We start from the raw sequence: 60260 nt of genomic DNA on the forward strand, positions 1-60260 counted from the left end.
TGACTTCAAACTCTATTACAGAGCTACAGTATTGAAAACAGCTTGGTATTGGCATAAAAAAACCAAGGCCAGTTGGACTGGGACTGATGGAGCATGTGATAAAACCGGACTCTCTGAATGTGGCTGATGGTGGAGGCTGACTGAGAAGCCAAGGACAATGGCACTGGGTTTTGATTCTACTGCATGGACGGGCTTTGTGGGAGCCTAGTCTGTTTGGATGCTCACCTTCCTGGACCTGGGGGGAGCAGGGAGGACCTTGGACTCCCATAGAGTAGGGAACCCTGACTGCTCTTTGGATTGGAAAGGGGAGGGGAAGTGGGGGGAGAGGAGGGAAGTGTAAGGAGGGGAGGTGGTGAAATTTTCAATAAAAAAAATACAAAAACAACCCCAAGTAAGTAGATCCGGGTAAATGTATACAATCATGGAATAATATATACAATCATGGAATAATGTAATATATTTCTGCTGCCACCAAGTTCCTCTGAGGGCCTTCTCAGTAAATTCTGTCCCTGAGTTTGAATTCTCATCACCAAGAAAGTATGGAATATATACATATTAGAGTATTACTCAGCAGTAAAAAACAAGGACTTCTTGAATTCTGCATACAAATGGATGGAAATAGAAAACACTATCCTGAGTGAGGTAAGCCAGACCCAAAAAGAGGAACATGAGATGTACTCACTCATATTTGGTTTCTAGCCATAAATAAAGGACATTGAGTCTATAATTCGCGATCCTAGAGAAGCTAAATAAGTAGGTGAATCCAAAGACAAATATATAGGCATCCTCCTGAATATTAACCTTCGTTAGGCAATGAAAGGAGACAGAGACAGAGATCCACATTGGAACACGGGACTGAAATCTCAAGGTCCAAATCAGGAGCAGAAGGAGAGAGAGCACGAGCAAGGAACTCAGGACCGTGAGGGGTGTACCCACACACGAAGACAATGGGGATGTTCTATCCGGAACCCACTAAGGCCACCTGGCCTGGGTCTGAAAAAGCATGGGATAAAACCGGACTTGCTGAACATAGTGGACAATTAGGAATACTGAGAACTCAAGAACAATGGCAATGGGTTTTTGATCCTACTGCACGTACTGGCTTTGGGGGAGCCTAGACAGTTTGGATGCTAACCTTACTAGACCTGGATGGAGGTGGGTGGTGGACTTCCCACAGGTCAGGGAACCCTGATTGCTCTTCGAGCTGATGAGGGAGGGGGACTTGATCGGGGGAGGGGAGGGAACTGGGAGGCGGTGGCGGGGAGGAGGCAGAAATCTTCAATAAATAAATAAATTAAAAATATAAAATATGAATTCTCATCACCAATAATTGCACCTGATTATTCATGGCCGCATGGAAATGGCATTCAAACAGTGCTCCTCCGTATCTGACCCATTTTGCATTTGTGCTATTTTCAAAATATCACTTTCAGAAAAGACTGGAATTTTGCTGGTCTTGAGCTGGGTGGTCTGGAAAGAACGGACTCCATTGATCCCAGGGCTGTGCCACTGAGCCCAGCAAGATTCATCCATTTTATTTTACAAGAACTTGAGCCCATTAACTGCAGCCCAGCATGGAAGTCCTAGGAGACTGTGGAGACAAGGACACACCTCAGCTTAACAAAGGCCCTATTCAACACCCTATGGCAACTGCTTCAGCCAACCAGTCAAACTTTGGACACTTTTAAAAACTTGTGGGTTTTTGTTTTCGTTTTTTTTTTTAATTTTTTTACTTTAATCCTATTAAAGCTAGAATTTCCACGGCTCATATTGATAAACTCAGCCTGATCGAGTTCCTTCCACAATCAACTCTAACCCTTACCCATTCCCATATACATATTCCTCAGACTCTGGCCTGAATGAATTAGCAAACTCATGAAGCTCATTAGGTTGCAGTGCATCTCCTCTTGGACCACACTTTCTGTTTCCCCTAGGAGGATGCTTAGCCTTAAGTCTGCTTATAGGCCATGCCTGGCATTTCCTTTAGGGACAGTCACTGCTGGTCATTGACTTACCAGATTCATTTCCTCAGCAAAGGTGGGGAGGGCAATATTGCAGCAAGAGGGTGTGTGGATGCATCGTCTCCACCTGAAACAATAAAAATATAAGGAAGAAAAAACCCTTCTTTTCAAATGTGACAGTGCCCTGTGATGTGGGCTGAGCTGTTTCTGATGTCATTTGCAGTTGATATGAGTGGTTGTGATTCTCTAACCACCTCTGTGACTTGGACTTCACCCTCCTACCAGCCCCGCCCCCCCATGAGACTGGTTAAGAATGTTCTTACCAGTCACAGTCACAAGGTGGCAGCACAGCCTCACTGGTTTAAAGGGTAGACAGTGTGACTAGGTCAACTGTGCCCCAGAGTCCCTGTGGCACAGACTTTTGGTGCCTGCAAATCAAATTGCATTTAGAGTTGCAAGACACTTTAGAGAAGAGCTCCTCAGACTTTACTGTGCTTATAATCTCACAATAACCACATGGTTACTGTAAAAATACAGATTCTGATACTCATAGTGGGACCTGAAAGCTCCCCTTCTTCTTTCCCTCCCTCCCTCCCTCCCTCCCTCCCTCCCCCCTTCCTTCCTTCCCCCCTCCCTTCCTCCCATGCTTCCAACATATCTGGTCTTTCTGCTTCTCTGGTCTTGCTGTGTTGCCTAGGCTGGCCCTGGACACCTCCACCCCTACTGCTGCTAAGACAGGAAATGCATCACTGCTGGTTGGTGGATCGCATGTTAAGCACCAAGGGTTTAGAGATCACTTTAGAGATGAATTTTCATTGCCCTGCTTTGATGTATGGATGAAGCGAGAATGAAGTCTGGAGGGAGAATCTGACTTGTCTGGTGTAGTTATGACTTTGACATACAACATTTTCTTTGTTTTTTAAGACAGGGTCTCAGTGTGTAGCTCTGGCTGCCTTGGAACTCTCTGTAGATCACAGGGATCCCCTGCCTCTGCTTCCCCAGTTTTGGGGTTAAAGGTGTGCACCACCATGCCCTGTCTGGCACTTTTTCTTTAAATCCAGGGTCTCCCTCTAAGTGCCCTCCTCACTGTCCTCTGTTCCTGTCCCCTCTGTCATGGTCAGCAGCTTCTCTGGTTTAGAGCTCAGAGCTCCTCTTTTCTCCTCTGATCTTTGCTCAGGTGTCATTTGATGGCTCCTCTACCCCAAACCTACAGTGGTTCTTCGGCAATCACAGGCCTCGTTCAAATATCTCTGACTAGTTTTCATAGCCCTGAGACATATAGCTCCACTTTAGCAAGCTTGTCTAACTTCTGGTTTCCCAATCACATCTTTCTGTCACAGTGATCCCTGCTCCTCCCCCTTTCCTAAACTGTGTTCTGTCTTCTTATGCTGTGGGTTCTGGAGTCAGACACAGTAGTTTCTGACCGCAAGTGCACCATCAGCCTTGGCAATCACCTTCCTCTCTGAAGTAACCCCATGTGCTGACTGAGATGAATAAATGGGAAAAAATTCAGGCTCCTTCCCTGAGAACTTCTAATCAGCGTCTACAACAGTAGCCAGTCTGTGGCTCCCTTTGCTTGTGTCTGTTTCCCTAACCCTACTGTTCAAATGCCCAATCCTAAACCTTCCTTTCTCTGGAAATGTTTTCCAGTCATATCTGACCCAATTCTTTTTTTTTTTTTTGTTGTTTGTCTTTTGAGAAGGTTTCTTTGTAGCTTTGGAGCCTGTCCTGGAGACCAGGTTTTTCTAGAACTCACAGAGGTCCGCATGTCTCTGCCTCCCCAGTGCTGGGATTAAAGGCGTGTGCCACGACTGACCAGCTTGACCCTACTCTTTTGTGATTTATTTCACCCAAGTATTAGTATCTCATGGGCCAACCCTCTCAAGAGACAGTTGAAGGATCTCAGCCATGTAAAGGACATTTTTTAAAAAAAATATTTATTTATTTATTTATATATAACTTGACCACAGTTTGCCCTCCCTCCTTCTTCCCAATCCCTCCCCACCACTTCCTCTCTGCTCCCTTTACCCCCCATCCACTCCTCCTGTTTCTGTTCAGAAGAGTGTAGGCCTCCCATGGATATCACATGGCATATGAAATTATAGTAAGACTAAGCCCCTTACCTTGTATTAAGGCTGGAAAAGGCAACCCAGTATGAGGAATAGGGTCCCAAGAGCCAGCAAAAGAATCAGAGATAGCTCCTGCTCCCTACTGTTAGGAGTCCTACAAGAAGACCCAGCTACACAGCTGTCACATATAAGCAGAGGGTCTAGGTCAGTCCCGTGCAGGTTCCTGGTTGTCGTTCAGTCTCTGTGAGCTCCTATGAGCTCAGGGTAGTTGAATCTGTGGGTATGTTCTTGTCCGTGACCCCTCTGGCTCCTACAATCTTCCCCCTTTTTTGAACGATTCCCTGAACTCAGCCTGATGTTTGGCTGTGGGTCTGCATCTGTTTTCACCAGTTGCTGTATGAAGCCTCTCTGATAAATACTGGGCTAGGCACCAATCTATGTGTATAGCAGAATATCACCAGGCATCATTACCTTGATATTTTCCCCCCTTTTCTTGCAGTTGTGTTTGGTTCTGTCTCGTTCTGTGGGCCATCCAGCCTCTGGGTCCTGGCCCTCAAGGCAGTGTCAGGGGTGGGCTCCCTATTGAGCTAATCTTTTTAGTTTTTATGAGAGGTTGAGAGTTATTTCAATGCTGCATCAGCTCCTTCTTTGATCATGTGTTAGTCAGACCCTGATAAATTGTGAGTACTATAAGGCCGGCTCTCATCAGGGTCTTTCTCAATTTTGGCATTCTCTTTTGCATGTATTGAGATATTCCCTCTCTGGGAGGGATTGAAGAAAACGTTTAAGTTATTATCACTTAAAAAATTTTTATCTGGACATGGTGGTGCAAGTCTTTAATTCTAGCACTTTGCTAGGCAGAGGCCAGTGAATCTCTGAGTTCATGGCCAGCCAGGGCTACTTAATGAGTGAGACCCTGTCTCAAAAAAGGCTAAAAATAAGGTTGTGTGTGTTTGTCTGTGACTGCAGATGCCTAAGGAGGCCAGAGGCATCAGATTCACTGGAGGGGGAATTTCGGGCAATTGTGAGCCACCAGATGTGGACACTGGCAACTGAACCCAGGTCCTCTGCAAGAGCAGCAGGTGCACTTAACTGCTGAACTTTCCCTCCATCCTGATGAAATTTTTAATGAAACCCCCAGAAATGCCACAAGGAACCTGAGCACAGTGAGAACCTGAGCACAGTGAGAGTTGCTTCAGCAGTCAGGTGATGGGAGATGGGTGCACTTTCCTATTTTGTGAACTTAGAGCAGAGTCTTTACCCTTTCTCTTCCGAAGACACTGAGGGCAGAACAGCAACTGGAGCTGCTCAAGGGAGGCCCTGTGCCTCTGACATGGGCTCTGTGGGTTGTGCTTTCAACCGTAGTCAGATGCAGTACATTGGTATGGGAGGCTGGATCTTTATAACAGAATTGAGTTCTTTCCTGTTGGTGGCAATTATAGCAATTATGTGCTGTGCACCTTCAGTGTAGCAAAGATTTCCCTGAGGTCTGGTGCGGAAAAAGAACAGGAAGACGGGGTCAGGCGTGACCTTCCCTTTTTCTTGGACAGCTGTTTGCTCACTCAAACCTTTCCCAACCATGGGAACTTTGTCCTTTTCTTCTACCATGGGTCCCCACCAAAGTCTGTGTTTAGTTATCTCTGCTTAGCTGGTTATACTTTGAGAAGAGAGGCCCACAGAATGGCTTTTCTGCTGGTTTCCAAGATTCTAATTCTCACTGTTGGTTTTCAGTTCTGGATGTGGTGTGGGACAATTGTCTATATTCTGTCAATTATGTTTTAAATAAATGCTGAATGGCCAATAGCCAGGCAGGAAGTATAGGTGGGACAACCAGAGAGGAAGTAGAGGCGGGTCAAGGAGAACAGGAGAATTCTGGGAAGGAGGAAGCCCATTCCTCTACATTCCTGTCCAGATACAGAAGAAGGAAGATGTTACCTGCCCCACTGAAAAAGTTACTGAGCCATGTGGGTAACGTACACTAGAATAATGGGCTAATATACGTTATAAGAGTTAATAGGGTTTTTTGTTTTTTTCCATATAAAGTTGATTATTGTCCTCTCAAGATCTGTGAAGAATTTTGATGGGATTTCAATGGGGATTGCATTGAATCTATAAATTGCCCTTGATAGAATTGCCATTTTTACTATGTTGACCCTCCCAATCCAAGAGCAAGGGAGGTCCTTCCATTTTCTGGTATCCTCTTCAATTTCAAATCAGTGTGGTCGTTTCTCAGAAAATTGGGAATCCATCTACCTCAGGATCCAGCAATACCACTCTTGGGAATATACCCAAGAGATGCCCAATCATACTACAAAAGCATTTGTTCAACTGTGTTCATAGCAGCATTATTTGTAATAGCCAGAACCTGGAAACAACCTAGATGCCTCTCAATGGAAGTATGGATAAAGAAAGTGTGGAATATATACACATTAGTGTACTACTCAGCTGTAAAAAATAATGACATTTTGAATTTTACATGCAAATGGAAGGAAATAAAATCTACTATCCTGAGTGAGATAATCCATACCCCAAAAGATGAATATGGTATGTACTCACTCATTAGTGGACTCTAGCCTTAAACAGAGGACATTAAGCCTATAGTTTGCAAGCCTAGAGAGGCCAAATTACAAGGTGAACCCAAAGAAAAACATATATAGATCCTCCTGGAAATTGACAGCAAACAAGATTGCCGGGCAAAAGTTCGGAGCATGGAGTTGGGGGTAGGGATGAGGGTGAGGTTGGGGGAAGGGGAGAGGGGGTGAGAGAAGGGAGAAGAGAAAGACTGGAGAGAGCTTGAGGGAGTGGGAGGGTGGAGATGGAGGAATGGTGGATATAGGAACAGGGAAGAAGATATCTACATTAAGGGAGCCATTTTAGGGTTGGCAAGAGACTTGGCTCTAGTGGGGATCCCGGGTGTCCACAGGTATGTCCCCAGTTATGTCCTTGGGCAGCAGAGCAGAGTTGCCTGTACTGTCCTTGCCCCACTATCACACTTATGATTATCTCGAATATCACCATAGAATCTCCGTCCAGCGACAGATGGAGGTAGAGACCGAGACCCTCATCAGAGCAACAGAATGAGCTACCAAGGTCCTGTTGAAGAGCAGAAGGAGGGAGAAGATGAACAAGTAAGTCAGGACTGCGAAGTGTTGGTCCACCCACTGAGACAGTGTGCCTGTTCTAATGGGAGCTCACCAAATCCAGCTGGACTAGGACTGAATGAGCATGTGATCAAACTGGACTCTTTGAATGTGGCTGACAATGGGTGCTGACTTAGAAGCCATTGATAAAGACACTGGGACTTGTTTCTACTGCATGTACTGGCTTTTTGGGACCCTAGTCTATTTGGATGCCAAGCTTCCTAGGCCTAGATGTAGGGGGGAGGGCACATGGCAGGTGCTCCTAGGTTTGTGGTTTGATATCTGGGTCTTCAAACCATCGATCCTCTTGTCTGTATATGTGTCAGTACCAGGCTGTTTTCAGTACTGTAGCTCTGTATTAGAGTTTGAAGTCAGGGATTGTGATGTCTCCAGAATTTTATTGTACAGAATTGTTTTTTGGTATCATGGGTTTTTCTTTTCTATATGAAGTGTAGTAGTGTTCTTCCGAGGTCTGTCAAGAATTGTGCTGGGCATTGCATTGAATTTGTAGGTTGTTTTGGTAAGATTTCCATTTTTACTATGTTAATTTTACCTACTCAAGAGCATGGGAGATATTTCCATTTTCTGGATCTTCTTCAATTTCTTTCTTCAAAGATTTAAAGTTCTTGTCATACATGTCTTTCACTTGTTTGGTTAGAGTTACCCTGAGATATTTTATACTATATGTGGTTATTGTGAAGGGTGATGTTTCTCTGATTTCTTTCTCAGCCCATTTATCATCTGTGTATAGGATTGTTCTGAATTAATCTTGTATACTGCTACTTTACTGATAGTGTTTATGAGCTGTAGAAGTTTCTTTGTAGAAATTTTGAGGTCTCTTATGTAAACTATCATATCATCAGGAAATAGTGAGAGTTTGACTTCTTTTCTAATTTGTATACTCTTGATCTTTTTTTGTTGTCTTATTGCTCTAGCTAGAGTTTCAAAAACTATATTGAATCAATATGGAGAGAATGGACATCCTTGTCTTGTTCCTGATTTCAGTACAATCACTGGGAGTTTCTTTCCAGTTTGTTTGATGTTGTCTGTTGGCTTGCTGTATATTTCCTTTATTATGTTTAGGTATGTTCCCTGTATCCCTGATCTCTTCAAGACTTTTATTATAATGGGGTGTTGTATTTTGTCAAAGACATTTTCAGCATCAAATGAGATAATCATGTGGTTTTATTTTTTACTTTGTTTATATGGTAGGTTACATTTACAGATTTTTGTATGTTGAACCATCCCTGCATTTCTGGGATGAAGCTTACTTGATCATGGTGGATGATTTTTCCAATGTGTTCTTGGATTTGATTTGCTAGTATTTCATTGAGGATTTTTGCGTCAATGCTGATGAGTGAGATTGATCTGTAATTCTCTTTCTTAGTAATGTTTTTATGTGGTTTGGGTATCATGATAATTGTAACCTAATAAAAAGAATTGGCAATGTTCCTTCTGTTTCTTTGAAAGTCTTGTAGAATTCAGAGCTGAAATCATCTGGTCCTGGGCTTTTTTTTTTTTTTTTTTTTTTTTTGGTTGGGAGACTTTTGATGACTGGTTCTATTTCTTCAGCACTTATAGGTCTATTTAATTTGCTTTTCTGGTCTTGATTTAATTTTGGTAAGTGATATTTACCAGAAAGTTGTCCATTTCCTTTAAGTTTTCCAATTTTGTCGGGTACAGGTCTTTGAAATATGACTTAGTGATTCTTTGGATTTCCTCTGTGTCTGTTGTAATATCCCCCTTTTCATTTCTGATTTTGTTAATTTAGATATTCTCTCACTGCCTTTTGGTTAGTTTGGATAAAGTTTTGTCCATCTTGTTGATTTCTCTCGAAGAACCAATTCGTTGTCTCATTAATTCTCTGTATTGTTTTTCTTTGTTTCTATTTTGTTGACTTCAGATGCCACTTTATTTCCTGTGGTCTAGTCCTTCTTTGTGAGTTTGCTTCTTTTCGTTCTAGATTTTCTGCTGTTCTGTTAACTCACTAGTGTGGGATTTTCCATATTCTTTATGTAGGCATTTAATGAATATGAAATTTCCTCTTAACACTGCTTTCATTGTGTCCCATAGATTTGGGTATGTTGTGTGGTCATTTGTATGACTTCTAAGAAGTCTTTAATTTAACACATTAGAAAAATTATCCATTATGTTCAAGTAGGCTTCGTCCCAGAGATGCAGGACTGGTTCAACATACGAAAATCTATCAATGTAATCCATCATATAAATAAACTGAAAGAAAAAAAAACCATATGATCATTTCATTAGATGCGGAAAAAGCATTTGACAAAATTCAACATCCCTTTATGATAAAAGTATTAGAGAGATTAGGGATACAAGGGTCATACCTAAATATAACAAAAGCTATATACAGCAAGCCGATGGCAAACATCAAATTAAACGGAGAGAAACTCAAAGCCATCCCACTAAACTCAGGACACGACAAGGCTGTTCACTCTCGCCATACCTCTTCAATATAGTGCTTGAAGTTCTAGCAATAGCAATAAGACAAGATAAGGGGATCAAGGGGATTCAAATTGGAAAGGAAGAAGTGAAACTTTCATTATTTGCAGATGATATGATAGTCTACATAAGCGACCCCAAAAACTCCACCAAAGAACTTTTACAGCTGATAAACACCTTTAGTAATGTGGCAGGATACAAGCCCAACTCCAAAAAATCAGTTGCCCTCTTATACACAAAGGATATGGAAGCAGAGAGGGAAATCAGAGAAGCTTCACCTTTCACGATAGCCACAAACAGCATAAAATATCTTGGGGTAACTCTAACCAAGGAAGTGAAAGATCTATTTGACAAGAACTTTAAGGCATTGAAGAAAGAAATTGAGGAGGATACCAGAAAATGGAAGGACCTCCCTTGCTCTTGGATTGGGAGGATCAACATAGTAAAAATGGCAATTCTACCAAAGGCAATTTATAGATTCAATGCAATTCCCATCAAGGTCCCATCAAAATTCTTCACAGATCTTGAGAGGACAATAATCAACTTTATATGGAAAAACAAAACACCCAGGATAGCCAAAAAAATCCTATACAATAAAGGATCTTCTGGAGGCATTACCATCCCTGACTTCAAACTCTATTACAGAGCTACAGTGATGAAAACAGTGTGATACTGGCATAAAAACAGAGAAGTCAACCAATGGAATCATATAGAAGACCCGAATTTTAACCCACAAACCTATGATCACCTCATTTTCGATAAAGGAGCTAAAAGTATACAATGGAAGAAAGAAAGCATCTTCAACAAATGGTGCAGGCATAACTGGATGTCAACCTGTAGAAGAATGAAAATAGTCCCATACCTATCACCATGCACAAAACTCAAGTCCAAATGGATTAAAGACCTCAATATCAGTCTGAACACATTGAACCTGATAGAAGAGAAAGTGGGAAGTACCCTACAACAGATGGGCACAGGAGATCGCTTCCTATGTATAACCCCAGCAGCACAGACATTAAGGGCAACATTGAATAAATGGGACCTACTAAAACTGAGAAGCTTCTGTAAAGCAAATGACACTGTCAGTAAGACAAAAAGGCAACCCACTGACTGGGAGAAGATCTTCACCAACCCTGCAACAGACAAAGGTCTGATCTCCAAAATATATAGAGAACTCAGGGAACTAGACTTTAAAATGCTAAGTAACCCAATTAAAAAATGGGGCACTGAACTGAACAGAGAATTCTCAACAGAAGAAGTTCAAATGGCCAAAAGACACTTAAGGTCATGCTCAACCTCCTTAGCGATCAGGAAATGCAAATCAAAACAACTTTGAGATATCATCTTACACCTGTCAGAATGGCTAAAATAAAAACCTCCAATGATAGCCTTTGCTGGAGAGGCTGTGGAGGAAGGGGTACCCTCATCCATTGCTGGTGGGAATGCAATCTTGTGCACTCACTTTGGAAATCAGTGTTTCGGTTTCTCAGGAAATTCGGGATCAACCTACCCCTGGACCCAGCAATACCACTCCTGGGAATATACCCAAGAGATGCCCTATCATATGACAAGAGCATTTGTTCAACTATGTTCATAGCAGCATTATTTGTAATAGCCAGAACCTGGAAACAACCTAGATGCCCTTCAATGGAAGAATGGATGAAGAAAGTATGGAATATATACACGCTAGAGTACTACGCTGCGGTAAAAAACAATGACTTCTCGAATTTTGCATGCAAATGGATGGAAATAGAAAACATTATACTTAGTGAGGTAACCCAGACCCAAAAAGATGAACATGGGATATACTCATTCATAATTAGTTTCTAGCCATAAATAAGGGTCACAGAGTCTACAATTGGTGAACCTAAAGAAGCTAAGTAAGAAGGTGAACCCAAGGAAAAACATATAGTTATCCTATTGGCTAAGGGAAGTAGACAAAATTGCCGGGGAGAAAATTGGGATCTTGGGGGTGGGGTGGGATTGGGGTAAGGGGAGATGGGGAGAGAAAAGTGAGAAGGGGAGGATGGGGGGAACTTGGGGAAACAGGATGATTGGGATAAAGGAAGGTTGGAAAGGGGAGCACAGAAGCACAATTCTTAGTTAAGGGAGTCACCTTAGGATTGGCTAGAGACTTGAACCTAGAGTGGCTCCCAGGAGCCCAAGGCGATGTCCCCAGTTAGTTCCTTGGGTAGCTGAGGATAGGGAACCTGAAATGACCCTATCCTATAGCAATACTGACGAATATCTTGCATATCACCTTAGAACCTTCATCTGGTGATGGATGGAGATAGAGACAGAGACCCCCACACTGGAGCCCTGGATTGAGTTCCCAAGGTCCCAATGAGGAGCAGAAGGAGGGAGAACATGAGCAAAGAAGTCAGGACCACGAGGGGTGCACCCACCCACTGAGACGGTGGGGCTGATCTATTGGGAGCTCACCAAGGCCAGCTGGACTGTGACTGAAAAAGCATGGGATAAAACTGGACTCTCTGAACATGGCGAACAATGAGGGCTGATGAGAAGCCAAGGACAATGGCACGGGGTTTTGATCCTACTTAATGTGCTGGCTTTGTGGGAGCCTAGCCAATTTGGATGTTCACCCTCCTAGATATGGACGGAGGGGGGAGGACCTTGGACTTTCCACAGGGCAGGGAACCCTGACTGCTCTTTGGACTGGAGAGGGAGGGGGAGAGGAGTAGGGGGAGGGGGAAAAAGGTGTGAGGAGGGGGAGGGAAATGGGAGGCTGGGAGGAGGTGGAAACTTGTTTTTTTTTTTTTCCTTTTTCTCAATAAAAAAACAGAAGTCTTTAATTTCTTTATTTCTTTCTTGACCCATAGATGAGTCAGGTCAGCATTGTTTAATTTCCATGCGTTTGTGGGCTTTCTGGAATTTGTGTTGCTATTGAATTCTAATTTTAAGCCAGCTTAAATAATTTTTTTAAAATTTGTGAAAAGATATGTTTTAGACATACTAACATCCCTCGGTTTGTAATCTGTACTGACATTTACATTGTAGAGATGGCAGTATACTTGTGCCAGAAATGAATCTGGTTGAAAGCATTGACATCTTTTTTCCCCAGAAAGCTGTGACAGATGTTTTCTGTACAATGAAAAGCATCTTTGAGGTTTATGTTTATGAAACAACTAAACAGAATTTAAAATCCTGAGATTCTGGAAACATTTTAAATCATTTTTTTCTTATCAGCATTTAAGCTTTTTCATCCTCAGACCTTTATAACTTGCATTTACACACCCTAATAACTTTTCTTTGCACATCTTAAAACACTTTCTTAGACCCTCAAAAAATTTTAGATCCTCACATATTAAGCTCTGCATCATAAAACATCTTTTATCTACTTTACCCATAGGTACAGGTGGCTGACCACTGAGAACAGTCACTGTAAAGTAAGTTCCTTTAAAAAAGAATGGTAAGAAGTTATACTGAAATCTGTTTTGTGAGTCTCTCTCTCTCTCCCTCTCTCTTAAACCTGGTATCAAGGTGAACTGTGCCTAGACTTTGTATTGGCTCTAAGACAGTGCGACCTGTAACCTAAATTTTACAGAGACCTGAGAAGGCAGCTGAAGCCCTGGTTGCTTCTTTTAAGCTGGCAAAGCTATTAGTCATCAAACAGCATCAGAGTTCTGAGAGGAATAAATTTTACTTGAGTTATTGATTTAAAAATGATATAGACTTACTTGCTGGTTTCCCAAACAGCTCACCAACATTATAATTGGGGGCCTGTATCTCACAGCCCCAGGATGGACACCAGAAAGATTGGGGCTGCTCTGAGATTTGATTGAAACAAAGGTAACAGGAGAGGGTGCTGGGAGGTTCCCAGAGACCCTGGGGTCTAGGCATATGTAAATTAAGAAAGCAACAATAGCATGAGAGCATTTATTCTTTGAGTGTTTGTGGTGTGTGAAGGCTTTCCATGTGATGTGTGCACTGTCCAATCTTCTGTCAGGAGTTGACTCGAGATGCGAATGGTGGATCCTCACCTTAATTTTGTTGACCTTAATGGCAGTTGGAGTAGTCAGATTACTGTGTGTGGCCCCTTCCAGCATGGCCCAATGGTCTTCTTATGGCGTCTCCAGACCCCAATGACATCACTTAGCTTGTAACAGTGAGGTTTGGCAGTTGACAACTTGATGATGTGTCTCAGGAGTGGGAAGACAACATCCTGGATAGACTGGAGAGCCTGGATATACTTAAGGAACTTGTATTCAGACATTTTAGCCATAACTTCTGAGGGGAGTCTGGGAACCAAGGGAAGGGTCTGCCAAACACAGTCTCATAGGTTGTCAACCCACAATAGTAGTGGTGTTCCATACTTGAAACAGGGAGAAGGGTAGGAGGGCTTATCCAGTCTAAACCTTGCATGTCTCAGGAGTTTCTTTAATTTTTGTTTGCCCAAATGTGTCCCCTTGTGGATTTGGTAGATTGCGGACTTAGCCAGTTCAGCTGGTAAGGTGAATCTTTTATCTGGCATATACCTCCATCCATTTATAACCCAGGTCCTTAATAAGAAAGCAAAGTCTTTATCGTCCTGGGAAAAATAGTTCAGGATTTTAGGCAACACAGAGTTTCGTATTATTATCAATGAATCAGTGACATTAAAGACTGCTTTCTTAGCTGCCTGATATGAACTGTGATTGCCCCAGGCCTCGTAAGAGTTTTCTTTTTGATGTCTTGTGTAATGGATAATGGGCAGTCTTTTAGGAAGCTAGAGGCAGCCAATAAGTACAGGATTTTTTGTTTATTTTTAATAGTTTTTTCCTCAGTAGTCAGTAAGCCTCCTTTCCCCAGTGTTTGGCTCTGTGGACGTGCATCACAGCCAAAGTGTATTAAGTGTCTGTGTAAACATTGATAGTCAGTTTTATCCTTCCCTAGTTGTAGAGCTTTGGTTAGCACAGTCAGCTCAGCCTTTTGTGCTGAGGTGCTGGGAGGCAAGGCGGTGGCCAGATAGTCTCTGAAGGTGTTGTTATTTCCAACCCTGCGTACCAGGTTCCTTCTTGAATAAAACTGCTGCTGCCCTTGAAGATCTGGATTTGGCCACGTGATCTGGTTTTATGCACTTGCTGAAGTATCTCTGTGAAGTCATGGATGACATCAGAGTCTGGGTTAGGCAGCAATGTTGCTGGGTTGATGAGTTGCTAGAAAGGAACCTAATGTGAGGGGCAGAGTGGGGGCCTTTAGCAGAGCTTTCTTTACAGCTCTGCAAGCTCCTTCTTGAGTGTCAGTCCAGAGGAAGGATTCCTCTGCCCCACCAGTAGCCTCATATAAGGGTTTTGCCAATTTAGCAAATTCCTCAGGCAGAATCTGACTGAGCCTAAAAACTCCCGGACCTGTCTCCAGGTTTGGAGGGTTCAAATGTCCAGAACAGTTTTTTTTTTTTGTTTTGTTTTTCGAGACAGGGTTTCTCTGTGGTTTTGGAGCCTGTAGCTCTTATAGACCAGGCTGGTCTCAAACTCACAGAGATCAGCCTGCCTCTGCTTCCCAAGTGCTGGGATTAAAGGCGTGCACCACCACCGCCCGGCCAGAACAGTTTGTTTTTGAGCAGGCAACAGCAATTTCTTACCTTCTTTCAGTATATCTCCTAGGTATGTGAGTTCAGAGACAAAGATCTGGGCCTTTTTCTCCAACACCTTCTACCCTACTTGGCATAACGTCTGCAGCAAGTCTCTAGTTGCCTGTAAGCAAGAATCTTGGTCCTTAGACGCAATCAGAAGATCATCAACCTACTGGATGAGACTTACCTCAGAGTGAGAGGTCTGCTAATCCCTCAAGTTCTGCTGTAAAACTTCATCAAAGATGATTAGGGAATGTTTGAATCCTTATGGCAGATGGGTCCAGGTGAACTGTCCACTGAAGCCCCAGTCTGGGTCTTGCTATTTGAAGACAAAGATTGGTTGACTCTTGACTTCCAGGGTCAGACTGAAGAAAGCATCCTTAAGGTCTAGAACTGAACACACTTGGAGCTCTGGAGAGATTGAGTTTAGGAGATTATAGGGATTGGGAACCGTAGTGTAAATGTCTTCAACACATTTGTTAATCTCCCTAAGATCTTATACTGGTTGATAGTAATTGGTCCCTGACTTCCTAACTGGCAGAAGCAGGACATTCCAAGGAGACTGGCAAGGCACTAGTATTCCACGCTTCAGTAGCCATTAATATGTTTAGCAATGCCCAACTTAGCCTCCGGGGCCATGGGCTACAGCCTCACTCTGACCGGTTGGGCATTGGATTTTAAGGCGACTATCACTGGGTCTGTTGTTAGCCCCAGTGGGTTAGTCTCTGCCCACACTCCTGGGATGGAGCACTGGGGTTCAGCCATTAGAGGAGATGCCTCTAAAGTCAGTGTCTGGGAAAAGAGTCTGTATTATTCTTCTTAACAGGCATAAGGCATAGACTTTGGGCCATGAGGAGATTGTCACCCCCTTCTCAGTGAAATGAATTTGGGCTTTCATCTCGGCTAGTAAGTTTCTTCCCAGGAGCGGGTAGGAGCATTTAGGGATAACTATGAAGAAATGCGTAACTTTCTTTCCAAATCCATGGTCCATTTTGCGGTCCATGGTTGTAGGGCTGTCCCTGTTCATCTGATAGAGGTCCCAGTGGAGTCTTTAACACTGAATGGCGAGCACCAATGTCCACTAAGAAATCAACAAGTTGTCCCTCTACTTTTAGGGTTACCCAAGGAATGAGGAGAAACTCCAAACCTGTCTCCTTCAGTTGTCTGAACCTGCCATTCCAGGCCCTTTTGTCTTCTCTTTCTTTGTGAATAGTTCTTCTTCCAGTGGCGCCTTTCCTTGTGATAAGCACATTGATTCAATCTGAGGAGGCTCATAGCCTTTATCATGTCCTCCCCCATTGGCTATTTGGGACAGCCTACATTCCCTCTGTCTGTCAGGGCTCCATCTCTTATCTGACAGTAAGACTTCAGCCAGCCCCACGTTTTCTTATCTTCAGGTTCTTCTCTGTTGTTATAAACCTTAGTGGTTATAGCAATCAATTCAGTCAGATTTTTACCTTTAAATCCTTCAGGCTGCTGAAGCTTCTTCTTGATACTTGGGCTGCTTGGTTGATGAAAGCCAGGTTGACTGCCATCTGACTCTCAGGAGCCTCTGGATTCAATAAAGGGTAGGTGGGATAAACTTCCATCAAGCACTCAAGAGATGCTCCTGGTGACTCATCCTGTCCCTGCACTTCCTGACTACCTTAGACAAATGTGTGGCCTGCTTAGCAGCTGCTTGGAGACCACCTGTGAGAATCTGACAATAGACCTTTTGTACTGTCTGGGTACAACTCCAACATAATGTCTCTCTGGATCGTTGTGTGAGAGAGAGAGCGAGCACAGTGGCTTCCCTGGATGAGTATGCATGGGATGCAGAGTGGTCTTGGCTCAGGGAGGGAATGCAAGAGGGAGATGCTGAGGAGGAAGTGCTCCACAGGGGAGCAGAAGGCCCAGGTGAGGCAGAGGTGTTCTGTAAAGAATCAGGAGGCTTAGGGGAAAGTGAGGCAGAATTAGAGTCAGCAACTGTGCTGTCTCTTAGGAGGGGGTCCCTAGTCTACCTGCAAAGCAGAGGGCTATAGGGAGGGGTAAGGGGCATGAAAGTCCCATCCAGGATTGGATGTCACAGGCAAGACTTCAGGAGTATTAGATCTGTTAGTTTTCTATTTTGATTTCTTTTGTGGAACAGGAGGAAATGGCAGTTTCATTTTCTGAGGAAGGAAGAAGGAAGGGGTTTTAGCCATGATGGGGAGTGGATCAGGAAGGTAACACCAGGCCACAATATAGGGCACTTTGTCCTGGTGACCTGGATGGCTGAACTTTAAGGACTAGTTTAAGATTAACTAAATGAATGAAAGAATGAACCTCCAGCAACCTGAGCTAGAGAAGGCCTGAGGCAATGAACTACATAGGAGCAAGACTGAGCCAGCAATCTAGGCCAGAGCAGGTCTGAGGCAGCGACCTCCAAAAGAGTAGGACTGAGCAAACGACCTGGGATGGAGTAGGCCTGAGACCTCAAGCTCCACAGCAGCAGGTACAGGGGAACAACCGCTGAGCAAGTGAGCCAGAGCTTCAGACCGCTACAAGTCCAGGCATGAATCTGGGATCATTGAGGGAGTAGACCTGAGCCAGAACTCCTGTGTGGGTCTGGGCATGAGTCTAGTACTTCCTAGGAACTAGGCTTGAGCCAGGATCTCTGCAGGTCTGGGTGTGAGTCTGGGACCTCTGAGGGAGTAGGCCTGAGTCAGGTCCTCTGAAGATCTGGGAGCCCCCAAGTCTGGGAACTCCAAGGGAGTAGATCAGAGCCAGAAAACTTTACAGGACCAAGCCTAAGACAGGGACCTCTGCAGGAGCAGAATCAGACCAGGGACAGAAACAGGTCTGATCTGACAACCTAGGCCAGAGCAGGCCTGAGACAGCAAACTCCACAGTAGTGAAGCAAACACTGGGAACACTGAGTGACCTCCAGGGACACAGAGTGACCAACAGGGTAACTAGAACCATGCACTGACTGTAACACAGGGAACAACCATCTGAGCCTTAGATTCACTAGCACCTAGAAGACTAATCATGAGAATAACAGACAGACACAACCACACCAATTAGAGGAAAAGATGAATAGACAAGGTACACGTGCAACACCACAAAAGCAACACAACACCAGTAAAACCTAGAGACCCTACAACAGCAAGACTTGAACCAAATATAGATGAAGCAGAAGAAAATGAAGTAAATACTTCAGGAGAATGTTTGAAACTCTTAAAGAGAAATTCCCTCAAAGAAATGGACGAAAAGACAAACAAAAATTGGAAGACATCAGCAATCCCTTAAACAAAATCAAGAAAAAGCAATCAACCATGTAAAAGAGAGTATTCAGGACTTGAAAACTGAAATAGAGACATAAAGAAAACACAAGCAAAAGGAATTGTAGAAACAGAAATCATTAGAAAATGATCAGAAACCATAAACACAAACATAAACTGCAGAATAATGAGATGGAAGAGAGAATATCAAGCGCTGAATATATAATAAAGAAAATAGACTCATCAGTTAAAGAAAACATTAAATCTAACAAAAGCTCAACCCAAAATATTCAGGAAATATGGGACACCATTAAAAGACCAAACCTAAGAATAATAGGTATAGTAGAAGGGAATTTCAACTCAAAAGCACAGAAATTATATTTAACAACATCATAGAAGAAAACTTTCCCAGCCTAAATAAAGATATGCCAATGAAGATACAAGAAGCTTACAAGACACCAAACAGACTGAATAATAAAAAAAAGTCCTCTCGCCACATAATAATCAAAACACTAAACATACAGAATAAAGAAAGAATATTAAGAGCTGCATAGGAAAAAAACCAAGTAACAAGTCAGTATTATACCTGACTTCTCATTGGAGACAGTGAACGTCAGAAGCTTGTGGTCAAGCATTATGCAGACATTAAGAGACCACAAATGCCAGCCCAGACTATTATACCCAGCAAACCTTTCAATAACCATAGAAGACAAAACAAAATTTTCCATGATAGAACCAGATTTAACTAATACCTAGCCACTAACCCAGCCCTACACAAAATACTGGAAGGAGAACTCCAACCCAAGAAAGCTGACTACATCAAAAAAACAAAACAAAACAAAACAAAAAACCCCACAGACAATTGATGTTCTCATAGCAACAAATCCAAAAGATGGGGAAAACACACAAATTAACATCACCGACAATGAAAACCAAATTAACAGGAGATAGCAATCACTGGTCATTAATATCACTTAATGTAAATGGACTCAACTCACCTATAAAAGGAACAGACTAACAGATTGGATACCAAAACAGAATCCATCCTTCTTCTGCTTATAAGAAACATACCTCAACCTCAAAGACAGACATCACCTCAGAGTAAAGGGTTGGGAAAAATTTCCAGTCAAAGGGACTTGAGAAACAAGCTGGTGTAGCTATCTACTATCTAACAAAATAGACTTCAAACAAAAATCAATCAAAAGGTGCAAAGAAGGACATTTCATATTAGTCACAGGAAAAATTCATTAGAAGGATATCTCAATACTGAACATCTATGCCCCAAATAGAAGGGCACCCTCATATGTAAAAGAAACACTTCTAGGCCGGGCGGTGGTGGCACACGCCTTTAATTCCAGCACTCGGGAGGCAGAGGGAGGCAGATCTCTGTGAGTTCTAGGCCAGCCTGGTCTACAAGAGCTAGTGCCAGGACAGGCTCCAAGCTACAGAGAAACCCTGTCTTGAAAAACAAAAACAAAAAACAAAAAAAACCCAAAACACTTTTAAAGCTTAAATCATATGTTAAACTCCACACACTAATAGTGGGAGACTTAAACACTCCCCTCTCACCACTGGACAGGTCAGTCAAACAAAAGAATTAACAGAGAAATAAGGGAACTAACAGATGTTTTGATTCAAATGGACTTAACAGACATCTATAGAATATTCAATCCAAACACAAAAGAATATACCATCTTCTTAGCACCTTATGGAACCTTCTAAAAAATTGACCACATACTTGGTAACAAGATAAACCTCAACAGATAAAAAAAAAATACTTGGAATAACCCCATATATCTTATCAGAACACCATGGAATAAAACTAGCATTCAACAGGAATTCTAATTCCAGAGAGCCCACAAACACATGGTGATTTGGGAGTGCCGTCTGTGTGCTATCATTACTATTAATAAATAAATAAACTGCCTTGGCCTGTTGGTAGGGCAGGACTTAGGTAGGCAGGGAAGACAGAACTGATTGCTAGGAAAAAGAAGGGCACAGCCAGAGATACGCTATGAAGCTGCCGCCGGAGTATGACCTGCTGGAACTTTATCTGGTAAGCCACTGCATGTGGCAATACAAAGATCAATAGAAATGGATAAAATTAAGACGTAAGAGTTAACCAATAAGAAGTTACAGCTAATGGGCCAAGCAGTGATTTAATCAATACAATTTCTGTGTGGTTATTTCGGTTCTGGGCAGCCAGGACGAACAAGCAGCTCTTCATTGCAACAACATGAAAATTAAACAGTGCTCACCTGAATCATGAATGTGTCAGGAAAGAAATAAGGGAAGAAATGAAATGAAATGAAATGAAATTTAAATCCTAAAATTCAATGAAAATGATCACACAACATACCCGAATTTATGGGATACAATGAATGCAGTGTTAAGAAAGTTCATTGCACTAAATGCCCATATAAACAAACTGGAAAAATCCCACACTAATGAATTAACAGAACATTTGAAAACTTTAGAACCAAAAGAAGCAAACTCACCCAAGAGAAGTAGACAGCAGGAAATAATCAAATTGAGAGCTGAAATCAACAACATAGAAACAATAAAACAATACAATGAATCCCTGAGACACATAGTTGCTTCTTTGAGAAAATCAACAAAATAGACAAACCTTTATCCAAACTAACCAAAAGGCAGAGAGAGAATATCCAAATTAACAAAATCAGAAATGAAAAAGGGGACATAACAACAGATGTGGAGGAAATGCAGAGAATCATCAGGCCATATTTTAAAAACCTGTACTCCACAAAATTGGAAAACTTAAAGGAAATGGACAACTTTCTTGATAAATATGACTTACCAAAAGCAAAGCCCAGGACCAGATGGTTTCAGCTCAGAATTCTACAAGATTTCAAAGAAGAACTAATACAAATACTCCTCGAATTGTTTCACACAATAGAAACAGAGGGAACACTGCCAAACACTTTCTGTGAGGCTACAATTACCTTATTACCCAAACCACACAAAGACATTACTAAGAAAGAGAATTACAGACCAATCTTGCTCATGAACATCGATGCAAAAACACCCAATAAAATACTGACAAATCTAATCTAAGAACACATCAGAACCATCATCCACCATGATCAAGTCGCTTCATCCCAGAGATGCAGGGATGGTTCAACATACAAAAATCTGTCAATGTGCTACCATATACACAAACTGAAAAATAAAAACCACATGATTTTCTCATTTGATGCTGAAAATGTCTTCGACAAAATATAACACCCCTTTATAATAAAAGTCTTGAAGAGACAAGGGATACAAGGAGCATACCTAAACATAATAAAGGGAATATACAGCAAGCCAACATCCAACATCAAACAAACTGGAAAGAAACTCCCAGTGATTGTACTGAAATCAGGAACAAGACAAGGATGTCCATTCTCTCCATATCAATTCAACGTAGTTTTTGAAATTCTAGCTAGAGCAATAAGACAACAAAAAAAGATCAAGAGTATACAAATTGGAAAAGAAGAAGTCAAACCCTCACTATTTTCTGATGATATGATAGTTTACATAAGAGATGTCAAAATTTCTACAAAGGAACTTCTACAGCTCATAAACACTTTCAGTAATGTAGTAGTATACAAGATTAACTCAAAAAAAAATCAGTAGCCCTCCTATACACAGATGATAAATGGGCTGAGAAAGAAATCAGAGAAACATCACCCTTCACAATAACCACAAATAGCATAAAATATCTCAGAGTAACTCTAACCAAATAAGTGAAAGACCGGTATGACAAGAACTTTAAATCTTTGAAGAAAGAAATTGAAGAAGATCAAGAAAATGGAAAGATTTCCTATACTCTTGAGTAGGTAGAATTAACAAAGTAAAAATGGCAATCTTACCAAAAGCAATCTACAGATTCAGTGCAATGTCCAGCAAAATCCCAGAAAAATTCTTCGCAGACCTTGAAGAAATGGTATTCAGCTTCATACGAAAAAGCAAAAACCCAGGATAGCCAAAACAATCTTGTGCAATAAAAGAACTTGTGGAGACATCACAATCCCTGACTTCAAACTCTACTTCAGAGCTATAGTATTGAAAACAGCCAGGTATTGGCATAAAAACAGACAGGAAGACCAATGGAACAGAATCAAAATTCTGGATATTAATCCACATACCTTCAAACACCTGATTTTTGAGAAAGAAGCAAAAAAATATCAAATGAAAAAGAAAGCATATTTAACAAATGGTGCTTGCATAACTGGATATCAACATGTAGAAGAATGAAAAAATATCCATGCACAAAACTCAAGTCCAAATGGATCAAAGACCTCAACATAAAGCCAACCACACTGAACATCATAGAAGAGAAAGTGTGAAGTACACTTGAACACATTGGCACCGGGAACACTTCCTAAATATAACCCCAGTAGCACAGACATTAAGAGCAACAATTAATAAATGGGACCTCCTGAAACTGAGAAGCTTCTGTAAAGCAAAGGACACAGTAAACAAGACAAAACAGCCTACAGAATGGGAAAAGATCTTCAACAACCCAATATCAGAGGTCTGATCTCTAAAATATACAAAGAACACAAGAAATTGGTCACCAAAAGAACAAATAATCCAAATAAAAAAATGGAGTACAGACCTAAACAAAGAACTCTCAACAGAGGAATCTAAAATGGCTGAAAGACACTTAAGGAAAATCTCAACATCTCTAGTCATCAGAGAAATACATATCAAAACAACTCTGAGATTCCCTCTTACACTTGTAAGAATGGTCAAGATTGAAAACACTTATGAAAACTTATACTGGAGATGTTGTGGGGTGAAGGGAACACTTCTGCATTGCTGGTGGAAATGCAAGCTGGTACATCCCCTTTGGATGTCAGTGTGGTGATTTCTCAGAAAATTAGGAAGAACCAGCATTACCACTTTTGGGTATATATTCAAAGGATGCTCAATCATGCCACAAAGACATGTGCTCAACTATGTTCATAGCAGCATTGTTTGTCATAGCCAGAACCTGAAAACAACCTAAATGTCCCTCGAATGAAGAATGGATAAAGAAAATGTGGTACATTTACACAATAGAGTACTACACAGCAGGAAAAAAAAATGACATCTTGAAATTGCAGGCAAATGGATAGAGCTAGAAAACATCATTTTGCGTTCAGTAACCCAGACTCAGAATGACAAGTATTAACGTGTACTCACTCATAGGTGGTTCTTTTTTTTTTTATTGCAAAAAGAAGAAAAAAAACATAAACAAAAAACAAGTTTCCACCTCCTCCCAGCCTCCCATTTCCCTTCCCCTCCTCCCACCCTTCTCCCCCTCCTCCCACCCTTCTCCCCCTCCTCCCACCCTTCTTCCCCTCCCCCCACTCCTCTCCCCCTCCCTCTCCAGTCCACAGAGCAGTCCTGGTTCCCTGCCCTGTGTTAAGTCCTAGGTCCTCCCCCCTCCGTCCATATCTAGGAAGGTGAACATCCAAACTGGTTAGGCTCCCACAAAGCCAGCACATTAAGTAGGATCAAAACCCCCTGCCATTGTCCTTGGTGTCTCATCAGCCCTCATTGTTCGCCATGTTCAGAGAGTCCGGTTTTATCCCATGCTTTTTCGGTCACAGTCCAGCTGGCCTTGGTGAGCTCCCCGTAGATCAGCTCCACTGTCTCAGTGGGTGGATGCACGCCTCGTGGTCCCGAATTCTTTGCTCATGTTCTCCCTCCTTCTGCTCCTCCTTGGGACCTTGGGAGCTCAGTCCAGTGCTCCTGTGTGGGTCTCTGTCTCTATCTCTATCCATCACCAGATGAAGATTCTATGATATTCGTCAGTATTGCTCTAGGATAGGGTCATTTCAGGTTCCCAATCCTCAGCTGCCCAAGGAACTAACTGGGAACCTCATCTTGGGCACTAGGGAGCCCCTCTAGGGTCAAGTCGCTTGCCCACCCTAAAGTGGCTCCCTTAACTAAGAATTGTGGTTCCGTGCTCCCCTATCCACCTTTCCTTTATCCCAATTCTCCTGTTTCCCAGGTCCCCCCTCCTTCCCTTCTACCTTTTCTCTCCCCATCTCCCCTTACCCCCATCCCACCCCCCCCAAGATCCCATTTTCTCCCCGGAAATTTGGTCTACTTCCCTTAGCCAAGAGGACAACTATATGTTTTTCCTTGGGTTCATCATAGGTGGTTCTTAAACATAAAGCAAAGATAGCCAGCCCACAAACCACAATTCCAGAGAACTTAGACAACAATGAGGACACTAAGAGAGACTTATGTAGATCTAATCTACATGGGAAGTAGGAAGTAGAAAAAGACAAGATCTCCTGAGTAAATTGGGAGCATGGGGACCTTGGGAGAGGTTTGAAGGTAAGGGGAGAAGCAGGGAGGGGAGCAGAGAAAAATGTAGACCTTAATAAAAATCAATAAAAATATTAAAAAAAACAAAAAAAGTAATGAACTTCTACAGGAGCAGGCCTGGGCAAGTGACCTCTGCGGGAACAGGTTCAGGAGAGCAACCACCACAGGAGAAGTTCCCAGTCACAGTCTTCTGTGGGAGCCGGTCTGAGCTAGGAAACATATGCGGAACTGGGCCCAAGCCAGGATCCCTCAGTGGCAGGCCTAAGCTAGGAATATTCGTGGGAACAGGGCTGAGGCAGCAACCTCCACAGGAGCAGATACAAGGGAACAACTACAGAGGGAGCAGACCTGAGCCAGGAACAGACATGGATCTATCTAATCTACATGGGAAGGAGAAAAAGGCAAGATCTCCTGAGTAAATTGGGAGCATGGGGGTCATAGGAGAGGGTAGAAGGGGACAGGGAAGGAAGGATGGGGAACAGAGAAAAAAATATAGTTCAACAAAAACAATTTAAAAAAAAATCAAAGGAGGGATGGCTCAGTGGTTAAGAGCATTGCCTGCTCTTCCAAAGGTTCTGAGTTCAATTCCCGGCAACCACATGGTGGCTCACAACCATCTGTAATGAGGCCTGGTGCCTTCTTCTGACCTGCAGACATACACAAATAATTACAAAACAGCTACAACCCCCCCAAAACAAAAACAAAAAAAAAAACATAGCCTGTCTCTAAAAAAAAAAAAAAAAAAAAAAAAAAAATCAAAGGAGCCTGCAGGAGGCCCGTCAACCCAAAGGCTGGGCACTCTAGGGAGAAGCAGGTCTTGAGTTGCTCTGATTTCACATGGGTGGCAGGGACTGCAGCAGTATCCTTGACGTCCTGGAACTGAGAGAGGACAAGATCTAGGGGAGCTTTAGGTTTAGAAGAAGCTTTTCCCATAGTGGAGATTACTTCATTCATAACCACAACAAGGAGACTCACAACAAGCAAACAAAAACGAGGAGACATAAAGTCGGCAGACACAGATGGGGAGATGCTGTGCATTGGATCACGTGACCCCGTACCAATCCCAAAGGGTCATGGCCCTGTTGCCAGATGAGGAATCGAAACCTCCACTGTTTTCTTCTGGCTCTGAGATTAGAAGCCTGTACACCAGATCTCTTTGAGCCCCAGATTGTCCAGACACTAGATACCAGATGAAACCCAGAAACTTACCAATTGGTAAAAACAGTACAATAAAGTCTGCCAGAGACTTGGGTGTACCCCCAGGACCAGGTTTGCATGAGGTCCCTGGTTTGGTAACAAAAATGTTAGGTCCATAGGGGGGTCACACAAAGATGGGGGACAGACCACCAAAGTCTATTACACCAGAAGCAAACTTTATTCCAGGAAAAAAACAAAAACAAAAAAATAAAAAATAAATTTCCCTGGGGCACAAAAAGCTTATCACATAGCTGAGACCACAGCCAGAGAGAAACTTGTAAGGCTGTGGCAATGACTGTTTCCAAATTCCCCCTTTTTATATCAAGAAGCAATAAGCATTAGTCATGAACAAAATAATTTCAGGTGCACAGACACCCATGCAGGCAAAACATCAATATACATAAACATTGGTGATAATAGTAATCAAAGCATCCATATACATAAACATTGGTGGTAATAGTAATCAAAACATCCATATACATAAACATTGGTGGTAATAGTAATCAAAGCATCCATATACATAAACATTGGTGGTAATAGTAATCAAAGCATCCATATACATAAACATTGGTGATAATAGTAATCAAAGCATCCATATACATAAACATTGGTGGTAATAGTAATCAAAACATCCATATACATAAACATTGGTGGTAATAGTAATCAAAACATCCATATACATAAACATTGGTGATAATAGTAATCAAAGCATCCATATACATAAACATTGGTGGTAATAGTAATCAAAGCATCCATATACATAAACATTGGTGATAATAGTAATCAAAGCATCCATATACATAAACATTGGTGGTAATAGTAATCAAAGCATCCATATACATAAACATTGGTGGTAATAGTAATAGTAAAAAGAGGGTGTGGTGTGTAGCATATGTGCAGCTCTGGACTTGATCCCCAAACTCACAGCTCCACATAAACTGGGTTCAGTGGCGCATGCCTGTAATCCTGCCACTGAAGGTGAGGTCAGCAGGATCAAGTCATTCTTGGCTGTAAAGCAAGTTCTAGACCAATCTGGGGTAGAGACTCTGGATTTTTAAAAAAAGGTGGTAATGGCACAGGCCTTTATCCCAGCAGTCAGTAGGCAGAGGTAGCTGGATCTCTGTGAATTCGATGCCAACCTGGTCTATATGAGCATGTTCCAGGACAGTTAGGGCTGTTAAAAAGAAAAACTATTTCTTGAAAAAAAAAACAGGCAAAAATGCTTCCACATCATTCTAATGCATTATCAAAGTTCAGAACCCCATATTTAAACTCAAACTTGCATTATAATACTGAAAATAAAAACAGGTAAATTTTGTTTTCTGAAATGCTGTTTATCCACATTTCCCGCTATCCCTGTAATCTATAGATTGAGTTCAGGTTCCTGAGGGTACCATTCATAGGCCCTCTAGCCTGGCCCTCTGCTCCTTGATCTGTGGTCAGTCCTGACCCATATTTTATGTCCTGAAAGGCACCTGTCTTCCTGTTTAGTCTCTTGAATTCTTCTCTGTGAGTTTAAAGCCAGCCAGCTCTATATAGTGAATTCAAGGCTAGCCAAGGCTACATAATGAGATACTATTTCAAAGGAAGAAAGGAAGGAAGGAAGGAAGGAGCAAGCTTATGAGTATGTATGTATCTGAATACTGTAAACCTACAGGTTCTGAGATAAGGGCCAATGCTGTGATGATGAGAGCTGTGGTGACCTTTAGATGAGGCACAAACACAAAGGTCCCATTGCTAGGCTCCATCATTTTCAGTATTATAGTTCAGGGGTCCCTAGAGGCAATTTGTAGGTTGTTACTCATGGTTTCTTGGTTAAAGTTTCTTGGTATCAAGATCCTGCATGGCCTTTAATCTTTGTTTTGTGCCTTGCTCATCGATAAAATGACAGATCCTTTTGAATGGAATGGAATGCTTGGGACTCTAAGGAATCCAACTGAGATTTTTCTCTTTCCTTGAATATAACTCAGCAAACAAGAGACCTACTGGAAGGGGAATGTAACCCAACCCAGGGAGAAGGGAGAGGAGTAAGTTCCTAAGGGCGAGGGCCCACCTCTGGTCTCAGATAACGTCATAGTTTCTAGGAAGTACAGCTCCTTAACTGTTCTTAAACTAGGCATCCTGAATGGCAACCTTTTTACTAATCCCTTTCTGGCACAGGGATGTGTACATAAGTGAGTCAATTCTCTCATGAATTCCTTCCTGCCTCCTCCACTCCTTAGGTCTATGAAAGTGAGGCTAGAGGGACAGCTGAGAAGGAAGTCAGGTGCCAAGAGGCATGGAAAGGGACAGGCGGGGTTGCCATTGTTCAAGGCCACAAACACTGGCTTTGGAGTCTCTTCTTCCTTGTGATTGTTCCAGGAACTCTCCCTCTTTCTGCTTCCTTATTGCATTTCTTCATGGTGCATCTGTTTTATGGTCTGAGAATGGCTGTGCAAATAACAATTCAGTAAAAATGACTTCTTATGAGGCAGGGACCCTGGCCCTACATTTTCCTAAAAAAAGACTAACCATTCATGAACACAGGTTAAAGAAGGGCCTGAAATTGTGCAAGTGATGTTAGGAGGCAGGTGTTTGTCAAATCAAAGTAGAGGGGGTCCAAAAATCATTCTGGAAGATGGATTTTGTTTAGGAGACTACAGAAAATTTTAAGATTCCCTCTGCCCAGATTGAGTGAAGATGAAGTTAAATTACAGAATCTGTCCACATTGGGCACATTGCTTAACTCCCCCATGTTGACTTTTTCAGGCTGTAAAAATGGGCATGAAAACAGATCCTCTTGAGAAACCTCAGTTCTTTGCAGAGCCTTAGGCAGTAACTGCACACAGTGGGGCTGGCTGTGAGCCCTTGTGATTATGGGAACAGCAATGCTGCCAGCACGGGTCTCTAGGCTGGAAAGGTTCCTTGTGGCTGGACATTAGCATGCAAGCTGGGGTTGAAATTGTTCAGGGAGGTGGACATTCCAGATCTCACTAGGTAGTTCTAGGAAAATACCTTTGCCAAAAGGAGGTTGTGAGGGGTTTGGAAACAGTGGCAATAATCTCCTGGAGGTCTTGGTGTGTACCCTGAAATCATATAGACTTGTCAGGCCTAGACACAGGTTTCAGAGAATGCCTTGCAAAGACTATTCATCTGGCTAAGAGAATTCCTTATTGTGGCCAGAGTCATTATTTTTATCTTTGTACTGTCCTCATTTATAAGGTGTAAAGAGAAGAATTGAAGAAGGCTCCAATAAGGAAATGGATGTGTGCATCAGAACAGTTTTGGGGCTGGTGTTTGTAAGCAGAGAGAGCATGTGTTTTATTTGAATATAAAAAGGACTTCTTAAAGGTGGATTCCCTCATATAAACACACTGGGAACCTGAGATGACAGCAGACTCCCTGGAGAAAACCCTGAAGCGGAGTCACAACAGAAGGCAGCAGGCAGGACTGTGCCACACGGCAGGGTAGACCAAGGATGTTGTTTAAGGCAAAGGGAAAAAGAGAACTGAACGGCGAGAGGAGAGGGCTACAAGGATGCTTATGGGGGACGATCACAGCCCAGGCACCTGAGTGGCTTTATTTGCTTTCTTCCTGTCACCTTCTGATGCAGTAAGAATGACCCTTGTGCTACAGATGAGATGGAGGAGGTGAAGGTGCTGCCCAGGGTCGTCCGGCCAGAGCTACAGAGCATTGCCTCCAAGTCTGTTCTCTTTCTCTACCAGTCAGTCAAGTGAAAGGTAGAGGAGGAAAGCAGGTGAGTTTATGCCCCTGGTGAAGAATAGAAAGGGCACCGTGGGGTCGGCAGTGGGGGTGCAGGCCTTTAAGCCCAGCACTCAGGAGATAGAGGCAGGCAGATCTCTGTGATCTACCTGGTCTAAAGTGAGTTCCAGGACAGCCGGGGATACACAATGAAACCCTATCTTGAAACAACAAGAAAAGCAAAAAAAAAAAAAAAAAAAAAAAGAAGATAGAAAGACAGGTTATTTGTGTAAGGTACAAAAGGTACAATCATGGCTGCTTAATATACACAAGCCATTGGGACCTGGGAACACTATCTGTCTGGTGAGTAGGACATTTCAAATGCAATGAAGTCCATATCTTGGGACAGAAATCTCCCTGGATATATCAGTGGTATAAATTAAGTTAAGAGGGTCTCTGAAGTCAGGGACAGACGAGAAAGCATAAGAAATTGTCTTCCACCTGTCCCTGACTGAAAATTGAAGCAGCTATGGGCCAAGGTATGCAGAAAGCTCCAGGAGCTGTAGCAGGCAGAGTCAGATTCACCCCTCAACCTGCAAAGTTTTCTTAAAATTCTTGAAGCCTTGATTTTGCCCTAGAGACTCACTTGAAACTGTAAGAACTGGGGAATGAATGCCTGTAGTCTTTGTGTTTCAGGGTTTAGCATATGGGAATAATTGTTTCCTCTTCTGATTTATATTTGGTTTCCATCATGTTGTAAGTAGAGATGTGTTCAGTGCACCCCAGGAACATCTCCTGGGTCTCTGAAAGTCATCGTTTGATGATAGAAATGAGTTCAAAGAGCCAGAGGAAGACTGTGGCAGTGGAGGAGGGGAGGTCTTTGTCCTTACTTAAGTAGATCTTGCTGGTCTGAATGGTTCATCACATGAATGTCATTGAAAAAGTGGTCTGTAGATTTTTGTCGGATGAACTGACGTGCTATAGCAACCTGGAATCATTGTCCAGTGGCTTTGGACTTGCTGGCATGGGAGGAAGTTCTGAAATCCTTGTTTGGGCTCAGCCTTTTGTGCTCCCCCTAGAGTGTCTCCTGCATTGCTGAGGTGGGCAGGCACCCAGTCTCCAGACAGGCTCCCCCCAGTTTGCTGAGGTTTGCAGCTCAGGGCTTGTTGTTGTTGTTGTCTTTCCCTGGCAAGTGGGGCAGTGATAAAACAGCTCTCTCTAAAAGCCTGCTAATGGAGCCATCCAGTTCCTTGATGCTCCATTGACTCCTCTGTCCTCCAGGAGGCCACACCTTTCCCAGTCCATGTGGGGCACTATGTGAGGGAAAATAAAGCCAAATCCAGCAAAATCAGGGTAGTGGGTAGGGGTGGGGCAGGTGAGTAGAGCTTGTTGTGGTTGCTCTATTCTTAAAGGACCCAGCCTTTTCTCCCCTCTCTGGGCACAAAGAAACTGGTTTTCTAGCTTCTGCTATGGTTTGGTCCCACCCACAGAGACAATGGGCTATTTTTTTTTTCAGTGTCAAAAGCCCTTGTGTCTGGCCCTGAAGCAGTGCCAAAGCTCACTTTTTCCTGTTTGCTCCTCTTGGCCAGCTCTCTCTGCAGGTGTGGGGTGGGGTGAAGTGTCCAGTCAGAGGGAAAGCTGTGGGGATCCCTGACCATTGTGCAGAGGAGAGTCATTCAGGCTGTTGGCAGATGAAACAAGAGCTGGGGTTCAGGACCTGGTCTACCCAGTTCTGACCTTGATTTGAGTAGATTTCCCTCTCCAGGCCTTAGCTGTGACTTCTTTGAAACTGAAGAAGAACTCTGGACTCAGAGCGTGACTGCATGACTGTCAGTGATGTTTGCTCTTCTTCAGTGAGATGTGTCTATCCTGAGCCCGAGGCTCCAGCGTCAGTCAGTGTGCTGCCAATGGGCTGCCGTGTAGGAGGATGGAGTGATGCTTTTGGACAGGTCTTATTCTGCCAAATTATGAAAATCCTGACTCCCAATTCTGATGCTTTGTAGGCGTTTTGACTCTTATGATTGGGGAGTCATCAGGGGCTTTAAGTTGGAAGTGACCTCTTGATCTGTTTCTCAGGACATTTCTGGGATCTGTGTTCTACAGACAGTCCATCTGAGAGACAGCTCTCATCCAGGAGGATCAGAAGCCATGAAGCAGAGGGGATGTTGAGGGCCATTTGGGAATTGACAGGTCTTTGTGACTAAGAAAAAAAGAAGAGAGAGTCACAGGGAAAGGGCTAAAGGTGGCTTTGCGTTCAGGGGTGGATCAGATAAGGACAAGGGTTCAGATGGCTGGGACTGAGATGTGAACTGAGTTTGGCTTATATTGGATGGGGAACCTATGGGCTCTCTAGCCAAAGTGCTCCCAGGCAGCCAGGAGACACTGATGCTCTAGGAGGCTGAGGGAGAAGAGGGTGAGCGCAGAGGGTCTGTGGTTCTATGGGAATTGCAGGCTTGTCCCCAGTCATAAGGCACGTGGCTGTGTGCCTCTCCCAACCATTTCTTTAGTGATTTAGAGTAATTTGTTTTAGGAATATGACCAGATATTCTTAGCCCAACATACAACATAAATTACCAGCGAGAAGCAGGTTGAGGATGAGAGGAGGGTTGAAAAAAAAAAAACACAAACAAACCAGGTGTTCTAGGAAAACAATAACAAGGAAGAGGAGAAGATGAAAATACACACTATAAAAATTTTAATGTTCTTTATAAATCATAAAGTCCAGTTTAAATGTGATAGCTCTGTTGAGACCACAGTGTCCATGAGTCAGATCCAGGTGGGGTGTGGCTACGAGGACAATGGGAAGTCCCCTAGAAGGATGATGCTGAGATCTGCAAAGGTTCCTTGCCCTCATCACTTGGTTCATTTGCCCTCCTGTGCAATGAGCTTCATAGATTCACATTACTGCATCAAACAGTCAACAGATGTGTGCACAGCACATGCCTACAGGACACTGTGCTACACTCCATGATCTCATGTGGTCCTCCCAGTGGCAAAAGGACATTTGGTGAGCCTCAGCGTGCAGAGTAGGGGACTAAGCAATCATTGGCCGAGGCCTCACAGTTGGTGTGCTCTAGTCAGAGCCTGAAGTCAGGCTGTTTCTCAATAGTTGTACATGGTTTGGCAGTTCTACATTTAATTGCTTTGTTTTAAGATGGGACAGGTGGGGTGCAATATTGGTTCAACAAGTGTGTAAGTGTGTGTGTGTGTATGTGTGTGTGTGTGTGTGTGTGTGAGAGAGAGAGAGAGAGAGAGAGAGAGAGAGAGAGAGAGAGAGAGAGAGATAGTCCTACTAATGATAGGAAGGACTTCTCTAAGAATTGGCCTCACGTTTGTAAAGATTGAGATCTGTGGGTGTTGCCTTGCACCAGCTGAAGCTAAGGCTCCTCAAACACTGATGTTTGAGACCCACTGAGCTGGCTGACTGGGCTGGAGCAGACAGTGGGATCTGGGCTTCTTGGGTCTCATTCCTCTGTGAAGTCACCAAGAGGGTCAGTGTTTAAATGACTGGGCTCTTGCAGGGCTTCAGGGATTTAGTGGGGGACCCTGCAGGCCCTTCCAGATGTCATCTCTCATTCTTACTTCCATTTCCCCCTTCCCTCTTCCACTCTTTCCTGCCACTGTGCTTTGTGGGCAGTCTCACTCCTCTGCTTGTCCGAGGGGCGTTATCACCTGGATAGGAACAAATGTGGGGGAGGGAGAGAAACCATCTCACACAGGGCTTGGTGTTCAGTGGGGGGTTCCAGGGACACCCCTTTCAGTGGGTTTCTCTGGGCTCCTCTGCACTGGTGTGGAGTTGCACACGAAGCTTAGCTGCTTCTCAGCATAGGCACTGCAGAAGGTCGAAGGGGAACAGTGACATTGCAGCCAGAGATGTAAAGCAGAGAGGCTGTCGGGGTAGCCACAGGCTGTGTCCCCAAGGTCCCTGGCCAGGCAGTGCAAAAGAGCAGGAGGAATGAGGCATCTCTTTCCTGCAGCCTTGTCCAGTAGTAGTTTCGAGGACAAAGGAGTTCTGTTTCCCCCTTGGATGAGAACACTATCTTATGCAGCTTATTTTCTGGGTTGTTTACCATCCTTGCTTTAGGTTATCCAGAAGGAAAGTGATGCCTGCTTCCGTGTCAGATTAGCTTCCAATTTCCTTTGCCACCGTACCAGTCCCTCCTCCTCTGTAAATGGTTGGGTCTGGAGATCTAGTGGAGTGAAGGTTTGTGTTCATCTTAGGTCTCCAGTTCACATGCTGTGGTTAGTTTTAGGTAGGCAGGGGCAAGGCGTGCGCTGTCTAAAATTTTTTTTTTGTCCCAGGTGCTGTCTCACTCTGATGAGAAGATTGAGTTCTGTTAATGTTTGTGACTCTTTGAACAACTCTGTCTCTGTGAACTGAAAATGACCTTTCTGGTGTGCAGAGGTGGGTGGGCCCACTGACCCTGAGATAGGAGGCCCCATTGAAGGTTCTCTGTCAATGTAAAGACTCCTGATGTTTTGTATACACACGACCTGCCTTCTTGTTTTTGGACTGAAGCATTTGGTTTCCAGAGTGGGTTGTGATTGCTTTTCAAATTTCTTGGCCTGTGGTTTCCCAAAAGAAGCATCAGGAGGTTCTTCTCACTGCCACCATGGCTTCTGATTCATATTTTTCCTTCACTTCGAGTCACATAAATATTCCAGGTTCCCAACACTCATGCACATTGAAAATTTCAGTTATACATTTTGTGTTGGCTAATATTTTCTGGGGAGCTCTCATAACATATATGTGAACCGACATAGTATCCTAATGTCTTCTACATCACAGCCACGTAAGGATTTAAGGTGGTGTCTGGGTGTTTGCGGGATAGTCAGGGTGTGGGTCAGTGGCAGTTGAGGTGGAGCGGAAATGATTCAGGAGCTATTCTTGCATTTTTGTGCAACTTCCTCATAACTTGCAGGTGGTAGAGGTTGATGTTCAAAATTTCCTTAATCCAAACTGCAATCTACCTTGTTTCTTTTTGGATGTGTATTGTGGGAAGCACCAGGAGGGTAGAGGTGAAATACCCAGAACTTCCTGAACATTCTGAAGTCTCAGAAACTGGGTGTTACCTGTTCTGATCTCACTACTTTTTATAATTATTTTTAGTTTACGTATATTATTACTTTCTGTGTGAAGGTGTCATGTCCCCTGCAATTGGAGTTACCGACAGCCATGAGCTACCATGTGGGTGTTGGGAATTGAACCCAGGTCCTGTGGAAGAGCAGCCAGTGCTTTTAACTGCTGAGCCATCTCTCCATCCCTCCTGATCTCACTACTTATAGGTCTGTGAGTAGGAAGTAGAGGATTTGACAGTTTCTGTGGCAGAAGAAATATTGGATAAGCAGAAAAGTAGTTGTATTTGTGCTTTGTTTCCATGTGCTTAATATTTAGGCATACCAATCTTTAAAAATAGTTTTCCTAGGGACGGGAGAGATGACTTGGTCATTCAGAGCACTTGCTGCTGTTGTAGAGATCTGGGCTAGAGTCTGAGCACCATCTGGTGACCCACGACCATCCACATACCCTGTTGCAGGGGCTCTGATGGCAAAACTCTCATAAACAAAAGTTAAACTAAATAATTCTAATTTTTTTTAAAAAAAATTTAACTAGTGCTAGGAGTATCATCAGTGATTAGAGTACTTGGCTAACTTGTATAGGTTCTTAAGTTTGATCACAACTCTACCGTAAAGTCAAAATTGTAATCTTGAACCTTGAAAGATGACCTGGTGCTGTGGTTTTTCCTGATATTCTCGCGGTAAGTCCTCTCTATCACACTGAGGTGACTTTTCTTTTTTTCCTCCATTTTCAGACTTCATCATGCTGTTTGGTGCTTTCATCCTTCTTTTACTTCCTCAGATACTCATTTTAGCCTGATAAAATTACAGAAGGCAAGGTAAGTAAAAACCTCCTGATATATAATATGTTGGCCTCAGTGTAGCCCTCACTGTCCTGGAGCTCACTCTATAGACCAGTGTAACGTGAGGGCCTACTTGTTGGGGTTTCTGTCCTGCCCAGTTGCCACAACCAGTAAGTCCCAAAGAAATTACACAGGAGTCTGCATTAATTATAAACCGATTGGCCTATTAGCTCAGGCTTCTTATTAACTCTTATAACTTATACTAACCCATTATTTTTATCTGTGTTAGCCACGTGGCTCAGTACCTTTTTCAGCGGGGCAGATTACATCCTGCTTCTTCAGTATCTGGACAGGACTGGGAGGGAATGAGCTTCCTCCTTCCCAGAATTCTCCTGTTCTCATTGACCTGCCTCTACTTCCTGTCTGGTTGTCCCGCCTATACTTTCTGCCTGGCTACTGGCCAATCAGCATTTATTTAATACATAATCGACAGAGTATAGACAATTCTCCCACACCACTTCCCCCTCTTTTTTTTTTAATCAAAGGAAAATATCCATAGTCAATTTTTGGGGAATGTGGATGTAGTATTCCAGGCTACTTCCTGCTCATTGGGGGTGCTTACAATCATATGGGAACCTAAAGAATATTTTGAATTATGATCAAGTCCTGACTGGAGAATCCTATGAGGTTTGATCATCTCAGACAGCAGTCTTGAACCTGTTCTGGATGCAGAACTTTGACATTTGGGCCATCTCTGCCTACCGGAGATTTCTCAGGTGGTCTTCCTTGACCAAACCTGGTTTTTCTTAACTCAGAATGAATGAATCCACAGTCTCTCATTTCCTGTGGAAACTAAAGCAAAATCTCTTCTCCAAAGTAACATACCTTTTGACTTCAATTTTGAAGTCAAGATATTTTCAAAATACCTATCTTGGATTAATTTAGAAGCATTTATAAGCAAATATCTTTTAGCAGCTGTTGCTCCTTCCTCAGTATTCAAACAACTCAAAGTATCAAGAATCTCTGTGTGTTTTCCATTTTTATGTGTCTTTATTTTAAACTCTTATTTCTTTTATTTTTATTTTTTGGCTTTTTGAGGCAGGGTTTCTGTGTATCTTTGTCCTGGAACTCACTTGGCTGTCCTTGAGCTCACAGAGATCCACCTGTCTCTGCCCCTCCAGTACTGGGATTAAAGGTGTTCTACCACACCTTGAACTCAAGAGATCTGTCTGCCTCTGCCTCCCAGGCATTGGGATTAAAAGTGTGCCACCACAACTTGAACTCACAGAGGTCCATCTGCCTCTGTCTCCCAAGTTTTAGGATTAAGGGCATGTGCCACTACACCTTGAACTCACAGAGGTCTGTTTGCCTCTGTCTCCCAAGTGTTGGAATTAAAGGGGTGTGCCACCACACCCAACTACTCTCTTTCTTTCTGTTTTATTTTTTTCTTTCTGTTTTATTTTCAAGCCTGCATATATTTTTAAACACACAGTAAATTATTTAGAGGTATTCTTTGTCTTTGAATCTCTCTTTACTGTATATCTCTCTTTTTCTGACCACATGAGTCTTTAATTTGCTAAGCAACATGAGTAGGATTAAAGCCGTGGCAATGATGACTAGATCCAGGCCATTCCTTAGCTTTCTGAGATTCCATGTAGTATGGAGGAGCAGGCTGCATCCCACTGCCTGGCTAGCTTAATCCCTGAAATAACCACACAGAAATTGTATTAATTAAATTACTGCCTGGCCCATTAGCTCTAGCCTCTTATTGGTTAACTCTGACATCTTGACTAACGCACTTCTATTAATGTGTATTACCATGTGACTGTGGCTTACCAGCAAGATTCTAACCTACGTCCGTCTGTCTCAGGCTAGAGATTTATGGTGTCTTTCACAATGCCCTTTGTCCCAGCATTCTGTTCTGTCTTCCCCTGCCTATCTAAGTGCTTGAGCCTATCAAAAGGCCAAAGCAGTTTTTTTTATTCAACCAATGAAAGCAACACAAATACAGAAGGACCTTCTACACCATTTCCCCTTTTCTGTTTAAACAAAAAGAAGGCTTTAACTTTAACATAGTAAAACTACATATAGCAAAACAGTTATCAAGCAAGAATACAGTTACAATATTTAGATATATTTTATCTTTAATCATACCAATGAAAAACCATAACTCTCTATTCATCCACTCTATCAAAGACTCCAGAAGGATATAATATTACCTAAATAAATGAGAAGTAAAGCAAATTCCAAAACTAGAAATGACAGAGACAATCTCGCTGCCTGGACACTCACCCAAAGTTCTTTTATACTGTTGGGGCATCCATCTTTGGCCTTCGGGCCCATATTATCCAGCAGACATTTCCACGAAGCAGGAAATTTCGAAGACAGTTCAGTCACTTTCTTCTGTATCCTGAAGAATGTCTCACAGACTCTTTCATGAATTAGGAACCCCAAAGGAACATCTCACCTTTAGTCAAGTTCAGCAGTCCTCTCTCTGCAGGTTCTTTATGTCCAGTTTATGCAACAGTCAAAGCAAGAGCAGTTTCTTGCCCAAATGGCTAATCAGCTTCATAAAGAGCCTCTTCGTTGCTCATTTTCCTCTTGAAGTAAATTGGTGCTGCCAGGAGCAGACGTATCTCATTGTCATGAAAAGCCCTAAGTTATTAAAACATTTTAAATGCTATATTCTGTAGTCTTTGAAAGATATGAAGAATGCCTATCTAACTAAAATATATCTCTATATATCTAGAAAATCTAACACGACTACAAGGTTGATTATTATTGATGATTATCCATTAACAACCTCTATTTCCTAATTAAACATTACATTTTCAAATGAACTACAATCACAATACCTTAATCAAGATCAGAAATACATATACATGTAACAAAATTGACCTGAAATTTATATTAATAAAACAAAAATCCATACCAATGCAAATTATTTATATCTATATCATATGCCCCTTTAAATGTAAAAGAACATTTATAAACAATATTTGGGAATATGGGCATAGTTTTTTTCTCTCCAAACTGCTTCATGCTATAAGGGGGCACTGTTAATCAGGTCTTTTATGGTGTATTCTGTTTGCTAGTTCCTCTCAGTCAGCAGTTGAGTAAAGTAATTTTTTGAGGGTGTTCAGAGCTACCTTTCAGGAGGGCGTGGTCTATCATACCATATTGGTCTAGAAGTAATCCATGGGGTCTCATCTTCTGTGAAAACAAGAGAAGAACCTCTTTTCCAAAGCATCATATCCTTAGACTCAAATTTTGAAGTCATAATACCTTTATAATATCCATGCTGGTTTAGCTTAGCAGACCACACAATGAAACATCTCTCTGTACTTAGGTCCTTTACAGTCAAAAAATTCAAAGAAAACACAATAATATACAAATCCAGACTCTCTGTGAATTTTCCATTTTAATGTGGCTTATTTTTCTTTACTTCTTTTAATCTATGACTATCTGTACTCTGTCTCTTTAAAGACTTTACCCCTTTTTAAGCATCAAATTTATATTATGACTCTGTATACTCTTTATCTTTTCTCTCCCAAGCCTATGTGCTTTATCTAACACTATGATCCATTTAGAGGTCTTTTATGTCCGAATCTGTCCTTATTGCATTGTCTGTAATTCTGTACCATCCAGAAGCACTTCTTAAAATGCTAACCACTCCTTAAAAACTTAAGTTGTGCCATGTAAGGGTAATATGATACTGCCTGTTTTCTGCCCAGTCTAAACTTTAACTGCACTGTTATTATGATAATTATGATAGTTCCTGCCTGAGATCAGTACAGTTCAGCATGGAGGAGTTGCTCCTGCCTCAGAGCCATTTGGAGCCCCTGAGCCATGCACAGTTCGAGGTACACAGCAATCCACATTGCCATCAAGAAAGCCATAGTAATTTACTCACAAAACCCCATTCAAATGCTCTGTCTCCTGCAAGAGACAGAGGTCGCGCTGGTGGCCCAGCCCAGAAAGTGGTATTTCAAAACCATCACTTTCTAGTAGACCTGATCCTGCTGCCTACCCAGGAAGGCAGTGTTGAGCTATGGGCATGGTCTCAGCTACTTTACTCCCAACCCCAAGTGGGCACACAAACATCCGAGCCCACAAATACTCCATAGCCGGAGTTTGTACTGGCAACAGGGCCCAGGAAGCCTTGTTTTAAAATGGCACAAGTATTTTTTTTATTGCGGAGTCAGGAAAATCTCTCTGGGGAAGCCCTTTAGCAAACAGCAAAAGGTTGTGTTAAACTCTTCTTTTTAAGCCCTCTTAGGTTTTACATTGAGTTAGTAGACCATGTTGGAGTGCCACTCTGTAGTATGGAGGAACGCGCTACATCCCGCTGCCCTGCTAGCTTAACCCCTGAAATAACCACACAGAAATTATATTAATTAAATTAATGCCTGGCCCATTAGCTCTAGCCTCTTATTGGTTAACTCTGACATCTTGATGAACCCATTTCTATTAATGTGTATCACCACGTGACTGTGGTTTACCAGCAAGATTCTAACCTACGTCCATCCATCTCAGGCTGGAGATTTATGGAGTCTTTCACAATGCCCTTTGTCCCAGCATTCTGTTCTGTCTTCCCCACCTATCTAAGTGCTTGGCCCTATCAAAAGGCCAAGGCAGTTTCTTTATTCAACCAATGAAAACAGCACAGTTACAAAAGGACCTCCTACACCAATTCCAGACACATGGTGGAGGTACCGGCTGTAACTGTGTTTATTTGATGTGGGAGAGTCATTTGTCAATCTGTTGATTTCATTGGTTAAGAAATAAAGAAACTGCTTGGCCCTCATAGGTTAAAACATAGGTGGGAGGAGTAAACAGAACAAAATGCTGGGAGGAAGAGGAAGTGAGCTCAGACTCACAGCTCTGCTCTCTGGAGCAGAGACACAATGCTCCCCTCTCCCGGACACGTGATGAAGTTCCGACCCAGGATGGACGTAGGCTAGAGTCTCCCTGGTAAGCCACCTCGTGGGCTACAGCAGATTATTAGAAATGGGCTAGTCCAGGTGCGAGAGTTAGCCTAGAAGAGGCTAGATAGAAATGGGCCAAGCAGTGTTTAAAAGAATACAGTGTCTGTGTAATTATTCCGGGGTATAAGCTAGCCAGGCAGCCAGGGTGCTGGGGACGCAGCCCTGCTGCTGCTATTACAACATTTATTGCCACAACTCTATGGTGTTTCAAAATTCCTGACAGCAAGCAAGCTGCAGCAGTGTGCTCACAAACCACATTAAAATGCTTCTTAGTCAGACCGCTTGCCTGAAAGAGTCAGAGTTTGCCCTGGAAGGACAGCCCAGAAATAAGGCATTTTAAAACAGCATGGCTTTTTTTCCTGCTACAGCAGAAAACCAAAACTCATGCTGTTAGCTTTTATCAACACCATTTAAGTGTTTCATGGCAGGAAATTTTAAAGAGTTGCATGGTTTTGCAACTAAAGTTGAGTCAGGAAGCCTCTCTTAAATGAGAGTGCTTACTTGCCTCTAGGAAGCAGAACAGACCTGAGAAACTGCTGCTACCAAGAATTCATGCTTTATTCTTTTCTGTCTAGAATTACTTCCCAAGCTCTCTTAGGTATTATGTGGATGTAGTTGTCCACGTGGGCACCATTTGTAACATGAGGGCCTGCTCATTGGGGTTTCTGTCCTTCCCAGTTCTGGACTAAGAATGTTCTTGTTTTCTTTAAAAACAAAAGAAAGGAAATGGTGTGGGACAATTCTGTATTCTGTCAATTATGTTTTAAATGAATGCTGATTCACCAGTAACCAGGCAGGAAATATAGGCAGGACAACCAGCCAGGAAGTAGAGGTGGGACAATGAGAACAGGAGTATTCTGGAAAGAAGGAAGCTCTATCCCCAGTTCTGTCCAGACACTGAAGAAGGAAGATGTGACCTACCCTGCGTAAAAAGGTACCGAGCCATGTGGCTAACAAGATAAGAATAACGGGTTATTATAAGTTATAAGAGTTAATAAGAAGCCTGAGCTAATGGGACAATCAGTTTATAACTAATGTAACTTCTGTGCGATTCTTTGGGACCTAACGACTGTGGGAACTGGGCAGGATAGAAACCACAAAAAGAAGGCCCTTATGTTACAGACCAGGTTAGCTTTGAACTCAGAGACCTCTCTGCCTCAGCTTCCAGATTGCTGGGATTAAAGGCATGCAATGCCACCTTCCAGATTTGGCTCTCATATACTTGTGCTGTTTGTAGGTACTTTTAATTTCCATGTCTCTAGGGTGATCCTGGGATTGGTTCTAATCTGAGTCTGTTGTAACTCTTTGACCAGTGTAATTGTTCCATAAATAATGCTCAGCCTTGGAAAGGGAGGGAGTCTACATAATGGGTATTGAGGCCCTTTGGAATCAGGCAGACTGCATGTGGATTTAATTCTACTTAGTGTTTATTAATGGTGGGCAGTTGGTATGGACTCTCAGAACCTCAGTTCCAGGAGCTACAACATGATGAAGAGACCCCCAACCGTTCTCACAGCTGACTGGGAGCAAACACTTGACAGCGAATGGATCATCAGCATCTCTAGAGATGAATTGTTATTGATGTCCATTTTCATATAGAGAAGTTGTAAGTAGCTTGGCCACATGGATGTAACTCTTGATGGTCAGCGTTGGGATTATGAACAGGCCTGGCTACCCAGGCTCTGTGTCTGCAACTGCTCCAAAGGTTAGACTGCATAACCCATGACAGTTAACAAGGATCAGCAGAGAAAACGGGCTTAAAGCGCTGGGCGTTGTGCTTGTGAAACAGCAGTCACCCATGAATGGCAGCTGTTACCACCGGAGTAGAGGCTTGTCTTCCATGAAGCTCTTGGCTTTGACCTTGTGTGTGGCAGATGGTGTCTCGAGACAGGGTGAGGTGGGAGTGAGATGGCTTTTTCCACTAAGCTGGGGTTTGCAAGGTGTTAGGGTTTCTTCTGATCCTGTTCTGTCAGACAGGTTTATTGGCAAACACCTTGATCCCAAAGCTGCCTGACAGGCCCTGGAAAGAAAATATGGGCACTGCGACTGAGCGGCTTTAGGGAGGGGCTCCCAATCCACACCAGTTGCTCAAGAACCACGTTCTGAGCCTTCCTTCAGAGATTGTGGACTCTTATTTCCCAATATCTTGCCTCTTTGCTTGGGGTAAGATCAGCCATCAGTGCAGCATAGTGGGGCCACTACCTCAAGCAGTACAGGAAAGGAGGAGACCTGCAGGGAGGAGGGGAATCCCACATGTTGGCTTCAAAGCAAGCAAGCATGCACCAGCTGTTTCCCTTGCCATGTGTGCTTTGGCTCTCTGCCCTGCCCAGGGGACAGCTTGGCCAGTGGGCCATCTGGCACTGCTGCCCCATCCAAGGCACTGGCCAGGTTACAGCACTGAGCCTGGCTTGCCAGAGTATGAGGGACCTGAATTCCTATCACTCATACCCCACTTTTCAGCTGTGTGGCCTTAGCAGTTCTCTCACCTTTTCTGAGCCTCAGTTTTCTCACTTGTGAGAAATTTGCAAGGATCAAATGAAATGAAATGCGCAAAGCCCCTAGAACGGCAGCTTCCGTACTACAGTGCTCAGTGAACACCCAGAGTGTGGTTGGTGCAGATGAACAGAGAAATATAAGATACCATCCCTTCTCTTTAACGGGTTATGATTTAGAAAGGGTGCGAGCTAACACGTCAAGAATGGCAGGCCTAGCACATCCCTGGCCAACATAGCACAGGCAGTGAGAGCTTTGGGGTTTGGAGTAGCAGAGCTCCTCACGGACGTCCTTCTGACCAAGTGATCTGCTCATGTGCTGGAAAGAAAGGTAGGAAGCCCTCCAAGGTGTGGAACAAGGTCAATGTGTAGGTGAGGTCAGCTTGTAAAGGGCTTATGTCATGTTAAGGGGCTTGGGGTTTCTCAGAAGGCTTTTGGGGGTGAGAATCACATTGATTTCGAGACTTATTCTGACACTTGATCATAAAGTAAGAAGTTTGAAATATGTGTTGATTGTAGAGGAGTTTCCATGTTAATAAATCTGATTGCAAAATATGAATTTTTTTGAACCAAAGTCTTACTATATAGCCCCGGCTGTCCTGGAACTTCCTCTGTATACCAGGTTGACCCCAACTCACAGAGAATCTCCTGCCTCTCCCTCTTGAGTATTGGGACTAAAGACATGTATCACCATGTCCTACTAAAACACAAGGATTTTTATTTTACTCATAAAATAAAGAATATGTTTTTGGGGAAAGTGGAGGTAGAAGTTTCATTTAAGAAGCCATTGAGCCCCTTCCTTCCTGTTGTCAGGCTCTGCACGTGTGTGTGTGTGTGTGTGTGTGTGTGTGTGTGTGTGTTTGTGCGTGTGTGCGTGTGTGTGTGTGTGTGCGCGTGCGTTTGTATGTGCTTGCGTTTGTGTGTGTCTGAGGGAGACTGTGATCTGATAACTCCTCAGCTGTTTGAGTTATGCAATATATCTCCACAGGGCGTATGGCCTTGGAGCATCTGGAGCAATAGGAACTTTGGTGAATTTTTCAGAAAAGGAATTTTTTTATTATTGTTATTTTTCATGTGGAGTGCTTTGCCTGCATGTGTGAATGTGCACTGTGTGATGCCTGGTGCCCTTGGAGGTCAGAAGGACTCAATGGATCCCTTGAAACAGGAGTTACAGATGGTTGTGAGCCACCATGTGGGCCCTGGGAACTGAACCTACAACTTCTGTAAGAGTCCCCAGTGCTCTTAATGGCTGAGTCAACTCTCCAGCTCCAGGAAAGAGTGGCAATTGGATGGACTTCAGTTTTTTTTTTTAACTTTTTTTTTTATTGAGAAAAGGAAAAAAAAAACAAATTTCCTCCTCCTCCCACCCTCCCATTTCCCTCCCCCTCCTCCCACCCTTCTCCCCCTTCTCCCTCCCTTCTCCCCCTCCCCCCACTCCTCTCCCCCTCCCTCTCCAGCCCAAAGAGCAGTCAGGGTTCCCTGCCCTGTGGTAAGTCCTAGGTCCTCCCCCCTCCGTCCATTTCTAGGAAAGTGAACATCCAAACTGGCTAGGCTCCCACAAAGCCAGCACATTACGTAGGTTCAAAACTCCGTGCCATTGTCCTTGGGTTCTCATCAGCCCTCATTGTTCGCCATGCTCAGAGAATCCAGTTTTATCCCATGCTTTTTCAGTCACAGTCCAGCTGGCCTTGGTGAGCTCCCAATAGATTAGCTCCACTGTCTCAGTGGGTGGGTGCTCCCCTCGTGGTCCCGACTTCTTTGCTCATGTTCTCCCTCCTTCTGCTCCTCATTGGGACCTTGGGAGCTCAGTCCAGTGCTCCAGTGTGGGTCTCTGTCTCTGTCTCCATCCATCACCAGATGAAGGTTCTATGATGATATGCAAGATATTCGTCAGTATTGCTCTAGGATAGGGTCATTTCAGGTTCCCTATCCTCAGCTGCCCAAGGAACTAACTGGGGACCTCAGCTTGGGCATCTGGGAGCCACTCTAGGTTCAAGTCTCTTGCCAACCCTAAGGTGGCTCCCTTAACTAAGAATTGTGCTTCCGTGCTCCCCTATCCAACCTTCCTTTATCCCAATCCTCCTTTTCCCCCAAGTTCCCCCCATTCTCCCCTTCTCACTTTTCTCTCCCCATCTCCCCTTACCCCCATCCCACCCCACCCCCAAGATCTCAATTTTCTCCCCGGCAATTTTGTCTACTTCCCATAGCCAAGAGGACAACTATATGCTTTTCCTTTGGTTCACCTTCTTACTTAGCTTCTTTGGGATCACCAATTGTAGACTCTGTGACCCTTGGACCTTGGCTAGAAACCAATTATGAGTGATTACATCCCATATGGGACCTACTAAAACTGAGAAGCTTCTGTAAAGCAAAGGACACTGTCACCAAGACAAAAAGGCAACCTACTGACTGGGAGAAGATCTTCACCAACCCCTCAACAGGCAAAGGTCTGATCTCCAAAATATATAGAGAACTCAGAAAACTAGACTTTAAAATGCTAATTAACCCAATTAAAAAATGGGGCACTGAACTGAACAGAGAATTCTCAGCAGAGGAAGTTCAAATGGCCAAAAGACACTTAAGGTCATGCTCAACCTCCTTAGCAATCAGGGAAATGCAAATCAAAACAACTTTGAGATATCATCTTACACCTGCCAGAATGGCTAAAATAAAAACCTCCAATGATAGCCTTTGCTGGAGAGGCTGTGGAGGAAGGGGAACCCTCATCCATTGCTGGTGGGAATGCAATCTTGTGCAACCACTTTGGAAATCGGTGTTTCAGTTTCTCAGGAAATTCGGGATCAACCTACCCCTGGACCCAGCAATACCACTCCTGGGAATATACCCAAGAGATGCCCTATCATATGACAAGAGCATTTGTTCAACTATGTTAATAGCAGTATTATTTGTAATAGCCAGAACCTGGAAACAACCTAGATGCCCTTCAATGGAAGAATGGATGAAAAAAGTGTGGAATATCTACACATTAGATTACTATACTGCAGTAAAAACAATGACTTCTCAAATTTTGCATGCAAATGGATGGAAATAGAAAACACTATCATGAGTGAGGTAACCCAGACCCAAAAAGATGGACTTCAGTTTTACATTGTTCTTTGATGGAGGAAGGTCATTGACTAATAAAGGCACTGCCCTGGCCCATTTTATTGGTTAGAGGATAGGTGGGAGGAGTAAACAGAACAAAATGCTGGGAGGAAGAGGAAGTGAGCTCAGATTCTCGACAGCTCTCCACTCAGGAGCAGACGCCTGAGAGAGACGCCATGCCCCGCTCCCGGCATGAAGCTCCGACCCAGGATGGACTAGGCTAGAATCTTCCCGGTAAGACCGGTTATCACAGATTATTAGAGATGGGTTGATTGGGATGTGAGAATTAGCCTGTAAGTGCTAGAGCTAAAGGGCCAAGCAGTGCTTAAAAGAATACAGTGTCTGTGTAATTATTTTGGGGCATAAGCTAGCCAAGCAGGCGGCCGGGGTGCTGGGAACACAGCCCCGCCGCCCTTATTACTACAGTTCTTGCTCTGCAATCATTCAAAAAGGACAAAAAATAACTATGCCCTCTAATTGTTTCTCTGCGGATGCAGAGTTTACCAATGTAGAAACTCTCAAATAAGAGGTGTTATACAGCTGGCCCCCAATCCTAGGCTCAAGGTCTATTCCTGCCTTTTAGTACCAAGTAGCTGTGGACACAGGTGCATGCCACTGGCTACAAATTCTCTTCATAGTTTCACCATTTGCAATATCATCTCACAAGAGGTACCTGATTCTTCCCAGAGTCTTTGAAGGTGGCTAGGCAGGTGCCTGTCTGGCCATGGAGAAGTTATCATTTGAGTCTTGCACATGGAGCCTCGTTACTCAAAGCTCATTGTTCCTCAGGGAGGAGATAGGAGCTCACTCCTCCCAATCAGTCCTCTCAGTGCATATTGACCAAGTGCTCAGGGCACCCTGTAAACTGGAAGTCCACAGAAGGCATATGCTCAAGAAAAAGTGTGATTTCCCATGTTGTTTATTATGGAAAATTATAACACAGGAGACATTGGTTCTCTGTTGTGGGAGCTCCTTCTGCTCCTTCAGCCAATAGCTGATGAGATACCAGCCCATTGGTGCATGGTCTCTCTTTCTTAAAAATCCAGCAACTGCCCTTGCTTGCTCTCTGGCTTCCAGCTCTGCTTCCGGCAACTAGGCTCCTTTCCTGATTGTGCAGAGGGCTGTTGTCTGGGACGGTGATCTGTAAGTTTTTCCCCTTTAAATAGATAGCCATTCTATTAATCATAATTCCAAACTGGTGTGGATTGTTTGTGACTTACGCCTTCAGTTCTCCTCCCCCAACACTGGAGACACAGAAATATTTTGGTTTGGTAATATTTTTTCTAAATCATAGCTTAATTTTATTATTTCATCCTGAAGGACACAGTCTAAACCTTAATGTTTGCCTTTGTTCTCAAGCATCTTTTCTAAGATGGCGGAACTACAGTGTGGAGACTGATGTACATATATCAGGGGTGTTCTCTGGGGTTCTCCAAACTGTGGGCTCTTTTGTTTATCTACTTTTTTCTTTTTATTGAAAATATAAGACATTGTATAGCCAGGTAGTGGTGACACATGCCTTTAATTTCCACACACAGAGGCAGAGACAGGTGGTTCTCTGAGTCTACAGAGACTCAGCCTGGGCCACAGAGTGAGTTTCAGGACAGTCAAGACCACAAAGGAAAACCCTGTCTTTGGGGGAAAAAAGACATCATACATAATAAGAGGTTTCCTTTTTTTTAAATTAATTAATTAATTAATTTATTAAAGATTTCTGCCTCCTCCCCACCACCGCCTCCCATTTCCCTCTCCCTCCCTCGATCAAGTCCCCCTCACTCATCAGCCCGAAGAGCAATCAGGGTTCCCTGCCCTGTGGGCAGTCCAAGGACCACCCACCTCCATCCAGGTCTAGTAAGGTGAGCATCCAAACTGCCTAGGCTCCCATAAAGCCAGTACATGCAGTAGGATCAAAAACCCATTGCCATTGTTTTTGAGTTCTCAGTAGTCCAATAAGAGGTTTCCTTATGGAATCTTTATGCATTGGTGTCTTTATTCTTTGTTCTAATTTATTCCCCTTCTTCAGGACCCTACCACATCTGGCTGTTTCCTTTCCTTCAGTTCCCCTTCTGCTTTCATGTTATGTGTATACCGTGACTTCCTTTCTTTCTCCCTTCTTTAAGATCTCTCCCACACCTCTCATCATCCCCCCTTAGTTTGTTGCTCATTTAACCTTTAAAGACACAAGTATCTTTTTGCATTCTAAGTTGGCATTTTCAAAAGCCAGAGATTTATTTTAGTTGTCTAGCATCTGGGTCTGTTACTCCTTTTTGTACAGCCTTAGTTAATCTTTGTAAAAAGTCACTAAAGTGTTGTCTCTGGCCCAGTTTAACCCTGGTATATGATTCAATTAATTTTCTTGGTTCTTGGTTCTTGAATCCTGTCCAAAGCATTTAAGGTAGCTTTGTGGCATAGGGACAAGATTTGTTCATCATAAAAACTTGAACCTGTGGGTCAATATAAGGGTCTTTACCAAGAATTTGATCTTGGGAAGTCTCAAGGCCTTTTGCTTTTCCCTGTTGTTCCAAAATTTTCACTTCTTTTCTGAAATAACATCTAAATATCAGTGCTGGTCCATCATTGACTGCTGAAACTAACTGAATCCAGTCATGTGGCTTTGCTTTGATGCTAAAAACCCAAATTTTTATTATCTCCCTAATAAATGCAGAATGCAAGCCATAAGATACTATTGCTTGCTTAATTTCTTTTAGATCATTCATTCCTATAGGTATCCATCTACCTGATTTGGATCCTTTTGGGCCTTTAGAACTTGATGCTTTGTCAGAGTAGATTACAGGGTAGGAAGTTAAAACCCTTGGTAAGTCATCTCTGGCAGCTACTGATGATATTGAATCATGTCCTTGTGCCTTCTTTCCCTGTTTATCAGCTCCAATAATTTTCTCAATTATTTCAAATAATTATTAATGTTGTCTTTTTGTAAAGCCCGAATCTCCTGGCCTGTATATATTTCTGGTGATTTCATTGAGGCACCTAGCCTCTGGTCCTCATTCTGCACATGTGATTCCAAGGTCTGGAGCTTCTCCTTTAAAGATAACATCTCATCCTTTGACATTACTTGGATAGTGTGCAGATTGCCATCCTGGAGAGATACTCTATCTGCTAACTTATCATATCTTTTTAACAAATTTTGATTGTCAAATTCAACATTATGAATCCTTCTAGATAATTTCTTAGTACCCTTAGATGGATTCAATTTTGTCTGTCAAATCAATGTTATTCTTTTTAATAGTATTAATTTTTCAAGTAACTTTTGATTTTCAATGGCACTAATCCTGTCAACTAGCTATTTATTATTAGTCTGCATCATTCCTAAAAAGTGTCATAATCTTTTTAATGATAGAATATGAAGAAGAAAACTGAGTCCCAATACACAATAAATTGAAGTATCACAGTAACCATATAAGCCTCATATAACACAATCAATAGTATTCCCAAAAGTTATTAAAAGTTTCAATACTAACGTAGTCTGCCATATTGATTTATTAATTACCTGTTTTGGGATCTGGTAAACTGTATTTTCAAGCAGATGTTGCAGTGGTGACAGGAATGGTCCTGAGTGGCTTTAGTTTCCCTCCTTGGTACTGGTTAAATACTGGGAAATATGCATTGCTTGACAAATTAAAAGCAATTAAATCATTTCCATACATGGAGCAAGAAACTAAGAACTCACAGGCAGGGAACAGAAACCGGAAGCTGCACAAGTTGCAACAAGGCAAAGAACTGTGCCAGGGAATGTGGCAGACATGAGTGCACTTGGGAAATTTCCCAGTTATCACTTGCAGTAAGCCCTGCTGTGGCAGGGGTTCTACAAAAAAATGCTTCCTTTCTTCCTTCTTTTCTTCCTTCTCTCTTTCCCTCCCTCCTTCCCTTTCTCTCTCCCTCCCTCCCTCCATTTTCTTTCTTAATTATTATTTCTTCTTATTTTTTTAAAATTGAGACAGGATTTCTCCTTGAACTTGAAACTCTCCTTTTCCCCTAGACAGACTGATCAGTGAGACCTGCAATTCTCCTGTCTCTACCTCTCCCAGCAGAGTTATCACAGTCACTAATGTCCAGCTTTGACATGAGCACAAACTTGGGTCCCCGTGCTCACATGACTAGTGGTACTCACTCACTGAGCTATCACTGAGCTCCTCTTTTTATGTTTGTTGCGGTGATGGGGGCCAAACTAAGTCTTGGGCTTGCTAAGTGAATGCCCTGTCCCCAGGATGCTTTTCAGCCTCTTACAACTTTAGTTTTTCAGGGTTAGTTTAAATGCTTGCTGTGAACACTGTCTTGATCTTCCCTAGAGGGCATTTTTGTCAGATCTTTTCACTAGATGGCAGGTAAGGAGTCCTTCTTGCCTTCCTTCTTCTCTTTCTGCTAAGTGTTTGTATGGTGTGTGTGTGTGTGTGTGTGTGTGTGTGTAAGTGAACTCATCTGTGTGTGCATGTGGGGAGGCCAAAGATTGGTCCGAGTGTCTTTCTACAACTTAAAATGTTTTTAAAAGTTTATTTTTATTTGTATGTGCATGCGTGTTTTCCCTGTATGTCTACATGTGTATCACGTGCATGCCTGGTGCTTGCAGAGGTCAGAAGAGGGCATCATTATCCCTGAAACTGGAGAGAGAGATGGTTATGAGCTACCATATGGGGGCTGGGAGTCAAACCTGGTCCTCTATTAAGTAATAAGTGCTTTCACCATGGAACCATATGTTTATGTGTAACTCGCCATGGGTGTATGGATTCACATGGGTCTGTGAAATGAAGATTAGAGACACATGAGAATTAACTTAGCCTCTTTGGCTGCAGGAGGCACACTCTCTGTGAACTGAAGCACTTTCCCATGCCTCTTGGCGTCTTTATTTTTTCCTATCTTTACACTTTAGGTAGTAGATTTCCATATCTCTAAACAAACTGAATGAGGTTTCCGAACATACAATGCCAGGTGAAAATTGGTTTTTCAGGTATCCTCTAAACAAAGTTTTGCATGTGAGTTGTATCCATGGGAAACTCACAGACAAGATTCACATAGGGCAAAAAAAGGTAACACAAAGGATGGATAGGGGCTGAGTGAAGACTCTGGAGTCAGGACAGGTATAGCATCTCTCCAGCTCCTGCACCTTACACACAGGGTCTTTCAGTGAGCCCAGAGGTCACTGTTTTAGTCAAACTGTTTGACAAGTGAGTCCTTCGGATCAGCCTGTCTCTGCCTCCTCCCTCCTTCCAGGTTACAGGTGCATGGGATCTGAACTCAGGACCTAATGCTTGCATGGCAGGCAGGCACTTTACAGACTGAACTGTCTCTCTCAGAACTGAATGTTGTTACCCTAAAGAAAAGGAAACTGAGAATATCTTTACTTTATGTGAATATTACAGTGTTTCAAAACATCATATGATACTCCATTATTCTGTACAATTTTATGTTTTGAATCAATTAAAAATAAATTTCATGGTACCAGATGATCTGTCCTTCCAGAGCGCTTGCCCCCAAGTACCCCTCCAATCTGCAAGGTAATAGGATTCCCTAAGGCAGTCTGCTTCAGGGTGGAGGGTCTGGGGACATAGTGGTGAGGGCAACTGCTACAGGACTTTCTTTGTCCCAATGAGCCTGCAACCAGCAAGCGTGCCCTTTTGCCTGCAAGGTCCCTGGCCAGCAAGTGGCCCAGATCCTGTACCAGAAGACCTGTCCTTCTGGAGGGGTGAGTGAGTGCCCGACCAGTGGCCAGCCTGACGCCCTGGAAAGAGGAGCGCAGGAACCCCCCCATTCCCCTAAACCTTCTGGCCATTCAGCAGTGCTTCTCCATGGCTACTGCCTTTCTCAACTTACCCCATCCCAGCTTACTCCTCAAGCACTTCTTTCCATCTGTGGGGTTCTTAGATCCACCACCACAACCTACTCTAGGGTGGAGAGGATCTGAGAGACTCCAGTGCTGAGGGGACCTAAGAGAGGGCAGACCAAGAAAAACCCCCAAGTACCCAGGTAGCCACAGCAAATTTCAGACCAAGCTGACAAGACTCTCCTAACAGCATTTGAAGGAAGAGATGGCAGGCACAAATGCAAGAATTCCTCCAACAATCCCAAAAACAACATGATAACACCAGAATCCAACGAATATACAACAGGAAAACTTGAACACCCTAATGCAGAAAAAGTAGAAGAAATAGACTTTAATGTAACATAATGAAAGTGATAGATTCCTTAACAGGATGTGGAAAACGCCCTTAAAGAAATAGATGATAAGAATAACAAAAAGTTTGAAGAAATGAATAAATAATTCAAAGATACCCTAGAAAACCAAAAAAAAAACCCCAAACAAAAAACTATCAAACAGGTAATAGAAACAGTTCAAGATTGAAAACTGAAATGAAGGTAATCAAGAAAACACAAACTGAGGGATGGCTGGATATGGAAAATTTAGGTAAATGAACAGGGACTACAGAGACAAGTATAACCAACAAAATACAAGAGATAGAAGAAAGAATCTCAGATACTGAAGATACTATAGAGGAAATAAACTCAGTGATCAAAGAAAACAGCAAATCCAACAAATTCTTAACACAAAACATCCAGGAAATCTGGGACACCATGGAAAGACCAAACCTAAGAATAATAGGGGTAGAAGAAGGAGAAGAATTACAGCTCAAGGGCCCAGAAAATATATTCAAGAAAATTATAGAATAAAAGTTTCCCAACCTGAAGAGGCTATTCCTATGAAGGTACAAGAAGCATACAGAACACCAAATAGACTGGATAAAGAACAAATCCCCTTGCCATATAATAATCAAAACACAAAACATATAGAACAAAGAAAAAATATTAAGAGCTGTAGTAATGGGGGCGGCGGGGCTGCGTTCCCAGCACCCCGGCCGCCTGCTCGGCTAGCTTATGCCCCAAAATAATTACACAGACACTGTATTCTTTTAAGCACTGCTTGGCCCTTTTAGCTCTAGCACTTACAGGCTAATTCTCACATCCCGATCAACCCATCTCTAATAATCTGTGAGAACCGATCTTACCGGGAAGATTCTAGCCTAGTCCATCCTGGGTCGGAGCTTCATGCCGGGAGCGGGGCATGGCGTCTCTCTCAGGCGTCTGCTCCCGAGAGAGCTGTGGAGTCTCTGAGCTCACTTCCTCTTCCTCCCAGAGTTCTGTTCTGTTTACTCCTCCCACCTATCCTCTAACCAATAAAATGGGCCAGGGCAGTTCCTTTATTAGCCAATGACCTTCCTCCATCATTTCCCCTTTTTCGGTTTAAACAAAAAAAAGGCTTTAACTTTAACATAGCAAAATTACATATAACAAAACAGTTATCAAGTAAAAGTTACAATAATCTTTATCATAACTAAGGAAAACTATAACTATAACTAACTATTCTTAACTCCATCAAAGACTCCAGAAAGATATAATATTACCTAAGTAAACAAGAACTAAGAAACTTCAAACTCTAGAAATGACAAAGACATCTCGCTGCCTGGACAGTCACCCAAATTCTTTTGTACCGTTGGGGCATCCATCTTTAGCCTTCAGGCCCATGGTATCCAGCAGACATTTCCATAAAGCAGGAAAATTCAGAGTCAGTTCAGTCACTATCTGTTGTGTCCTGCAGAATGTCTTGCAGACTCTTTCATGAATCAGGAACCCCGGAAGATCATCTCACCTTAGGCAAGTTCAGTAGTCCCCTCTCTGCGGGTTCTCTGTGTCCAGTTTATGCAATAGTCCAGGCAAGAGCAGTTTCTTGCCCAAATGGCTATCAAACTCCATAAGGTGCCTCTTCGATGCCCATCTTACTCTTGAAGTACATTGGTGCTGCCAGGAGCAGAGTGTCTCATTGTCATGAAAAGTCCTCAGTTATTAAAACATTAAATGTCCTATTCTGTAATCTTTGAAAGACATGAAGAATGTCTATCTAAAATATATATCTAGAAAATATTAACTAACATGACTACAAACTTGACTATTAATATTATCTATCAACAACCTATATTTCCTAATTATACATTACATTTTAATGAACTACACAATCACAATACCTTAATAAAAATCAGAAACATATATATAACAAAATTGACCTTAAATCTCTATCAATAAAGCAAAATCTATACTAATGCAAATTATTCATACCTATATCATATCCCCCTTTAAATGTAAAAGAACGTTTATAAACCATATTTGGGAACATGGGCGCAGTTTTTTCTCTCCAAACTGCTTCCTGCTGAATGGGGGCGTCGTTAATTAGGTCTTTCATGGTATAACCTGTGTGCTAGTTTCATCTCAGTTGACAGTTGAGCGAAGCAATTTTCTGAAGATGTTCACACCAACCCTTCAGGAGGGCGTGGTCCATCATACCAAATCGGAATAGAAGAAATGAACAGCATCTCATCCTCTGTGAAAACAAAATAAGAAACTCTTTTTCCAAAGTATCATATCCTTAGATACAAATTCAAAATATCTATGTTGGATTAGTTCAGCAGCATTTATAAACAAATATCTTTTAGTAGCTTTTGCTCTTTCCTCAGCATTCAAATAATTCAAAGAGAGCATAATAGCATACAGTATCAAAATTATCTGTGTATTTTCCATCTTTGTGCAGCTTTGTTTTAACCTCTATTTTGTTTATTTTTACTTTTAACTCTTTGCTTTTTGAGACAGGTTCTCTGTATCTTTGACCTGAAGTAACTCTGTAGACCAGGCTGTCTTTGAACTCTCAGAGATCCGCCTGTCTCTGCCTCCCAGGCATTCGGGATTAAAGGTGTACACTACTACACCTTGAACTCACAGAGATCTGTTTGTCTCTGCCTTCTAGGCACTGGGATTAAAGGCGTGTGCTACCACACACAACTCTCTTCCTTTTTTTGTTTTTTACTTTAAAAACTTCAACTTTTAGTCTGCATATATTTTTAACACACTGTAAACCATTTAAAAATTTTCTTTGTCTTTGAATCTCTCTTTACTGTATATCTCTCTTTTTCTGACCACATGAGTCTTTAATTTACCAAGCAATGTCAGTAGGATTAAAGGCGTGGCTTTGCCAGCTAGATCCAGTCCATTCCTTAGCTTTCCAGCCTCATGGCTGAGGTACTGGCTGTAGCCAGCAAGCGAGCTTCAGCAGCCTGTGCTAGCAAACCGCACAAACCGCCTGCGTAAAAGAGTCAGAGTTTGTCCTGGCAGGACAGCCCAGAAAGCCGGCATTTTTAAATGGCGCAGCTTTTTTCCTGCTACGGCTGAAAACCGAAACGCATGCGTTCAGCTTTTCGTCAACACCGTTTAAGTGTTTCGTGGCAGGACCTCTTAATGAGCTGCAGGCTTTGCAGCTAAAGCTGAGTCAGGAAGCCTCTCTTAGATGAAGCGCTTGCTTGCCTCTAACAAGCAGAGCAGACCCGAGAACACAGCGAGTCTAGTTGCCATCAAACAAATCGTAGCACTTTACTCCAAATGCTCTATTCAAAAGCTCTGTCTCCCGCAGGAGCCAGACAGAGATCGCAATGGTGGCACAGCCCCAGGAAGTCACGCTTTAAAATGACACAGCATTTTTTCTGCTCCTGTTGCCGAATCAGGAAATCTCTCTAGAGCACGCCACCAACAAACAGCAAAAATCTGTGTTAAACTCTCTCTCCCTTATTTTTAAGCCTTCTCAGGTTTTTTAAATGGGTTTAGTTGTCCACACGTCTGGGCGCCAACTGTAGTAATGGGGGCGGCGGGGCTGCGTTCCCAGCACCCCGGCCGCCTGCTCGGCTAGCTTATGCCCCAAAATAATTACACAGACACTGTATTCTTTTAAGCACTGCTTGGCCCTTTTAGCTCTAGCACTTACAGGCTAATTCTCACATCCCGATCAACCCATCTCTAATAATCTGTGAGAACCGGTCTTACCGGGAAGATTCTAGCCTAGTCCATCCTGGGTCGGAGCTTCATGCCGGGAGCGGGGCATGGCGTCTCTCTCAGGCGTCTGCTCCCGAGAGAGCTGTGGAGTCTCTGAGCTCACTTCCTCTTTCTCCCAGCGTTCTGTTCTGTTTACTCCTCCCACCTATCCTCTAACCAATAAAATGGGCCAGGGCAGTTCCTTTATTAGCCAATGAGCTTCCTCCATCAAAGAGCAGCAAAGGAAAAAGGTCAAGTAACATATAAAGGCAAACCTATCAGAATTACACCTGACTCCTCAATGGAAACCATGAAAGCCAGAAGGTCCTGGATAGACGTGCTGCAGAAACTAAGAAACCATGGATGCAAGCCCAGACTACTATACCCAGCAAAGATTTCTTTCACCATCAATGGAGGAAACAAGGTATTCCAGTAGAAAACAAATTCAAACAATATGTAGACACCAACCAGCCTTACAGAAAGTAATTGGAAGGAAAATCACAACCTAAAGAGTCCAACAACACCCACAATAATGTAGACATCTAACAACCCTCCACAAGCACAATCCAAAGAAGGGAAACACACAAACTCTACCACCAAAAAAGATAACCGGAGTTAACAACCACTGGTCATTAATATCACTTAATATCAATGGTCTCAATTCACCTATAAAAAGGAAGAGGTTAAGTGAATGAATGAGAAAGAAGGATCCAACATTCTGTTGCTTAAAAGAAACACACCTCAACCACAAAGACAGACATTTACTCAGAGTAAACAGACACAGAGGAAATTCAGAGAATCATTAGATCTTACTACAAAAGCCTGTATGACACAAAATTGGAAAATGTAAAAGAAATGGACACTTTTTTTAGATAAGTACCATATACCAAAGTTAAACCAGGACCAGGTGAACAATCTAAATAGATCTGTTAGTCACGAAGAATTAGAAGCTGTTATCAAAAACCTCCCTACCAAAAAAAGCCCAGGTCCAGACAGTTTCAATGCAGAATTCTACCAGAACTTCCAAGAAGACCTAATACCTATACTCCTTAAGGTATTTCACAATAGAGAAACAGAAAAGTCATTGCCAAATTCCTTTTATGAAGCTACAGTTACCCTGATACCAAAACCACAGAAAGACTCAACCAAAAAAGAGAATGACAGGCCAATCTCACTCATGAACACTGATGTGAAAATCCTCAATAAAATATTGGCAAACCGAATCCAAGAACAAATTAGAAAAATTATCCATGATGATCAAGTAGGCTTCATCCCAGGGATGCAGGGCTGGTTCAAACATACGAAAATCTATCAATGTAATCCATCATATAAATAAACTGAAAGAAAAAAAACCCCATATGATCATTTCATTGGATGCTGAAAAAGCATTTGACAAAATTCAACATCCCTTTATGATAAAGGTCTTGGAGAGATTAGGGATACAAGGGTCATACCTAACTATAATAAAAGGTATTTATAGCAAGCTGACATCTAACATCAAATCAAATGGAGAGAAACTCAAAGCCATCCCACTAAAATCAGGAACAAGACAAGGCTGTCTGCTCTCTCCATACCTCTTCAATATAGTACTTGAAGTTCTAGCAATAGCAATAAGACAACATAAGGGGATCAAGGGGACTCAAATTGGAAAGGAAGAAGTTAAACGTTCCTTATTTGCAGATGATATGATAAGTGTACATAAGCGACCCCAAAAACTCTGCCAAAGAACTCCTACAGCTGATAAACACCTTCAGTAACATGGCAGGATACAAGATCAATTCCAAAAAATCAGTTTCCCTCCTATACACAAAGGATAAGGAAGCAGAGAGGGAAATCAGAGAAGCATCACTTTTACCATATCCACAAATAGCATAAAATATCTTGGGGTAACTCTAACCAAGGAAGTGAAGGATCTATTTGAAAAGAACTTTAAGTCTTTGTAGAAAGAAATTGAGGAGGATACCAGAAAATGGAAGGATCTCCCTTGCTCTTGGATTAGGAGGATCAACATAGTGAAAATGGCAATTCTACCAAAAGCAATCTATAGATTCAATGCAATCCCCATCAAAATCCTTCACAGATCTTGAGAGGACAAAATCAACTTTACATGGAAAAACAAAAAAACCAGGATAGCCAAAACAATCTTATACAATAAAGTAATTTCTGGAGGCATTACCATCCCTGACTTCAAATTCTATTACAGAGCTTCAGTATTGAAAACAGCTTGGTATTGGCATAAAAAAGGGAAGTCGACCAATGGAATCGAATAGAAGACCCACAAACCTATGAACACCTGATTTTCGATAAAGGAGCTAAAAGTATACAATGGAAAAAAGAGAGCATCTTCAACAAATTGTGCTGGCAAAACTGGATGTCAACCTGTAGAAGAATGAAAATAGATCCATATCTATCACCATGCACAAAACTCAAGTCAAAATGGATTAAAGACCTCAATATCAGTCTGAACACACTGAACCTGATAGAAGAGAAAGTGGGAAGTACTCTACAGCATATGGGCACAGGAGATCACTTCCCACGTATATCCACAGCAGAACAGACATTAAAGACAACATTGAATAAATGGGACCTCCTGAAACTGAGAAGCTTCTGTAAAGCAAAGGACACTGTCACTAAGACAAAAAGGCAACCCACTGACTGGGAGAAGATCTTCACCAACCCTGCAACAGACAAAGGTCTGATCTCCAAAATATATAGAGAACTCAAGAAACTAGACTTTAAAATGCTAATTAACCCAATTAAAAAATGGGGCACTGAACTGAACAGAGAATTTTCAACAGAAGAAATTCAAATGACCAAAAGACACTTAGGTCATGCTCAACCTCCTTAGCCATCAGGGAAATGCAAGTTAAAACAACTTTGGGATATCATCTTACACCTGTCAGAATGGCTAAAATCAAAAACACCAATGATAGCCTTTGCTGGAGAGGTTGTGGAGCAAGGGGTACACTCATCCATTGCTGGTGGGAATGAAAACTTGTGCAACCACTCTGGAAGTCAGTGTTTCGGTTTCTCAGGAAATTCGGGATCAACCTACCCCTGGACCCAGCAATACCACTCTTGGGAATATACCCAAGAGATGCCCTATCATATGACAAAAGCATTTGTTAAACTATGTTCATAGCAGCATTATTTGTAATAGCCAGAACCTGGAAACTATCTAGATGCCCTTCAATGGAGGAATAGATGAAGAAAGTGTGGAATATATACATATTAGAGTACTACGCAGCGGTAAAAAAACGACATTGTGAATTTTGCATGCAAATGGATGGAAATAGAAAACACTATCCTGTGGTATCCCAGACCCAAAAAGATGAACATGGGATGTACTCACTCATAATTGGTTTCTAGCCATAAATAAAGGACATTGAGCCTATAATTTGTGATCCTAGAGAAGCTAAATAAGAAGGTGAACCCCCCAAAAAAACATATAGTCATCTGCCTGGATATGGGAAGTAGTCAAGCTTGCCGAGCAAAAACTGGGAACATGGGGGTGTAGTGACATGGGGCTAAGGGAAAATGGGGGTGAGAAACGTGAGAAGGGGAGGATGGATTGAGCTTGGGGGAATGGGATGGTGGGGATAAAGGAAGGGTGGATATGGGAGCAGAGAAATATATATCCTAATTAAGGGATCCATCTTAGGGTTGGCAAGAGACTTGACTCCAGAGGGGCTCGCAGGTGTCCAGGGAGATGTTCCCAGATAGTACCTTGGGCAACTGAGGAAAGGGAACCTGAAATGACCCTATCCTATAGCCATACTGATGGATATCTTGTATATCACCTTAGAACCTTCATCTGGCGATGGATCGAGAAAGAGACACAGACCCAAATTGGAGTACCAGACTGAGCTCCTAAGTTTCAAATGAGGAGCAGAAGGAGGGAGAACATGATCAAGGAAGTCAGGACCACAAGGGGTGCACCCACCCACTGTGACAGTGGAATTGATCTATTGGGTGCTCACCAAGGCCAGCAGGATTGGGACTGAATAAGCATGGGATGAGACCAGACTCTCTGAACATGGCGGACAATGAAGACTGATGAGAAGCCAAGGACAATGGCACTAGGTTTCTATCCTAATGCATGAAGTGGCTTTGTGGGAGCCTAGCCTGTTTGGATGCTCACCTTCCTGGACCTGGATAGACATGGGAGGACCTTGGACTTCCCGCAGGGCAGGGAATCTGGACTGTTCTTCAGTCTCCAGAGGGAGAGGGAATGGAGTGGGGGGAGGGGGAGATGAGTAGGGAGTGGGGGAAGGGAGTGGGGGGAGGGGGAGATGAGTAGGGAG

General features: G+C 42.7%; 1 long non-coding RNA gene across 1 annotated transcript; it reads left to right on the forward strand.

Annotated features, from left to right (window-relative positions):
- Window positions 1–34790: 34790 nt before the first annotated feature.
- Window positions 34791–59797, forward strand: LOC121450130. Its single transcript, XR_005974551.1, has 3 exons — window positions 34791–34938; window positions 35466–35549; window positions 59762–59797. It is a non-coding gene; the product is annotated as an uncharacterized LOC121450130 (long non-coding RNA).
- Window positions 59798–60260: the final 463 nt, after the last annotated feature.

This window comes from Microtus oregoni, unplaced genomic scaffold (assembly GCF_018167655.1).
Source record: "Microtus oregoni isolate MIOR12 unplaced genomic scaffold, Mior012 000006F_ref0000085, whole genome shotgun sequence".
Taxonomy (NCBI): domain Eukaryota; kingdom Metazoa; phylum Chordata; class Mammalia; order Rodentia; family Cricetidae; genus Microtus; species Microtus oregoni.